The sequence below is a fragment of the Lagenorhynchus albirostris genome, chromosome 13, assembly GCF_949774975.1.
Source record: "Lagenorhynchus albirostris chromosome 13, mLagAlb1.1, whole genome shotgun sequence".
Taxonomy (NCBI): Eukaryota; Metazoa; Chordata; class Mammalia; order Artiodactyla; family Delphinidae; genus Lagenorhynchus; species Lagenorhynchus albirostris.
The window spans coordinates 29,731,305-29,782,311 of record NC_083107.1 but is presented as its reverse complement, the minus strand read 5'-3'; the positions used below and the strand labels follow the sequence as shown (position 1 = coordinate 29,782,311).

At 42.6% G+C, this 51,007-nt stretch overlaps 3 protein-coding genes and 1 non-coding gene across 7 annotated transcripts; 2 read left to right on the top strand and 2 right to left on the bottom strand.

The window, feature by feature from the left end:
* Positions 1 to 676: 676 nt before the first annotated feature.
* SNRPG (small nuclear ribonucleoprotein polypeptide G) lies at positions 677 to 9,934 on the bottom strand. 2 transcript variants are annotated; one of them, XM_060168489.1, is made up of 3 exons: positions 9,804 to 9,934; positions 5,604 to 5,728; positions 677 to 862 (listed from the first exon to the last, which is right to left on the bottom strand). In XM_060168489.1, coding segments are annotated over exons 1-3 (177 nt in total). In that variant the 5' UTR covers positions 9,805 to 9,934; the 3' UTR covers positions 677 to 811. The 2 variants fall into 2 exon arrangements, with proteins under 2 accessions (XP_060024472.1, XP_060024471.1); XM_060168488.1 differs by lacking the exon at positions 9,804 to 9,934 and adding an exon at positions 6,616 to 6,970.
* A 1,347-nt stretch (positions 9,935 to 11,281) lies between these two features.
* Positions 11,282 to 17,122, bottom strand: FAM136A (family with sequence similarity 136 member A). 3 transcript variants are annotated; one of them, XM_060169616.1, is made up of 4 exons: positions 16,950 to 17,087; positions 16,125 to 16,304; positions 15,886 to 16,026; positions 11,282 to 12,900 (listed from the first exon to the last, which is right to left on the bottom strand). In XM_060169616.1, exons 3-4 carry the CDS (start codon positions 16,018 to 16,020, stop codon positions 12,712 to 12,714), a joined length of 324 nt encoding a protein of 107 aa, XP_060025599.1. In that variant the 5' UTR covers positions 16,021 to 16,026; positions 16,125 to 16,304; positions 16,950 to 17,087; the 3' UTR covers positions 11,282 to 12,711. The 3 variants fall into 3 exon arrangements, with proteins under 3 accessions (XP_060025599.1, XP_060025601.1, XP_060025598.1); XM_060169618.1 differs by having other exon boundaries at positions 16,125 to 16,244; positions 16,950 to 16,987; XM_060169615.1 differs by lacking the exon at positions 16,125 to 16,304 and having other exon boundaries at positions 16,950 to 17,122.
* LOC132531654 (non-histone chromosomal protein HMG-14-like) lies at positions 13,932 to 14,288 on the top strand. Its single transcript, XM_060169619.1, has one exon. It carries the CDS (start codon positions 13,932 to 13,934, stop codon positions 14,235 to 14,237), a length of 306 nt encoding a protein of 101 aa, XP_060025602.1. The 3' UTR covers positions 14,238 to 14,288.
* A 25,721-nt stretch (positions 17,123 to 42,843) lies between the features above and the next one.
* LOC132532049 (small nucleolar RNA SNORA57) lies at positions 42,844 to 43,005 on the top strand. The gene has a single exon (XR_009544309.1). It is a non-coding gene; the product is annotated as a small nucleolar RNA SNORA57 (small nucleolar RNA).
* Positions 43,006 to 51,007: the final 8,002 nt, after the last annotated feature.

The following is a 51,007-nucleotide window of genomic DNA, read 5'->3' as shown; positions in this document are numbered from 1 at the left end:
CTAATCCAAAATTATTTTGGAAAAAATCTGTATAGAAGTGGGCCTGCACAATTCAAACCTGTGTTGTTTGAGCAAAACCGTACTTGGTATGTAAACGTATGTGAAAAAGTCAGAGTTTGTCAAAGTTATGGCAAGAACTTTGAAAATTCCAGTTAATGTTTCAGAAGAAACCCACTCAGGCTTGCAGCTTCTTTATCTCTGTTCAGTGGTAAAAGATACAGAAAATGGGCATCCTTGCCAATGTTTCATATTTAATAAGATTCTTGTATTTTAATGCATTAAAAACCTCAGGGACTTCTAGTGGATGAGCACCCGCCTGCTAATGCAGGGGACGGGGGTTTGATCCCTGGTCCAGGAAGATAGCACATGCTGTAGAGCTAAGCCCGTGCGCCACAACTGCTGAAGCCCGAGCGTCTAGAGCCTGTGCTCTGCAACGAGAGAAGCCACCATAATGAGAAGCCTGTGCACCGCAACAAAGAATAGCCCCCGCTCACTGCAACTAGAGAAAGCCTGCATGCAACTACGAAGACCCAGCATGGCCAAAAAACCCCCCCAAAAAACAGAAAAAACAAAAAACAACACCCGTGAACAAATCAGTCACAACCAGGAACAGGTCATGATAGAAAAAAATCAGAATAAGAGCAAATCTTCTATGTTCAGAACAGCTGAGAAAGCATTTTTGACTATTACAGAAGTTTATTTAACAAAAAAGTTCAGTAAGAAAATGTACACGACCCAATTTTCATCATAGTAGAATGTGGAGAGAGGACATGTGGAAGCAGTTGATTTCTCTGGTGAAGACAGCCATTGTTCATACTCGTTCCAAAGCTTCTAACATGATGATACTATTTCCTCGTATTACCTAAGAAAGAGAAAATGAATTTGAAAAGAACACAATTCATTTAACAGACATATCAATGATGATTAAAATGATTTGATTTCATCAAATCATTAATGGTTTTTCGGTTATTAAATGTCAGTTTGTGAGGCTTTTTTCCTGGTCACAGGAACACAAAATAATTCCAGTCTTTTAATAATGACATGAAGCCACTAAGCCCTTCATAATGAGATGCACATCTAGATCGAAGGCTAACAAGTACCTTTTTGAGACCAGTCTCCAATGACCCATTTCACTTAAACTGCAGGACTCAAATGAACATGCCCATCCCTGCCCCTAAGGGATCCATAAGTTAGTGGGAAAAATAGGTACAGTAGAATACATCAATCAGTTTAGGGGTATAAGATCATTGAGGGAACAAACCAGGATGAAAGTTGGAAAAAGGAGGATTTCTGAAGATGACATTTTAGCTGGGTCTTGAAAATTGGGTACAATTTTGACAGGAAGATAGGAAATTCTAGACAGAACTGAGATGAAAAAGTGTAAGGGAATAAGGAAAAATCTAATCTGAATAAAGTAAACGGTTATGGAAGGAAGTGGTAAACAAAGACAGTTCGCACCTAATCTTAAAAGGCCTCAAACACCAATCTTAAAAGTGTTTGGAAAGCATCATGAAACCAACAATGAACCAGTGACAGTTTCAGAGCTGGGGGAATGTTTTGGCAAAAGCGTATATAAGAGAATGGGGGTGGGGGAGACTTAGAGGCAGGAAGAAAAGTTATAAAGAAAAGGCCCCACGGGCACAGTGCCTGATATAGTAGCCATTCTATAAAAGATAAGCCAGGATACTCATGACAGCATAGGTGAAATGGCTGGCAATGGCTGGTAAAGAGGGATAGAAAAATAAGTCAAACTGGAAGGGGACTATGAAAACAAGGAGCGCCTGGTGGACTGTAGGCAATGCAATCACAGATCAGTTCAAGTAGACTGGATAGGTGAAAAGGACAGGAGTGGGATGAGGGATGTGGAACGATTTATTAGAAATGGAGGCATTCTGAGTAAGATCAAAGTGGAGCTATGCTTGTAGGCAGGTGGTGTAAAAATAGCTGTAACTTGTTCTTTTCTCCTCTCATTCTACTTGCTTTATTCACTACATACACTATTATTTACTATCGCTGTAACTGGTTCTTTTCTCCTCTCATTCTACTTGCTTTATTTACTACATACACTATTTTTCACTATCTTCCTCATTCCAGTGTCATTTCTATGAGGCAGGGACTTTGCTTGGTGCACCATCCCCAGTGCCTAAGCTGTGGCAGACACACAAAAGGTTCAGCAAGTACTGTTAAGTAAACAAATGAACCTCCACGTGATTACCGCAGCTGACAGACTGGAAAGGAACGTGACAGGTGGGCAAGTGTCTTGGAGCCTGGCAGAGACAAACAGCAATGAGTATGGTGAGAAGGTGGCAAAGAATTAAAGAGCTGCATTAAAGAGAACAAGGCCCTGAAAATGACAATGGGGATTGAAGGAAACTACAGACTCTTACTCTTCTTACAAGTTAGGAAAAGAAGAAAGCTAAACAACATGATTACCTAGTTCTCAAGAGTTTTAAACTGCTGGCTTATGTGCAACAGATGATGACCATCACATCTCATTGACAAAAGCATGAAAAACAAGTAGGCTTCTTTCCTAGCTCCCTCCTAAATTTGTCCCTTTCTGACACTTTCCCTAGACGTGGAGGGTGGTGGAGAGAAGTTATTTCAGGTAACTAAGATTCTCAGATCTGTGGGCTTTTCCTTTTTGCCATCATTAAAAAACAAAACCACTACTTTCATCAACATTTTCTAAAATGGTATCACACACTTCTTTGCCTTCTCACATAATACACAGTTAAGGTTTGTCGTGAACACCTCTGTTGTGCAGTGCTCTACCTCTTTCCCCACTGTGCTCGAGGCCCCATTCTCCAAATCAAACTGGAACCCGAATTCCGTATTGCTCCTTTGTTGGGCTTCAATACTAAGTTTTGGCAAAGTGTTGCTCAGGCTTTTAAAGTCTCCTGCAAGGGCACAACTGCCTAATAAAGAATACAAACATAATATGGAGCTACAGAAGCACAGAGCCTGATCACCTGAAATATGTAGCATCAAAAAAAGACACAATTGTTACTACATTCTTAGGGGAACCTTGGAGTGGAGTAGAATCTTTAGGAAATAAGACAGAGTTGATGCTACTGACTACTCTGGGGATGTCTCAAAAGATAAGAGGCTAGTCGAGACACTGTTATGTAATTATCCACCTGACAGATTCCCCAAACAAATTACCCCACCCCCTTCAGAATACACACATTCTTCATACTATTCTTAATTTAATACTATTAAGTAATTTCAATGGCCTCAATGGGTCACTGATTGGACAAGGGAATAATGATGCCAAAGTAACTGTCTCCTTAGCCAAACAACTTGTGAAAAAACAGAACTGTAACTGGTTTCCCCTCTTTTCCTTAGAAAAGCCATCCTTCCATTTTCTTTAGACTGTTGTTTTAAAGACAATTGATATATTATCATTATTTCATTTTCAAAGTGAACTCAGCCACAAGAATTAGCACCTACTAACACAAGACTTTAATTTTTAGTCACACAACCCCATCATAGGTGGAGGAGCAGACTGCCTAACATGGTAAGTAGGTGCTCATTATTTGAATGACTTGGGAGGACACTGCTTTTAACCAATTTCCGTGTAAAGAAAATTAAGCCCATCAAAATTTAGGGAGAAAATTACGAGAAAGATCCATGATCTAGGCTCAATTCCTTCGCTGATAAAAATTTCGAGAAGTGCCACACATTCTCTAAAAAGTTATCTTCCCAAGTTAAGAACTTTAGATGTCAATTCCTTCTTGAATCCTTTTTTAGCAAATTTGTTCAGATATGAACCAAAATCCTAATCTACCCTCTATTAGAATGAAGATTTCCTAATCTGTAAAAGGAATGGCTAGGGGGAAATCTTGGGGTATTTTAAAACTGTTTTATAAGAAACTGCTGCTAATGATTTGCCCATACTTTTATTCATTTTTAACAGAAGCTCAAGGAGACTGTACCTGGAAAGAAGGCAGGTTTACATGAAACGTGTGGGGGCGGGCGGGGAGTCTCATAGCTAGAGATTCCAAGTTGTTTCTCTAACCCTGACTACTGATTTGCTTTTCAAAATGCAGTAATGGAAATACACTTGAAATAAGCAATAACACAAGCCTTGGAAAGGGTGATTAAAAAATTATACCCTTTTACTGCTCAAACTTTAAAAAGTGAGGCAAAATCATGGCTAATGATTAGGAACTCTTACCACCTCTTAGAGGTCTACATGCTCAATGATTTGCTAAAGCTAAGTTGTCTGATTCACCTTGCCCAGGTAACTCAGACTTAACACTTACTGGGTATACTATCCTGTGTTGGGCAGAGTGGAATTCAAAGTCTGGGTCTTGTTGACAAACATCAACAACTCTTCTTCAGTAGTCATACCACTATGGCCTATTGAATGCAGAAACGTTTGCTCCTATGATTAAGAAGTCAGCATCTGTTTTCCTCCTGTTTTCTTCCATGTGAATGGCTGTCATTGTATCCCTTGCAACTTTTACCTTGACTACTTTTTGAGTGCGATAAACCAGAAAATCTAGGTTAATTATATATACAATTAAATCCCAAAAGTGTGATCTGTGACCTGGCAGATCTGCATCAAATGGGCACTTGTTAGAAATGCAAAATCTCAGGTTCCATCCCATACCTATTGAATTAGGATCTGCATTTTAACAAGATTTTCTGGGAATTCATGGCATGTTAAAGTTTGATAAGCAATAATCCTCACTACACGTTAAAATTACACAATATCTTTTAACAAAAAAAGAGAGCACCACCCTTAGAGATACAGTTTCAATTGCTCTGAGGTGGACTCTAGGCATAATTTTTGTTTGCTTGCTTTTAAAAAAACTCCTCAATGACTGATTGTAAATGCTCTCAATCACTGGTTAATCTTTGCCTTACATTAGAATCACCTGGGGAACTTTAAAAAAAATTTTTTTTATTGGAGTATGGTTGGTTTACAATGTTGTGTTAGTTTCTGCTGTACAGCAAAGTGAATCTGTTATACATATACATATATCCACTCTTTTTAGATTCTTTTCCCATAGAGGCCATTACAGAGTATTGAGTTCCCTGTGCTATACAGTAGGTTCTCATTAGTTATCTATTTTACACACAGTGCTTTTTTTATGTCAATCCCAATCTCCCAAATCACCCCTGCCTGCCGGCCCCCGTAATCATAAATTTGTTCTCTACATCTTTGTCTCTATTTCTGCTTTGCAAATAAGTTCATCTGTACCATTTCATCTGGGGAACTTTAAAAAACTCTAGGCTGCATCCCAGACTAATTTGATTCTAAAATACAACTAAGATTGAGAACTACTGCTCTAATGAAGGAACAAGTATGTGTCTCTATTATAGAATAAAGCTCAAAAATGATTTCTAACACCCATTTCAAGTCTAAGGACCTCAGTGGGTTCTGTGTAAGATTCGGATCTAACCTAAAGGTAACTGGGATATTATCACAATTGAATAACTGTCATTAAATTAAACTAAAAGGGAGATGGAATGTCTAATCTTGCCTGAAATTTGCCTAACTTCAGTCTAACCCAAGAGTTTGATAGAAGGGACGTTAATGCTTATTCCAAAAGAAAAATGAAATCTCTTAAGAGAAATCTTGTGTCTTTACTTACCACCATTCCAATATTGTTCTGTTGCCCACTAGTTGCCATCTCCACACATTCATCTATCACAAGATTCATAAAGGGATCAAATCCCCTCAATATTCCTTGGACATGTCTGCCACCATTTAATTTCACTGTGTAAAGGGAAAAAGACATTTTAATAAAACTGACCATTAATTATCAACTAAACTATTCATTAAAAATTAGGTGAGATCGGGATTTCCCTGGTGGCACAGTGGTTAAGACTTTGCGCTCCCAATGTAGGGGGCCCAGGTTTGATCCCTGGTCAGGAAACCAGATTCCACGTGCATGCCACGACTAAGAGTTTGCCTGCTGCAACTAAGGAGCCCATCCACCACAACTAAAGACCCAGAGCAACCAAATAAATTAAAAAAACTAGGTGAGATAAAACCCAGGTATTTGAGATGTATAATCTACTATCTTTACTATATGCCAAGCACTGGGCTAAACAGTTTACATTTACTTCCACATTTAAACTTATAAGAATCCTATGAAGTAGAATTATCCTGACTTTTTATGAAGGAACTGAAGTATAGCATTTTTAAATAACTGGTTCAAGATTATACAGTTACTGTGGGGTACAGCTGGAATTCAAACTGAAGGCTGCTCGCCCCTAAAGCCATGGTCTTAATCCCTATATACTTCGAGTACTGTACAGGTTAGATTTTAGTCCTTGTCTGTCCTTTGTTTAAAGGAAAAACGTTAAGTTTTCAAATAGAAAATACTGTTAATTTTATCAAAGTGAGAGAGGGCTTATATGAAATAATGAAGAGTCTAAAGTACTGTGAAACTTCCTAAGTATCAGAAATTAAGTAAATAAAACTGTCTAGTTAGAATTTTGATAAACCTGCTTAATTAATGGATATGAATTAGAGGTTCTGTGTGCTTTGAATTTTTATAATGTTGCTCCTTCAAACATTATATACCGCCAAGGCACATGTAAAAAGGAATTTAATATTAAAAAAAAAAGGCCCGAAAATAAAAAACCAAAAAGACTTACATGATAACTTCTTGTCCATAAATCTGAAAAAGCAAAAGGGGTAAAGATTATGTAACTAATTAAAAAAATTTAAGCACAAGTAAGCACTAAAGTAGGTATAGTCAGGATAATCTGTTAAAATATACACAATAGGAATAATGAAATTTAAAAGAGTAAAAACTGTACTGTGGTAAAGGATGAGAGAGTGATGGGCTACCACAGTTAGTACTTATACTAACCGAGCAATGTGATTTGGGAAGGGAAGATAAACAAAAATGGAATGGATTTACAATATATTAATGTACATTAAATTGCATCTTTATACTGATGTGAATTACAAACCATTCTTGTTGTTCAATACTGACCTAACTTTCAATGACAGGATTTTACAACCATAACAGAAAAACAAAGATTTGGTTATATTTTTAGTTATTTCCAAAACCAAACAAAGTTGTGAAGAAACCAGAAGGTAATCAAACTATACCCAATCCAATAGGTATTTTATTTTATTTTATATTTGAGACAATACGTAGTGTTGTTTTATTTAATATTAAACATCAATCTTAAGTGTTCAGGATAGTCTTCAACACATAATTACGCTTTAGCAAAATAAATGCATATTTTGAAGTTTTAAATAATCTGAATTAAACAAGAAAATTCCATCTCAGCAGGGTAGTATGAGAATATGAAGACATGTAGTCAAACCAGTTTTTACCTCTTCCAGTTATAGCCTAAAAAATATGAAATTTCATTCAATTTTAATATAAATCATGGGAGAATTCAAAGATAAATAAGAGAAAGGGGCTGACAGAAGGTGTAAGAAGATAGGTTTTTACAAATAAAAAGATATAGTATGATATATAAAATAATCTATTTTAATAGGATATGTTATATAAAACAAATATAACACACATGAGCTTATTTAATCCTATGATGGCTTTTATAAATTACATACATACAAATTAATAATAAGTATCAGCATTTAATAGATGGGGAACTGAGGCTCAGAAAGGTTAAGTAAAATTTCCAAAGTCACAGCAGTGAAAAAGTTTGAGCAAAATCAAATGGTTCAGTTTGGCTGGAGAACACAGCACTCAAATGTTAGTGTGTGTAATATTTGGTGCCTGGATTTCTGATGGAGGAGCCTGAATGTTGGGTCAAGAAATCTGGACTTTGTTATGTATACAGCAATAAGTTATTGCAGCAGAACCAGCCAATGGCAAGACTACTGTGGCACGTGTAAGCCAAATCATTATGCTATACACCTTAAACTTACACAGTGCTGTATGTCAATTATATCTCAAAAAAACTGGAAGAAAAAAAAAAAGACTACTCTGGCATTGACTTTTTTTAATTAATTAATTTATTTATTTTTGGCTGTATTGGGTCTTTGTTGCTGTGAGCGGGCTCTCTCTAGTTGGGGTGAGTGGGGCCTACTCTTCGTTGCGGTGCAGGGGCTTCTCATTGCGGTGGCTTCTCTTGTTGTGGAGCACAGGCTCTAGGCACGTGGGCTTCAGCAGTTGTGGCACGCAGGCTCAGTAGTTGTGGCACATGGGCTTAGTTGCCCCGGGCATGTGGGATCTTCCCAGGCGAGGGCTCGAACCTGTGTCCTCTGCATTGGCAGGTGGATTCTTAACCACTGCGCCACCAGGGAAGTCCCTGGCATTGACTTTTAAGAGCAGGACTAAGAATTTGGTTAGGCCAGGGTATCTCAACCTCAGCATACTGAAATCTGGGGCCCGATAATTCTGTTGTTGCATGATATCCAGTGCATTGTAGAAAGTTTTAGCAGCAACCCTGGCCTCTTCCTACTAGATGCTGAAAGAACCAGACTCCCATCCCCTCAGTTAAGAACCACTGAGTTATGCTAAACCAGGAGGATGGTATAAAAGTGTAAAAGATGGTTATTTGTGAGAAATTAAAGGAAGAAAAAAATTAAGTCATTTTGGAGGCAGACCTGCCAGGATTTCACAATTCATGAAATCTAGAGATAAGAAGAGAAAGGTATAAAAACTAGTTTCATCCTCTGAAATTCTCAAATAATGTCTTAAGAATCAAAAAGGAAACCTTACAAATAGAGAATGGTCCTTCTGTTAAAAAATAATTACCATTTCACCAGTTCCTGATGAAGCCAGAGGACATGTAAGATTTTACCAGTTCACCAATAAGAGGATAACTTGGACAAGCATTTTCACAGCAATAATATTTTTTCTTAATGTTAGGCTTATTTAATAATTGTCTTAAATTTATAACAGATCCAACTAAAATACACACGAGTTTTTGCACAAAAGATGGCTTCAATACAAATGTGCATTTAAGTGTAAAATCATTAAATATGAACTTTCCCTTAAGCCTGGCTTCTTTATGGGGCTGATAATAAATGAACGGTACACATGGCAGACCAGATAGCTGGCTGCCTCACAAACTGATCCTTGGACCAATTTTCCATCCTTTGTGCTATCCAACTAAACAAGACAGAGAAGTTACTTAGGAAACATGGCCCATGCTAAGTTCAACCAAGAGTGTTTGAGGACGCTAAAACTTTAAAATGGGCCTTATCTAAAATAGGAATATCCTACTTTGAGTTGACTTTACTGGGTTCAAACCCCACCCCCGCCCCCCAAACAACCTACCCTTCTCTAATTAGAAAAAATGAATATTTTCACACAGCAAGATATCACACGACACTCAAGTTTAACCTAAGAACAAGAAAACAAGAAAAAGGAATGTGATTTCTAAGTTAAAGCTCAAAGAAACAGCTACAAACACACTCTAAGATTAAGGCGGCTTTTGATTCCTCAGATACTATCAAACACTTCCATTCCACCCATCTCCTTAGTTCCTTACAGAATTACTCTCCAGCCACCTTATCTAGAACATGATGCTACTCAAGATGTTCAACAAAGGGTAGCATTCGAAATGTTCAAGTAACGAGCGAGAGCGTGCGGGAGACGGGGCCTGGAGCTCGGGCCTGGGATGCAACTCGGCGGGCGGAGGCGCCTTGCTGCCTCTGGTAACCTTGCCCACCGGGCCGAAATGCTACGTCTCAGCGGGTCTTAGGCCCCGAAGCGCGGGACACCGGCCCGCATCTCGTCGGCCACGGACCAGAAGACGCACGCCAGGCGCACTCTCGGGAATGGCGGAGGACCTAAGGAACCCGAGGCACACAAATAAGCTGCCATTTGGGCACGGCCCTCACACATACTTACTTCTTCAACTCCGGAGGGTGAGCTTTGCTCATGATGTCTACTCGAGGAGCTCAAAGACGCCTCCAAACAGAACTCGAATCGTCGCTCTCGCTCCAGCAGTAGGCCCGGCGCTTTGCGTCTGACGTCACTCATCCCGTTAGCCAATTGATTGTCGGCCGCTTTCCCGTTTCACCTCGCGATACTTAGGGAAGGCCTGAGAGTGTCGATTGCGCCGCCAGCGATTGGCCAGGACGGAGGGATGGGACCTTCGGGAGCCCCGTTCTTTCCCGTCTGTAAAATCGGGGTGCGCCTCTAGCTTCGGAAGGAACCTGGTTAATGCCGTGTCTTTGTGGGTTGCAACATGTATCTTATTCATATCTACCAAATGAAAATAAGCTCTAGAGGAGTGGGCCCCTAATATTTCTTTGCATGTGTGGGGATATGTCCATGTATTGCGCTGCCCTTTGTTGTGCTTTGCAGATACAGCGTTTTTGTTTTTGTTTTAAACAGAAAGAAGGTTTGTGGCAACCCTGAGTCTAACAAATCTCTTGGTGCCATTTTTTCTTTTTCCAACAGCATTTGTTCACTTGGTGTATCTGTGTCATTTTGGTAATTCTTACAGTATTTAAAACTTTTTCATCGCATTTGTTATGGTGATCTGTGATCATACCAAATAATTCATGTGTGACTTGCTTTATCGAGACATTTGCTTCACTGTGGTGGTCTCCAACAGAACCTGCAGTATCTCGGAGGTTTGCCTATACTCCCACAGGAGAATGTCATGCTAAGTCTAGGGTTCTGGTAACAGCTCAGTTAGCGAGTGACCTCTGCCCCATAAGAGAGGGTGATTGGGCCTCAATTTCCAAGACTTTGAATCTAGAGCCCAGAAGTGTATTCCCCATGGTCGGTCCTGCAATGCTTGTTAACAATACCTCCAAACCCCCACTTAACATACATTGTCTGTATAAAACGTGAAGTGCAGCACACAAATGATCTCTAATACGAGGTATTGATTTTCAAGTCAAGAGTGCAGGTGTAAACAGTGGTCTCTGACTTGTTCCTAGTTAAGTTATCCAAAATAAGTGCATCTACATTTACGAATCAGATACAATTGGGATTATAGAAGACTTAGGCCAAAATAGAAAAGCATTAGTGATTTTAAGTAGGGGATGGTTCTACAAGATTCAGTTCATTCCTGATGTTCAGGAATGACTCTATTTAAATACCAGTGACAGTAAAGTCTTAAACTCATCATCTATTTTGTACTCTCTTGGTACTCAAAATCCCAGGCATTGCATTTTCTTTAGAGGGGTCATAACTGCCTGTCTTTTCCAGTTTTTGTTGTGTTTAGTTGAAGCTAGAGACCTGATGTGGATATTGAATTTCTTTTTCAGCCTTATAGTTTCTGTCTTTTTACATTAACAGACTTCAATTTGTAGTGCCCTAGCATGCCCTCAAAGTTCTTCCCATTTACAAGCATCCGAACCATAACATATAGCTAATTTTCACTCCCCTGGACCTCTTAAATTTATTTCACACATTACAAAGAGAAGCATCCTGACAAAGTTATATATTCACTGGCCAGATATAAGGAAAGAAACACAATAGTGGAAGAAAAATTAAGTCTTATGTATTTTTAAAACCAAACCACTAGGAAAATATATCACAGTCTTGAAACAGCAAACAGACAGGCTATATTATCATTTCAAGTAATAAGTTGGTAAAAACACAAGGTCCTTAATAAAACGATAAGGTGCCAGAACTGGGGCAAGAACAACGCACGTCGCAAAAGTAGTATTTGGTAACGGAGGGCTGTCCCTTTTTTTGCTCTAAAGGAGTCACAGCTTGCCCGAGTTGCTTACTTTTTCTCCTTTGACCTTCGTGTTGCCAAGGGATTGTTTCAACACAGCTCTGTTATCACAGGGGGCAAAGTAAGCAATACTGGGTGTAGGCTTTCATTCTATTTTGTTTTATGAAAACCAGATTTTTCCAAAGCCAGTACTTCATAACTCTCTTAATTAAGCAGCTAACAATTCCTCTTTCACTGTTCATTCTCGAATACTAGCATATAGCACAATCAAAATCCCCTTTCCCTTCAAGGGTGAGTGTCACTGCAAGATTGTCTTGTCACTCGGCTGACTCTGCTGCTGACAGCCTCAGGGCTCATCATGGCTGCCAGTCAGAGGGAAGGTTTGCTTACCCTGCCATTGTGATAGCGCTTCTTATATTTTTGCAGGGTCTCCAGGCTGAAAGATGTCATGTGTGAGAATTTTAAGAAATGCGCATCCACGTCCTGACGGCCAGAAATGAATATCCGCAAGGACCCTTTCAAAGTTTTTATCGAAACTACCTCTCCCAACTCTACATCTTAAAGTAGCTTCATGCGCTTGTATATAAAACAAAACCACGCAAAACAAATCCCCAGAAGCCCCCTTTCCCCTTCTAAGTTAGTGACCTCATGGATTTTGTTTTATTTCCAGTTTGTGGGAAACGTTGTAGTGATCCTTCTGGTAAACAGGAGGTTGGCAACAAACAGAAACACCTCTCCTCACACTCCACCAGCTCATAAGCAGGTCAGATGAACCTGCCAGCCTGTTGGTATCTGTGTACTAAGAGAATCTGGTACCTTGGAGGGCTCTGGTTTGGTACAAGGGAGGCTCCCTGTTGCCAGGAAAAGCACTTGCCACGTGAAATTCAGGATCACAAAAACTCTCCTGTGCTATCTCTGACCCCAATTTTAGCACCAGGTTTTTTCACTTTCTAGGTTTCAAACACAAAGGAACCAGTGTCCAGAGGCAAGTGATATAGGCCTTAAACTTGCTGCCATCCTTAATTTCCTCATTCATAAACCTTCCTTAGAAAACCCAAATCCCCATTTCTCTTCTTAAATAGACTCCTGCCTTCAGCCCTGATGGCCAATAGCAGACATCTACTTCCCAATGGATGAGAGAGACTCCTTCATCTTCTTGGTCATGGTTGGGATGAGGTTCATGTGGTCATCCACACACGTGGTCACGCAACTCTCCAGCTGCCGCTTCACCTGAAGCTCTTTACTCCCTGCATCAATTGAATCTTTGGCTTTGTCGTTGCAATGCATAGTGCACCGGGCCAGGCGGTCCTGCGGCAAGAGGGAAAAGGGTAGAGGAACTGAAAGGCTGGACTTTATTTACCAAATGCTTATCACGTGCCAGGCTCTGTGCTACGTATTTTTCTACGTATTACATGGGTTATCTTGATCAATTAAGTGACACTATCGTGCAATTAACCAGGATTGTCCTGATTGAAACAGAGGGTGGCACCACGAGGGCCCAGGGAAAGCGTCACTAGAAGGCAGGTGAATAATAGAATAAATTGTACAGAAGCCCCTTCCAGGAGGTGAGAAGGAACTAGAGGCTAATGTTACTCAACTATAGACTTTCAAACACCTTGATTTTATAAGGTCTGTACTTGCTACAGAAAAATACTCAATTCAACGAATATTTATTGAGCATCTACTATGTGCTAGGGACTCTTCTAATGTTGGGGAATACAGCAATGAGTAAAACAGATTAAGTTCTTGCCTTCATTGAACTGATATTCCAGTGAGGGGAGAGAGACAAACAAAATAAATAAGTGGAGATGTTGGGGGAAACAGTTGGATACATGAATCTGGAGATCAGGAGTAAAGCTGGTCTAAAGATATGAATGTAGGTGTTGTCAGCATATAGATGATATTTGCTCTGAGACTAGAGAACTAGATTGAAAAGAAAAAGGATCCAAGGACAGCCCTGGGCACTCCAGTGCTCTTCAGAGGTTGGAGAGGGAAAAAAACAGTAAATGAGAACAAGAAAGGAGAGAGGGAGAGAGGTGGAAAACCAGGAGAGTGAGCCATCCTATCCTGGTGGCCAACTGAGTACAGATTTTTAAGGAGGGGGAGAGTAATCCACTGTGTCAATGATGCAGGTAGGTTGAGTAAGATGAAGAATGAGAAATGACCACTCCCATGGAAGGGATTGGCAAGAGTGGTTCTGGCACAGTGGAAAAGTAAGTCTGATTGGAGCAGTGAAAAGTGAATGGAAGGGGTCCCAGCAGCTCGGGCGGCGGGAGCGGCAGCGACCAGGCAACCCAGCTTCGCGAAGGCTCTCGGCGCGCGCCCGCCCCGCCGCGACGATGCCTAAGAGGAAGGGCAGCTCCGCCGAGGGGGCGGCGAAGGAGGAGCCCAAGAGGAGATCGGCAAGGTTGTCAGCTAAACCGGCTCCTGCAAAAGTGGAAACGAAGCCAAAAAAGGCGGCAGGAAAGGATAAATCTTCCGACAAAAAAGTGCAAACAAAAGGGAAAAGGGGAGCAAAGGGAAAACAGGCTGAAGTGGCTCACCAAGAGACTAAAGAAGACTTACCTGCAGAAAATGGAGAAACAAAAAATGAGGAGAGCCCAGCTTCTGATGAAGCAGGAGAGAAAGAAGCCAAGTCTGATTAATATCACACACCTGGTCCTATCAGGGGTCCCCGTTTCCCTTCTTGTACAATCCAGAGGAATATTTTTATCAACTATTTTGTAAATGCAAGTTTTTTAGTAGCTCTAGAAACATTTTTAAAAAGGAAGGAATCCCACCTCATCCCATTTTTTAAGTGTAAATGCTTTTTTTTCAGAGGTGAAATCATTTGCTGGTTGTTTATTTTTTGGTGCAACCAGAAAATAGTGGGATATTGAATATGGGAGGCTTTGATTGTCTTGGGTGTAGCTTTTCTATCCTATAACACAAAGCATACTAAATGGCAGTTTGGAGTCACTTGTGCATTTAATGTCTTAAACACTTTAAATTACTTCTCTTCCCACGTTGTTTTTGGTAGAATTGTTTCCTAAAGCAAACCACTCACCCCTTGATCTTGGCTCTCCTGGGCAGAATTTTGTGCACTCTGTAACATCTTTGGTCGTGGTAGTCCAGTTCTTCTAGTAACTGTTAATGTGCTGTGAACGACTGACAATTTGAGTATGTAGTGTATGTGATATTAAATTGTGAATTAGTGGGACTTACGATGTAACAGCATATCAATATTTGAAGATATTGGTACTTGATATCCTGTGAAGGAAAATTTGCCCCCAAATTTTAAGCTGGAAAGTCACTGGAATAACTGTTCAGAAAAGAATCACAACTACATGATTTTTTAGGTTTTTGGTATGTATGTTGAGAATTGTGTACAAATTGAAATGTCTGTGTACTGATCCTCAAAACAACCAAAATCTCAATTATGAAAGAAAAAAAAAGTGAATGGAAGAAGAAAGTTGTACAGTAATTCAAGAATCAAATTTTGAAAGACCCTATCTGTACAATAAGGTGTCAAACACCAAGAAACCCCCTGAAGTTCATGATCTTGGAGAAGTTATTCTTTTATAGTGAAGAATTTTATATAGAATGTAAAAATGTACCACATTAGATATAATTTTTCCATTTGAACAGAATCCCAGGCTATGAAAACTGGTTCAGAGGTGGGCCCTGCTTCCCCAAGTTCCAGGAAAGTATATCCAGAGGAAGGGAGTAAAAGGAAGTTGTGGATACCCTTTGCTCCAGAGAGGGATACTGTAGGGGGGCTCTTAGTGACCTCAAAGAGGCTTGTGAGTCAACAATAATAATTCTTCATATAAATGGCCGCTCTTTAGTGACACAGGAGCTGCCCCCTGGGTGTAGCAAGTAGGAGCATCCTGGGTGGGTATATCCACAAAATGACGGCAGGATCTCGTTCTAATCTGTACGCTTTAAAGACTGGCCCATTCCACTTTCCTGGGGATTCTGCTGTTGTAAGAATGAATTAATATGTTTTCGAAAGCTTTATACTGTACAGTATACATATGTATTTGATACTTATGGGGGAAAAAACATAATGCTCTTGGTCATGAACTCCCTTGGTTAACTCCCTTTTACATTGTTTCTATGGGAAATTTTTACAGCACTCAATCTCCTGGACTTTTTCCAAAATTTGAAACTGTGTAAAGAGTAGTTGGCCATAGGACTGTCACAAATGTTAACACAGAACCAAGACACTAAAGCTAAGAGTTTTGAACAAATGCTTGTCATCTGCAAAAGAGTAACATCAAGGGCTAGAGTCATCTGTTTGGAATTCCTCACCTGGAACTTCTCCAACTCGTTGGTCACCAGGGCCTGGGCTTGAGCCAGAGGTGCATGGCAGCGCTCAATGCACTGGTGCACTTGCTGCATGGACGCCTGGCTGTCCTCACAACAGCCGGCGCTGCACCGGAACATGAGGCCCTGTGGGGGGAGGGCAGAGGAAGGTTAGGTAGTAAAGCCTCCGGGACAGAGATGACCACGGAGTGCAACAGAGGCTAGGAGAAGCATCATACCCGCACCTCTCCTTAGAATAGCCATCAGGACCTTAAAACCACGAACAGGAACATTATCCTCGGTGCCTAGCGCAGTGTTTCACAGCCTCCTTGCCGCTAGCTCATTGGCACTTGTTGAATCGAAGGCTGGGTGGACAGGGAAGGTGGTGGAGGGTCAGATGAAGCCAAGCTCTGAAAACCTGGTGCCTAAACCACAGGGTTCAGAGGTCAGCAATCTAGTAACCTACATTCCACCAGGGAGCAACTGGTCCACTGACTCCAGGGGCACCTTTACAAGGGAAACCCACAATCCGGTTAGGGAAGCTGGACCAGCAGCCACAAAACATTTAGGAGATGAAAGCGGAACAGCACATAAGCCAGCGCTGTGTGGTGCCAGGTTCGGTGCAACAGAACCGGGCATGACCTGGCCATTGAGGAGGCCGAGCGCAGTCCCCTTTCCGGTCTTTCACCCTGGCTGTGCTCTTTCCGGGCCTCTGGCTGCTCACCTGCAGAAGGGGCCGCGCAAGTGGGGAAGGTCGGGGAGGCTGACCACCTTGCACCAGGGGCTTCTTAACCCTGCCCCGGGGACACCCCCTCCCCCGGCCTGGCCTTGGGGGCAGACGGCATTGCGCATGGCGAGGGAGCACAGATTTCATCCGCTCAGCCGAAGCTCCAGAAGTTCTGTCTGAGGGTGAGCCGAGTTTCCGAGCACGCCGCGACGACCCCAGGGACACCCCGACCCGGGTCTGCGGGGAAGGAGGCAGTGGCGCTGGGGATCGTGCGACGGCTGCAGGAAGGGGCCAGGAATCCCGGACCGCCTTGGCTCCCCCCGGGTGGGCCCCGACCCGCTACCTGCATCTTCCGGATGTTCTCTCTCTCCAGACACTTCACCATAGAGTCCACCGCCTCCTGCACCCGGAGCTGCTGCAGCTCCGCCATGGCGACACGGCGCTGCTCCGTGCCGCGCCGGCGCCCACATGGACTCCCGGGCACGAGCCCGCCCCCTCGCCACCTCTTCCCGGGTCACCCCGGCGAGCCCTTTCCGGGCCCACGCCGTCTCCTAGCGTCCTAGAGGAGCAACTGCATGTCCGGCGGCTACCTTCTGCCCGCGCTCTCCGGCCCCCACCCGTAGTCCCCGCCCACCTCTCGGCCTTCTTCACCTGGTCCGCCCACCGCCGCCGGCAGTACAATCGCCGAGACTGCATTTTTCCCTCTACCTCCCTCCGTCCCTCTTATGTATTTATTTTTTAAAATTGAAGTATTTACAATGTTGTGCCAATCTCTGCTGAAAAAAAGTGAAAAAATATTTAATATAATTAACATAACAGATAAGTGCGCAGATCTTAGATGTAAATACCTTGGTGTGTTTTAACAAACCTTGCCTTTTCCCAGTCAATCCCCCCCCATTCCCTACCGATCTCCCCACTCCAGACCCCAGGCAACCACTGATCCGCTTTCTATCACGACAGATTACACTTTCTCTTTCTAGAATTTATAAATCATTCCTATGTACTTTTTTGGGGGGTTTGGCTTCTTCACCTAACATAACGCTTTTGAGATTGAGCCTTATCTTCAGTTCCTTTTTGCTGCTGAATAGTATTCCATTGAATGGACATACAGAAATTTGTTTTTCCATTCCTCTGTTGATGGACATTTGGGTCTTTCCCAGTTATTAGCTATTCTGAATAAAGTGGTGACTATATGAACATCCTTGAGCAAGTCTTTTGTAGACGTAGATGTCCATTTCTCTTGGGTAAATATCTAGAAGTGGAACTGTTGGGTTGTTGGTAGATGTATGTTTATGCATTTATTTCTAATGAGAAATTATTAACCTCAAAGGAGCAACGCAGGGGCTACAGATATTCAATCGACAATGAAGCATTTATACGCCAGTAACAGTGGGCTGTTTCTGAGCTCCTGGCAGTTCTATCAGGAATGCCCAACTCCACCTCCTACTTTACTGTCCTATGTATTCATTGATTAAACACATGCAGTCGTCCCTCGGTATCCCTGGGTTCCGCATCCGCAGATATGGAGGGCCGACTACGATACTTGAGTGTTGGTGTCAGGACTTTTAGTGGGTCCTGTAACCAACCCCCCGCGGATACCAAGGGACAACTGTAGCTGGTGCGTGCTAGGCACAAGGCACTGTGGTAGGGGCGAGGGTCCACAGGGGAGCCTTGGTGAGGGTGAAGGGGGCAGACAGGTAGTGTTGGAAGAGATGTGCTAATACGGGGTGACGGCGGCTGGCAAGAACTAAGTGAGCAGTCCAAGTGTCTCAGGAAAGCTTCCTTAGAGGATATGACAAGTGGGTGTTTTTGCCTGGCACACGAGACGGTGAAGAGAATGCCATACCAGGCACGGGAAGCTGCCTGAACAAAACAGAGTGTGAAACAGCGTGAAGCTTTGGGGAAGCCAAGTGGTTTTGCTGACTTGGAACCTGGAGTAGAGAGTGAGGGACATAAGGAAAGGGACCTTGACTTTGGAATTTAGGCATTTGCTGCCACCGGACACTAGATGGCAGCAGAACTCTGGTTTGAGGGCAGTGGGCCGCTTGACTCAGCCCAAAGACTTCAAGCATCAGGCCCTTCTCTAGCCCAGGGACTGGTAACTTCCTGGAAACCACTGTTCAGCATCTGAAACATCCTTTACACTTCAAGCCAGTCTGGAGGCGGCTACCAGCAGCCTCTGGAATTAGAATGACCCCGGCTATTACTGAATGTACCAGCCTTTGTTTTAAGTTCTTTATATGGGTTATCTCATTTAATACCCACAACAATCCTATGAGGTGAGAACTTTATTATCCACTTTTCTCCTGCTTAGGGCAGAAAACTGAGGTCTAGGGAGGTGAAGCCATTTGCCAAAGGTTGCATATTTAGAAGCTAGAATCGGTGGAGCTAGACTTCCAACCTGCATAAGCTAACTTTCCTACTGTGAAGTAGGAAATCTCTGTTATGACTGACAATGTTTATACTTATGTTTCCATATTCCATGGAGAGTTCTTACTTTCTTTGTTATAGAACAATCTGAAATATCTCACCTTTCCCCCTTATTTCTAAAATGTCCTATTGAATCTCTCCAACAAGTCCTACTTTTAGGAGCCCAGTTAATCACACTAAAATGAATTTAAAAGTCCTTGAGTAATGCAGCCTTACTAGTTTGTGTATATGAAATGAATGGTTCTTTAGTATATTTATGAAAAATGATTCCTGACTTCATTTGGCTTTGGAAACCTACATGGTGGAAGCAGATTAATCTCATTTTAGGAAGCTCAGATACCTTGTTTGTGTTATTTTCCTGGTGCTTTGGGAGTAGGAAACGAGGTTTCAGGATTTGAGATCTTGTGTGGTCCAGTCTTGGTTGACTCACTGGAAACAAGTCTGAGCCCTTTCAGGGTCCTGGATGGTCAGTTGTATAATCTTGATTCCCTTTCTACCTCCCCTGCATGTGACGCTCTGCTCTCAGACCCTGGTTGTGGCCCAACAGCGTCCGAAATACTCCCAGCCACTCTGCCAGAGAAAAACAATGGCAATAGATAGGCCAAGACTCTTTCTTACATTCAGATATGGGTGGGATAAAGGGGGCCCTGGGACACTGGGATGATAGGAGGAAGTGAAATTTGCTCATTGCTGTCACCTTGACTGAACTTCACGTTAGCAATGGGTGACAGCCAGAAACCCTTCTGGCCAACCTAGGTTAAAGAGCTCCGGAGGCTTCCCTGGTGGCGCAGTGGTTGAGAGTCCGCCTGCTGATGCAGGGGACACGGGTTCGTGCCCCGGTCCGGAAAGATCCCACATGCCGCAGAGTGGCTGGTCCCGTGAGCCATGGCCGCCGAGCCTGTGTGTCCGGAGCCTGTGCTCCGCAACGGGAGAGGCCACAACAGTGAGAGGCCCGCGTACTGCAAAAACAAACAAACAAAAAAAAGAGCTCTGGATGAACCTCTATGCATCAAACTGATAATTCAAAAAATAATTCTTATGTTATCACTTTCTAGTCATGATATTCTATTCCTTGGTAGGTTAACAAGTCTGCTGAGGAAAAGAAAACTCTCACACAAAGAATACCACCTTCTGTAGAATGAGGAATTTAACTTTTGGGAAGTCACAGTAATTTTTATTAAAATACATTTGAAGCTTTGATTGAACAGTTATATATATATATAAATAAAATTAAACATAAAATAAAGCAAATGTTTTATGATTATAAATATTCTACCATGTAAATATCTCTTGAATCTATTCACATCTCTCTACCCTACTGTTATCACCCTAGATAAAGCCACCATCATTATTAATATTATTATTATTTGCCTGGGCTACTACAATTGACCCTGTTTAAATCTTTTGCACATCTTCCGATTGAGTGGCCTTTTACTTCTTGGTTTGTAGAATATATTTATATATTTTTGTAATGGGCTTTTTGTCAGCTATAGGTGTTATAAATATTTTCTCCTATTTGGTGACTTGCCTTTTCACTTTAAAATTGGAAGAAGTTCTTAACTTGAATTTAGTCTTATTTATAATTTTGCCCTTTATAGTTAATTTCTTTTGTGTCATCTTTAAAAATTTTTTCTCAACTCCAAGATCATGAAGGTATTCTTTTTTTTAAAAAAAAAACTTCCCTCTTTTTTTTTTTTTTTGGTTGTTAGTTTCTGCTTTATAACAAAGTGAATCAGTTACACATATACATATGTTCCCATATCTCTTCCCTCTTGCGTCTCCCTCCCTCCCACCTTCCCTATCCCACCCATCCAGGCGGTCACAAAGCACCGAGCTGATCTCCCTGTGCTATGCGGCTGCTTCCCACTAGCTATCTACCTTAAGTTTGGTAGTGTATATATGTCCATGCCTCTCTCTCGCTTTGTCACAGCTTACCCTTCCCCCTCCCCATATCCTCAAGTCCATTCTCTAGTAGGTCTGTGTTTTTATTCCTGTCTTCAGGAATACTCTCCTTTGTGGTGCGCAGACTTTTTATTGTGGTGGCTTCTCTTGTTGAGGAGCACGGACTCTAGGCGCACAGGCTTCAGTAGTTGTGGCACGTGGGCTCAGCAGCTGTGGCTCGCGGGCTCTAGAGCGCAGGCTCAGTAGTTGTGGCGCACGGGCTTAGTTGCTCTGCAGCATGTGGGATCTTCCAGGACCAGGGATCGAACCCATGTCCCCTGCATTAGTAGGCGGATTCTTAACCACTGTGCCACCAGGGAAGTCCCTCAAAGATTCATTTATTGTAAATAGGCTATCTAGATAACCACCGGCCACGTGTGGTTATTTGAATTTAAATTAAAATAAATTTTTAAAATTCAGCTTCTTGGTCACATTAGCCACAGTTCAAGGGTTCACTAGGCAAATGTGACTAGAGTATATAGGCATAGAGTGTTTCTATCATCGCAGAAAGTTCTATTGGACAGCACAGCTTTAGAACAATGAGGTTGTTTTGCTCAAGGTTATGAATGATATTTCATCCTTATAGCAGTCTCAGCATCCAGTGTGAGTTTTGGTTTTGCTTTACTTGTACAGAATCAAGGCAACTTTGATTTTACTAGATGAGTAGTTACACATGGTGGTCCTTTCCAACAGCTCTTTTTTCAAACTCAGGATGGTCTTCCATTAAGGGGAGGTGTCAGGAGAAGCTTTAACTTGAGCCTGGACTAAAGCTAGTTAACCTGGTAGCACAAGATAATGCCCTTGTGATGTCTTGTGGGTTAAAATAGGACATAGAATATACTTGAGCAGGTGTTTTTTTGAAGAATAGCTGAGAAAGTATCTAAACACATTTTAAAAATTAGAATTCTCACACAACATGTGGAACACCAGGGCCTCTCTGTGGAGCCCTAGGGTGCTGTGGGATACAGTTTGAAAACTCTTGATCCAAACCAAAGCTCTCATGAAACTGGGTCCTCAAAAGACAAAGGGGTTTCACATGGTCACACAGTAGGTGACTGTCAGAAAAGAGTAGAAATAGATTTTTCTGACTCAGTCCAGTGTTTTCCATACAATTTTAAAATGACAGAGTCCAAACATGGCTTCCCCCCATTGTCTGGGCCATGCTCTCCTGAGCCTTAGTGGTGGGAAGGATGGGCCCTGGAGCTGGACCCAAGCTGGGAGCTGAGTGGGGCCTCATCTTTCTCATTTGGGATGTTATCTTCAGTAATAATAATAGCATCTTCCATTTATTGAGCACATACTATGCGCCAGACATACTGTTATCCTCATTCAACAAAGGAGTGTCAAGTAAAAAACAAATCCAGACTTAGTAAGGAGAAAACTTAGTTCAAAATGATTATTGTAATGGGGGAGGGGGACTACTTTAAAGATGTGCAAATCTCTCCAGAGTTAGGTAAAAAGAGTTTTCCTTCTACAGAGCAGGAAACAAAGCTAGAGAGAACCAGGTGTGAGAAAGTGGGATGAAGGGATGGTGAGATTAGATAGTAGATCAGAGATTGTTTTACCCTGAGGCTAGCTTAATTTCTGGGAGGGATCCTTTAAGGCGGCTGTATGCTGGTTCAGGCTGAGGGTGGATGAAAGTTCAGGGAGCTGGAGACGTCAGAAAAGCTTAACAAAAAGTTTGGTTAACAAGCGTCTTATTCTGACTGATCGGTAGGGACAAACAGTTCAGCTAACGGTTTATAAAGCAAAGAATGGGAATTTGGAGGCTGTGTGTGTCCTGTCATAAGTAAACAAGGAAGACATCTGCAACTCTTACAAAAGTCTCATAGGGAAGGGTGGTTCCTTGCAGTGTGCTGTTTTGGAACACAAAGGGTGTGAGGATATCTTAATCTTCACTGTTTTCTGGGGTCACTGGGCTCAGGTTAAAATCCACATTGTCCAGGAAGCAGGTTTAAAAGTCAAGTAAATTGTCTAAGTTCACACAGCTAAAACAGTGGAAAGGAGACTCTAATAAGATCTGATAGACTCCGAAACCTACACATTTTATTCTACTCCTATTGGCCTCTCTAGTCTAAAATTTAAAAGTGGGTTTATTAGTTGTCCCATCTGCCAGGGATGGTGGGGGAGTGGCGTGACAGCTGCGGTAAGTGTGGACCCACTGCTATTACATCTTTTACAAAATGTGGGGGCTTCCCTGGTGGCGCAGGGGTTAAGAATCCGCCTGCCAGTGCAGGGGACACGGGTTTGAGCCCTGGTCCGGGAAGATTCCACATGCCGTGGAGCAGCTAAGCCCATGCGCCGCAACAACTGAGCCCACGGGTCTAGAGCCTGTGCTCTGCAACAAGAGAAGCCACTGCAATGAGAAGCCCACGCACCACAACGAAGAGTAGCCCCAAGAAAACACTTTTAATCTCACAGTACAGCACCTTGAAAAATACGGTAGTACAGTACAGGTTCCAGCAAGGAACCAGAACCTGTGCCATCAACGTCAGGCATGAGTGAAATTGCACCTTGCCCTCCATCTCCTCTTGCTGACGATCCCTCAGCTCTACCATCTCCCACCCCGTCTCCCTCCGCCAGTCAGTAACTCTTCTTCCCTGTTCTCTTGATGCCAGCCCCTGTACTATACTACCGTATTTTTCAAGGTGCTGTACTGTGAGATTAAAAGTGTTTTCTTGGGGCTTCCCTGGTGGCGCAGTGGTTGAGAGTCTGCCTGCCGATGCAGGGGACACGGGTTCGTGCCCCGGTCCGGGAGGATCCCACATGCCGCGGAGCAGCTAGGCCCGTGAGCCATGGCCGCTGAACCTGCGCATCCGGAGCTTGTGCTCCGCAACGGGAGAGGCCACAACAGTGAGAGGCCCACGTACTGAAAAAAAAAAAGATTTCTTTATTTGTGTTTGTTTTTTATATATTATTTGTGTGAAAAGTATTATAAACCTATCATAGATAGTACAGTACTAAATAGACAATTGTGTTAGTTGGGTACCTAGGCTAACTTTGTTGGACTTATGAACAAATTGGAACAGAACTTGTTCATATGTAGGGGACACTGTATTACAAAGCCACAGTAATGAAAACAGTATGGTACTGGCACAAAAACAGAAATATAGATCAATAGAACTGGGTAGAAAGCCCAGAGATAAACCCACGCACCTATGGTCAATTAATCTATGACAAAGGAAGCAAGAATATACAATGGAGAAAAGACAGTCTCTTTAACAAGTGGCACCGGGAAAACTGGACATAGGCAGAACACTCTGTGACACAAATTGCAGCAATAGTTTTTTGGATCCATCTCCTAGAGTAATGGAAACAAAAGCAAAAATAAATAAAAGGGACCTAATTAAACTTAAAAGCTTTTGCACAGTAAAGGAAACCATAAACGAAACAGAAAGACAACCTACAGAATGGGAGAAAATATTTGCAAATGATGTGACTGACAAGGGCTTAATTTCCAAAATATATAAACAGTTTATACAGCTCAATATCAAAAAAACAAACAACATAATCAAAAAATGGGCAGAAGATCTAAATAAACTTTTCTCCAAAAAAGACATACAGATGGCCAACAGGCACAGGGAAAGATGCTCAACATCACTAATTATTAGAGAAATGCAAATCAAAGCTACAATGAGGTACTACCACACACTGGTCAGAATGGCCATCATCCAAAAGTCTCTAAATAATAAATTCTGCAGAGGGTGTGGAGAAAAGAGAACCCTCCTACCCTGTTAGGAATGTAAATTGGTGCAGCCACTATGGAGAACAGTATGAAGGGTCCTTAAAAAACTAAAAATAGTGTTACCATATGATCCAGCAATCCCACTCCTGTGCATATACCCAGAAAAGATGAAAACTCTAATTCAAAAAGATACATGCACCCCAATGTTCACTGCAGCACTGTTTACAATAGCCAAGACATGGAAGCAACCTAAATGTCCATTGACAGATGAATGGATAAAGATGTGGTACATATATGCAATGGAATATTACTCAGCCATAAAAAAGAATGAAATAATGCTATTTGCAGCAACATGGATGGACCTAGAGATTATCATACTAAGTGAAGTAAGTCAGACAAAGATCATATGATATCACTTACATGTGGAATCTAAAAAAATGATACAAATGAACTTATTTAGAAAACATTTCTAAATGTTTTCACAGACATAGAAAAGCAAACTTATGGTTATCAAAAGGGAAATGGGGAGGGATAAATTGGGAATATGGGATTAACATATACACACTACTATATGTAAAATAGATAAACAACAAGGACCTACTGTATAGCACAGGGAACTAAATTCAATACCTTATAATAACTTATAATGGAAAAGAATCTGAAAAAGAATATACATATGTATACATATATATGTGTGTGTATATATATATACATATACATATGTACATATATAAAACTGAATCATTTTGCTGTACACCTGAAACTTTGTAAACCGACTATACCTCAATTAAAAAAAATATAATCACAAAAAAGGTTTATGAAACACCATTTTAATATTCATTGCAACGTTAGAATTTAAATTCTTTTATTAAAGTCTTTATTTCTTTCCCTTTCCCTCTAAAATTTTATTTCCAAAACTTTTTTTTTTTTTTTTTTTGCGGTACGTGGGCCTCTCACTTTTGTGGCCTCTCCCGTTGCGGAGCACAGGCTCCGGATGCGCAGGCCCAGCGGCCATGGCTCACAGGCCCAGCCGCTCCACGGCATGTGGGATCCTCCCGGACCGGGGCACGAACCTGTGTCCCCTGCATCGGCAGGCGGACTCGCAACCACTGCGCCACCAGGGAAGCCCTTCCAAAACATTTTTAAACAGAATCCAGAGCATCTACAGTACAGCATCTATACTATTCCGTCATAATCCACACTATTCAAGAATTACCAGACATGCAAAAAAAAAACCAAAACAAAATAAAACCCACCCCAGAAAAATATGGTCCATATACTAAAAAATGTTAGATTTAGCAAAGACTGTAAAGTAGTTATTATAAATATATTCAAAGGTCAAAGCAAAAACTTTAAAACTTACAGGTAAAGTTGAAAGAATAGTTTGATGAGCACCTACCTATATATCCTTCTCCTAGATTCACTAATTGTTAATATTCCTCTACAATTGCTTTCTCTTTCTCTACACATATTCTGTCTTTCGAAGCATTTGAAGTACATTTCAGAGGATACAATTCTTTCCCCCTTAAATCCTTCAGGATGTACCTCCAAGAACAAGGGCCTTGTCTTACATAACACGATGCCATTATCACACCCAAGACACTTAACGTGACCCAATGGTATCATCTAACATGAGATCACATTCAAATTTCCCTCATTGCCCTCATACTGTACTTTGTGGCTGGGCTGTTGTTGTTGTTTTCCCTTTCTCCAGCCAGAATCCAATTAAGGATCACATATTGCATGTGTCATGTCTCTTTGGTATCCTGTGATCTAAAACAGTCTCTTACCTTTTTTGCTTTTTATGACAATGAGATTTTTGAAGACTTCCAGGTTTGTTGTCTTGTAGAATGTGCAGGATTTGTCTGATTGTGCCTGCCTGATTAGACTCAGGTTAAACATTTTGGGCAAAAATTCTATATAGGTGATGCTGTGTACTTCTGCTATTATACCTTAACACAAACGTCACAAACGTGACTCTATACTCATTTTCTTCTATTTTTATCCTTAACTGCTTTTCTTTCTTCTTTCTTGGAGAAGAGGTTCATCCAGCCCTTCTCCTTTAGGACTGCTCTTTCATCTTCCCTCTGAAGATACATTTTTCAACATGTGGGTCATAACTCACCAGTGTGTAGTGAAATACATTTAGGGGGTTGTAACTAGCACTTTAAAGAACAAAACAGAATAGACTTAGAATGAAAGAGAAAATATCCAAATGCATGGCACGTGGTAAGGGTTAACAGGACTGTTTTATTTATTTATTTAATTTATTTTATTATTTTTTTAACACCTTTATTGGAGTATAATTGCTTTACAATGGTATGTTAGTTTCTGCTTTATAACAAAGTGAATCAGCTATACATATATCCCCATATCTCCTCCCTCTGTGTCTCCCTCCTTTCCACCCTCCCTATCCCACCCCTCTAGGTGGTCACAAAAGCACTGAGCTGATCTCCCTGTGCTATGCGGCTGCTTCCCACTAGCTATCTATCTTACATTTGGTAGTGTATGTATGTCCATGCCACTCTCTCACTTCGTCCCAGCTTACCCTTCCCCCTCCCCGTGAACAGGACTGTTTATGAACGCTTTTATTTCTGTTATGTACATATATGCATGGGTGTAAAGATAAAAATCATATTATTTACCAGGGTAATGGTCAAAAGAGCTTGGAAACTGCTGCGTTGAGGTGTTGTGTAAGGCACAGATCTAGGTTCTGTTGAAAACACAGGTCTACAGATCCAATCTTGGGCCAAGCATCAATGTCTTCTCCACTTATCTCCGACAATCTATCTTTTGATTAATCCACTGACAGAGCACTCCCCTCTTCTCTTCCTTCCTTCTCCTTTCTAAAAGTTGTGGACAGTACTGCTACCTCTCAGGGGTAGCAGGCCATGGTTTAGTGTCTTTGAGGTATGAGGTAAATAATTATTACTGTTGCTGGGCACCTTGTATTTCCCTCTCTCCCACTCATTACTGCGGTTGTCATAGCAAAAACAACAATAATGCTAATTTGTGGAGCCTGCTGTGGGCCAGGCTTTGGGGGCAGAAGTGCTAGGAGCCCCCCTAAGAAGACCTGTTGTGGGGCAGTGTTCGGCATAGCCTGAAGGAGGAGACCTGAGGCCGGTCACACATGTCCTTAACCCAATGAGCTCTGGTTCTCATGACAATGAAGGGAACTTTGGTTGAAAACTTTGGGTCTGTGCCGGTCTTACGCCTTCCGTTCTCTAGGACTCAGTTGCTTGATCTATAAAATGATCAGGATTGGATTAGACCATCTCTATGGTTCTCATCAACTTCACCCCCTGTGATACCCTTTACCAAGCGGCAAAGAGTCTCTTGCTAATTGGGAAACATACCTGGCAGCCAAATTTTGAAGAGTAAGAGTGGAGGAGAGATCCGTTCCGAGGCCTTGTCAGTACTGGGCGGAGACAGGTGCCAACAGTGGGCAGTTAGAGGGCAGAATGATGGCACTAAGCTCCCAAGAAGACCAGGGATAGAAGTTGTGAGAGAGAATTCAGGGAGTTACCAAAGACTGACTTCATCTACTCTAAACACTGAATGCTTTACTACTGTCAACACCATGTAGTGCAAATATTAAAAATATACCTGAGTTCAACAAGAAGAGTGATGCAAGTAGGCTAGATACAGTTTCTCTTGGGGATATTAGAATGTCAGTGAACCTCACAAAAAAGTCTAGGCATCTCAGGTCAGAGAGCAGGGCAAGCACAAGAAGCTCATTCTTCATCTGACCCCGGACCACCGTGAGTCACTGAATCCTGGAGAAATGGAAAGGTTGTGTGGACATATATACACTACCAAACGTAAGGTAGATAGCTAGTGGGAAGCAGCCGCAGAGCACAGGGAGATCAGCTCGGTGCTTTGTGACCACCTAGAGGGGTGGGATAGGGAGGGCGGGAGGGAGATGCAAGAGGGAGGAGATATGGGGATATATGTGTATGTATAGCTGATTCACTTTGTTATAAAGCAGAAACTAACACACCATTGCAAAGCAATTATACTCCAATAAAGATGTTAAAAAAGAAAGAAAGAAAGAAAGGTTGCCTTCAGCTTTTAAAAACAAGATCTGCATGCCTACTTGTGTCATTACATCAACATAACTCAGGGGGTGCAGTAGAGTGACGGGCTGGGAAGGGGGGTTGCCATTCAGGAGGTCAGTGCTGAGGTGGGTGAGAGAGGCTGACGGAAGGAAGGGAGGAGCTGTCATCCTACCAGAGCTCCACTGGGCTTTGGGGCTTCCAGCTGCAGCCTGTGGCTTCTGGCCAGGGACCCAAGGCTGGCAGACAGTACCCTCGGATTCCAGCTAAACTCTTAGCAGACTTGCCCCATCTGAATACCAGAGAGATGGGATACGTTTATTCTCCCGACATGAAGTGATGTTGGTAATAATGAGAAAGATAATCAGCGGGACTTTCTCTCCTCCCTGTTAGAAGCATAGAGAATTGCTTAGCAAGGGGTCAGGTGAGCACATTCTTAACTGGAAGGGCAAGAGATGGGAAGAATGCCCTTGGCTCACCTGTGCTAGCCTGAGAGGACCTCAAGCTACCCAGAGCCGAACTGTGCATCCCTCTCTGGAATGAGGCATGGGGCATGATCAAGACTCTACACAGGGATAAAAAAGCTAAAATGTGTTTGACAGGCAGACTTGAAGGAGATAAGATATTACACCTGGACGACCACACAAGGGTGGGCTGTGTATGTGGGGTGTGCAGTGGGAAAGGGAAAAAGAAGGAACTGGCCAGTAGGTATTCAAAGAGTAACCTGGAATACAGGCAGGTTGTCTGTATACGTGCTTTGAGTGTATTTTAGCAACAGATTTCTCATACCTTTTTGTCTCGCATCACTACTCTACTGGAGTAGCCATATCCTGATGGCATCTTGGGCCCCCTGTAACCTGGGGTTGTGGACATCAAGTGGAGTGGTCATTCCTTCTGTGGAAATAAATGAATAACAACTGAATGAGAAAAGCAAAGGCTTAGAAATTGATCAAGTCCTGCTCATTTCGGGCTGATTGGGAGAGAAGTTATTGCTTAGCTTCCACGATTGTCACTAGAGATAGCAATACGGTTTTCCACAAGTCTGACTTCTAGCAGGTTGGCTTCCGGGGTTGTTTATTGGTGATAAGGGGGCTGGTTTCCTGGACAGGTTGCTGCAGGTTGTGGGTCAGAGTCCTATTCTTAGGTCTGACAATTGTCCATTCATTTTAGATTCTAAATTTTACTTTATTAAAATCTTGGCAATAGTCCATGGATAGGTTCAGTCTCTCAGAAGTATTCTGACAGGGCAGAGAAGGAGCTGCAGGGTAGGCCTCTTTCCCCAAGTCAGTTTTTCCCTCTGGAGAAGAGAGTGGTTGAGTTTCCTGGGCCCGTGGCAGCATTCTCTGCTCAGCTTGTGTGCTGTGAAGAAGGAGGCTGGGAAGACTGCCTGGAAGAAAGGAGCATAGCAAAATAAAGCCTAATTGGCTTTGTTCAAGCTTTTTAAAGGAGATGGTGCTTTATCCATGCTTTGATGTTCAACAGTGGTAGGAACTTCCTTGTTTTGCTAAACATTAGGTGAAATCAAATGAGACTCCTGAACTTTTGCTTCTGGAAGTGGGGCTCTCGGGCTAATGAAGAGACTATGCCCAGGAGACAGTGGCACAAGTCAACACGGAGCATCTTTCCTCCTATTCAATCCCACCTGTCCTCCAAAGCCCAGACTAAGTCCCACCTCTCCAGAGAGAGGCCTTCCTCGAATACTCCCACTCACAACAAACTTTCCCACTTCTCTGAATTTCTGTAGCCCTTGTCGGAATGATTTCTTCCGGTTCTTCATCCCACTCAGCTTTACGTGGTTATCTGACTGTGAACCTGGGGGGCAGAAATCACATCTTATTTTCAATCTAGATTGGAACCTAGGAAAACCCTGCACATAGTGGGCTTGCTCACTGCGTGGGGGAGTGGTAGTCTTGTGGTAAGAAAATGATGGCTCGGTGACGGCTGGGTGACAGTATGAAGACTTCAGGGCATCATAAATGCACTGCAAACAGAAGTTGCCAGTCTCTGTCGCCTGAACTGAGATGGTCAAATTCACTAGGCAGAGATTTAGGAGGAAACACTAAGCTTTCTTGCATTTTCTGAAGAAAGACCCTGCATTGGAGGCTGATGCTGTGGTTTCTTACCACTTCGGCAAAGACACATAAATGTGTGCAATGTTACTGATGGCCATTGAACGTCTGCAAAGTCCTCCTCCCTGCTGGGATCACCTGCCCTTTAGGATTTAAAGAAAATTGTCTTGACCCCTCATCCACATCTGTTGGGAAACTTAAAATCCTTTCCCCAATTTCTCGGAGGATTGTAAGGGGCTTACATTTCTTCCACTTAATCCTAGTTGGATTTCCCTGCTCGGGTGGCATTTTCTCCCCCATGACGTCTCAACTCTCATGTGTGCTACCCTTTTCCGAACCCAGTCGCGCTACACTAGAATCCTCCCTAAATTCCTACACTCCTTCTCAGTAATATGGACACAGTGGAATGTGTGTGGATGGTAGTTTTTGACCAAAAATTTGAGGCCACACCTCCTACACACATCCCATACTTGTGTGGTCATCCAGGTGCAATATCTTATCTCCATATGAAAGACACTGTAAAACAGAGTAAGTGGAGGGAAAATACCTTTGCAAAAGATTTAAGGCAGGAAACAAGAGAAGATTATCATCTACACTGCTCTTTAGGGGAAAGTCAAGAAAATGTGTTTTCCAGGAAATGGAAAAAAACAATGAGATAAGAGGATAGTAGACAAATGAAAATGAAGCTGCCTCATGAGTACATAAATAAAAGGAAAGCGAAGAAATGAGGGAAAAAAGTGCTTTGAAACAAAATGAGGGGGATTGTAGACGTTAAAAGTATTTTAGAAGTAGGGACACTGGAGGAAAATCTAGGTTTCAGTTAAGGCAAGAAGATGAAAGAAACATCAGTAGAGACGTTGACAGTATGGGGGGATTTACTTTACACAAAACGAGTTCTGGTGGGCACAGTGGAAAATTTGGGAAACAGGAATTGAAAGAAACAGAGTCAGGGTGTGGAAACCCTCAGTGATGTGGTGATGAAAATAGATGGCTAGAGAGCTTATATATTCTACAGTTGTGTGAGTGAGGCAGAGTGCGTTTAGCTGGGCACTGAGGGCAGGACACAAGTCAACCAAGGTCCTGGGATCCACATTCACCTTTCACCGGGAGCACTTCCTGGTGTGAGGCCCTTCCGGTGGCGGGCATGCAGCAAAGAGCAGCCATGGTCAAGAGATGCCCCGAAAACAAAGCAACTCAGAAAGGCTACAAATAAAAAGGCCTCCTGGTGAAGGCAAACAAAAACAAATTCAGGGATTGCAATATTAATACCAGTGAAACTGGATCCAAGATAAAAACATACTAAAGTTCTTTTAGACCTTTGAGGAAATGTTTAATCCCGTGTTTAATAAGCCCAACTCAGCTGAAGTTAACAAAGGAATTTCTCAGTTTATGTCATCAAATCAAAGAAAGAACAGAGACACAGCTGGCTTCACCTGAATCTAAGGACTCCCGAGAAGTCCAAGCGCTTTCTGTTTCTTGCTTCTGCGTCTCTCTGTTTGTTGGCTCTATTTTATTTGCTGCATGGAGGAGAACGTGGGAGGGTTATATCCTTCCAGATGTGACCAGAAAAGAAAGGGAGGCAGACCTGCTAGCTCTTATAAGAAAAATCCTGGGAAGGAACTCTGATGGGCTTGGTTTGGGTACCGAGTAAACCCTGGTCCAGTTGCCATCATGAGGTGACTGAGGCCCTAGGATAGGCTTAGCTTCACACATGTGTCCCCGGTGGTCAAGGCTGCAGGGTCTCTCACCAGAAAAGGGGTGGGGGAGGGGTTGCTGGATAGAGTTTTAAAAAATAACCACTAACATAAATAGACATACAAATTCAACACACTGTTATTAAAAACAAAGCAATAATATACACACCACAGCTAGTCCAATAAAGATAACTAAAATGAGTAATCAAAAAAGGGACCTAACTATAGATATTGTGGAGAACAAGAATTATTAGCTTATTATGCATAGTGCTGTGCTAATGTATTTTAAAACCTTGATGAAATTCCTTTTTAGGCTAATATAAATTATCAATATATGTTCAAGAAGCTTCATGCATAGGTAAGTTCTTTCAAATCTTTGAAGAAATAATTCCCATCATATATACATTGTTGGATAGCAGAAAATTTTATTTTATTTTACAAAACTAGCATAATCCTGAGACAAAAATAGAACAAAAGATCCCCCAAACAGGCCAATGAACAAACAAAAAAAACCCCTATAGACTAATGAGTGAACATGAGTGCAAAAATATTAACTTCATAGTTCAAATATAATCAAGTTATGCTCATGTTTGAAACACAGCCATAGCTTCCTAACATGTTTAGTGTGAAGGCAGAAACTCCTCAGTACACAAGGTCCTCTCCTCTCTCTGCAGGCTCATCCCGCCCCCACCCCGCCCCTCCCTGGAGTGCTGTGTTCCAGCCCTGCTGGCCTGTTTCGTTCTTCATATGCACCACACGTCTATCACATCACATTTGCACATGCTGTTCCCTCCACTCACATCATTCTTCCCTCCCTTTTAGACTTATTTAATGCCTCTCAGATCTAAGTTAACTCATTGCTTCCTCAAGAAATCTTTCTTACCTCTCTAATCAGTCAAATCCCCCTTACTCCTGCGCTTTTCAAACTGTAGGGTTTGAGATTCTGTTAAAATACAGATTCTGACTGGGGAGGCGTGGAAGGACTGGAGATTCTGTGTTTCTAACAAGCTCCTAGGTAAAGCCCTTGCTGCTGGTCCATGGATCACACATTGAGTTTTGTAAGCCTTTTCTTCCTCGCACCTGCTGTGGTTGTACTTTTACATTCATTATATGATTATCTGATTAATATCTGTGTCCTCTACTAGACCCTAAGTAAGCTTCATGGGGGCAGGGACCATGTGTGTTTTGCTTACCATGTATCCAGCACACAGCACAGTCCTGTCACATAGCAGGTGTTCAAAAGGTATTTGCTGAATAATGAACCAATGAGAAAAATGATATCATTATCTAGGGATATATTTATTACAAAGGCATTTGATAAAAATATTTTTTAATAAGATTGCCTAATAAATTAAGGATAGAAAGTTCTCTTTGAGTATGATGAGAATATTTACCTCAAATATTAAATGTATTACAAAGTTATAATAACTTTATACAAAGTTATAGTGCAGTTATTTAAAACTATAAAGTTATAACTTAAGTAATAATAACTTAATAAATATATTATTAAAGACAGACAGAAAAATTTAACAAAATAAAGAGTTCAGGAATAGATCCAAGTATATATATAAAATTTTAATAAAAGATAAGATGGCTTCAAATCACTGGGGAAAAAGAGGAGTCTTTCAATAAACATATTGGAACAATTGACTAGCCATGTGGGAAAAAAATGACCAAGATCACAAAATAAACTCCAGATTTAAGGGCTTCCCTGGTGGCGCAGTGGATAAGAATCTGCCTGCCAATGTAGGGGACACAGGTTCAATCCCTGGTCCGCGAAGATCCCACATGCCGCAGAGCAACTAAGCCCGTGTGCCAACACTACTGAGCCTGGGAGCCACAACTACTGAGCCTGCGCGCATAGAGCCTGTTCTCTGCAACAAGAGAAGCCACCGCAATGAGAACTGCGCACCGCAACGAAGAGTAGCCCCCACTCGCCGCAAGTAGAGAAAGCCCGCGTGCAGCAACGAAGACCCAAAGCTGCCAAAACAAAACAAAAAAACCCCCAGATTTAAATTTTAAAAATAAAACAAAAAGTACTAGAAGAAACACAGGCAAATTATTTTTATAACCTTGAGGTAGAATGCTTCCTCATATGGATATAAAAACAAGAAACAGAAAAAGATGAAAACATAAAAAAAGTTTAAACTCTTGTTTCCTATAACCTAGGAAAATATTAGGAACCTATGTGATAGATCAGTGGTCCCCAACCTTTTTGGTACAGGGACAAGTTTCGTGGAAGACAATTTTTCCACGGACGGGGGTGGTTGTAGGGGTAGGGGTGGGGAAGGTTCAGGCAGTAATGCGAGCGATGGGGAGCGTCAGATGAAGCTTCCCTTTCTCACCCACCACTCACCACCTGCTGTGGGGCCGGGTTCCTAACAGGCCGCGGACGGGGGGTTGGGGACCCCTGTGATAGATAATATAAAGTGCTCCTACCAATCAAAGAAAAAGACAAACCACTTAATAGAAAAGTGAACAATTCATCACAAGAAAAAGAAATACGCATGGCTAGTACACATGTTGTTATGATTTGAATTGTGTCTCCCCAAAAAGATACGTTGAAGTCCCAACCCCTAGCACCTTGGAATTCGACCTTATCTGGAAATAGGATCTTTACAGAAGTAATCAAGCTAACACAGGTCATTAGGGTGGGTCCTAATTCAATATGACTGGTATCCTTATAAAAAGGAGAAATTTGGACACAGAGACAGACATGCACGGAGGGAAGGTCATGTGAAGAGACACAGGGAGAAGGCACAGAAGGGAGAAGGCCTGGAACAGATCCGCCCCTTCAGAGGGGGCAGCCCCATGGCTACCAACACCTTGACTTTGGGCTTCCAGTCTCCAGAACTGTGAGAGTACATTTCTGTGGTTTTAATCCACCCAGTTTGTCATACTTTGGGACAGTAGCCCTAGGAAACTAATGTACATGTGAAATAATATTAAGCTTCACTAGAAATTTAAGAAATCAAAAAGAAAACAAATCACTATTATTTATACCACTGTTCATCTTGTGAGGTAGCAGAATAAAACCAGTTGCAGGTGAAGATGAGAGGAACATTTATACAATGGTGGTGGTTGTAAATGGTACAACTTATCTGTAAGACAAGGAAGGCCATTTGGCAATATATATTAAAAAAATCATAAATACATGAAAATTTCTTGACCCAACAATTCGCCTAAAAGGAAGAACCTAGGGAAATAATCAGACATGTTTGGAAGGATATGTGAATAAGGATGTTTAGTACAGCATTTATAATATTCCATATTTGGAAGCAACTAAATGTGTAACCATAGAAAATTGATTAAATAACTAATGAATGTACTATATTATGGAGTACCCTGAAGACATAAAGAATGATGCTGTGAGAGTGGTTTTTATTGATGTGGAAAGATGTGTATTTGATTGATTGAATTACTTGAGAGTCAAGTAACAAAAGATTCTGTGCAAAAGATTTTATATTTATAAGAAACATGTATATATGCATAGAGGAAAGTTTGGGGAGTTACATGATAAAATGTTAAGGTTTGTTATGTGTGGGTGATAAGATTATAAATGATTATAATTTTCTTCTGAATGGTTTTCTCCAATAAATATATGTTTTCTCCAATAAAAATATGTTTTCTCCAATAAAAATATGTTTTTCTCCAATAAAAATATGTTTTCTCCAATAAATATATCTCCCTTGGTTATATAAAAATTTTTTCAAGTTGGAACATTCCATCATAATTAATGAGCGAGGGAGTGAGGATTGATCAGCTCATGTCATACTGCAGCTCACTCAACAGCAACGCTTCTGAATTATTATTATTTTTTACTATCAGGTGCTTTCCCCACAAAGCCTTAAGGCCACGTCACTGCCCAGATATACTAGGTGGACAAAAAGGCAGCCTGGGAAAGCTCTAGCACATGGCAGGGAGCTGTTGCTGTGGGCTGGGTTTCCATCTTCATTTCATCTGTAATCACAGCTCTGCCCAGATTGCCTTAATGACAGCCTCTCCTCACCTGGCTTCCTGAGCGATGCATTCCTTCCCACTTGGTTCACAGAATGCTATTCTGATTCTCAAGGACGTGGCCCATCCTCGCTCAGTGCCTCCTTGCCAAAGATGCCCTAAGTCACTCTATCTTTGGTACCAAAAATCTGATTACTGTAACGAGATTTTTTTTCTTCTCACCTCCTTCAACTCGAAGACAACACTCTCCTACTCATGTCTCCTGCTGTCTTACCCATGTAAATCACTCTAAGGGTTAACAGAATTATCTTTCCTCTGACTGTAGCTTTGGGAAAGCAGGTGAGCTGATGTGTGCAGGTGAACAGAGAACAGAAGACAGATGGCGCATACTGGAGCTTTGACTTCTGTTCTGATGGGACTGGTAGAGTATGCAAACTACTTCCGTTAGAAAGGCATCCTGGAAACTTGTTTACAGTAGTTAATCATGGAGCTCTGTTGTTAACCTCTCCATATATGTGTGTGTGTGTGTGTGTGTGTGTGTGTATGTATACATATTCCCCCCACCGCCGCCACACGCAAACATGTTAAGATCTACAAAGTGTCGTACAATTGTTATTTTATTATCAGGGATGCTTTTGGCTGAGTTTTTGCTTCTATTCTTCTGAGCACATCAATGAAGTGGAACAGAAAATATTAAGGGCAGATATTGGAGTAGCTTCTCCTCTTAAGGAGAGATTTGTGACCAGAGCTTAATGGGACCTGTCAATGGGACAGGTCCTGCTTTGTATTTTTCGTTGCTTAGAGACCACTCACATACTGGGGAGAGAAGTGACGCCTGGTATATGCCAGGAACCCTAATAACAACTTTGGTTCCTAAGTGCAATAGTGCCTGCCCTCACTGTGACTTTTAGGACCACAAAACATATTTGATGGAATAACTATGATAATAAAGAAAATTTCCCCAGACTTACAAGTTTTATAACAATTTGAGATATACTAACACATTTGCAGAGTTGTTTTGAAGGTAGAAATAGGTGAAATTGTGTTTTTCTTTCTACATTTCAGTATTTTGCCAAATTTTCTTTAAGAACCATGTACAACTCTTATAAATGGGAACATCATGAGAAAGAAGAGAGCCCTGAACCCAAAACCTCCCTGGGCTGACAGTTGAGGTCCTCAGGTCTGAGCTTCTGCCCCATGTGGAGACCTTTACCACGAGCAGGTTGCCCAGCCCTGGGCCAGGTCACAGCCTAAGAGGTGGCAGGTCACTGACCTCCTCCCTGCTCCCACAGTCCTCCTGAGTTCAGATCTCTGTTTTAAATACTTAACATGTTGAAAATTCCAGCAATAGCTCCAGTTCTTCTGACTCTCCCATGACTCCCAGCAGCCTGCCAGTCCTCGTGGGCCCCAGAATTTCCTCAAGGTCAGAGACCAGTAGGTACTTAGCCTGTGAATCGTCTCCAAATCTTTTTTCCTCCTGAGATTCTGAAACAAAACCCCTAGCATCTTGGTCAGGTCATTTCCTCTTCTTGGACTCAGTTTAGCAGATTAAAAATGAGGTTAGATCAATGTTTCTAAATTTCTCTTCTGTGAGGTGATTCTAGAAATCCTAAAACCAACCAAACTCTCAAAATAATGCAGACTCTATTTTTTCTTAAATATATTTAAAAACATGTAGTAAAATAGAAACACATATATTGTAATTATTATTGTGTCATAAACTATCTTTAAGGGGTGGTGAGCCAGGCCTAGGCACACGAGGTAGAGGGCGTGCTGCATGGATGGGCAGTGATTACTGATGATGATGGTGGGGTCCAGACCCACCATCTACTCGGTGATCACTGGTCCATGCTAGGCCTCTTGTCTTGTAATTATGGTACAATTGTGTCATAGTTTGTGCTTTATGTTCTTCCTGCAATAGAAATGATTTAATTTTTCAAAATATTTTCACTCCAACATATGAATATACTTGGGATCATTTTGTGTAGCATTTAACTCCCCTAGGAGACAGTTTCGACTGCTTAGTTGAATGCAAGTGGCCCAACTCACATTCTATCAATGGAAGGAAGATGATTAAAAAAAAAGTTATTGTCAAATTTCTTAAGAAAGCACTAGATTGTAGGATCTTTAGATTTCCTTTTACATCAGGGAATCTATACTCATGTGGATATAATTCAGGGAATGAAAGAAGAAAAAACGTTTGGAGGCCCCATCCAGTAGGAACTTAGGGCTCTACCAATCAAAGCAAAGTGTGTGTATGTGTGTGTACACCTGGGTGCACAGTGTGTGTGAGGGCAAAACACTCAGGTACAAGGAGGCTTGAAGCAAGGAGGCTGAAGGGATAGGGATTGCTCCCAGAGCTTATCAAGAAACACCTTATCTAAGGACTCCTTCCAAGGCCACCCGGACACACGCAGACAGATAGACAGACAGGCTCACACACACACACAGAAACACACACATACTCAGACACAGAGAGGCGCAGAGACACACACACAAACACTGTTTTGTATTCTTTTACAAGAAGGTTAGTCAGGTGCAGCCACAAGAGGAGACAGAGGAGGGGCTCAGGAAAACAAAGTTTGTTGCACTCATGGGTCCTAGAGACAGGAGGCACAGCACATCACACAGGACTAGGGGGAGAGACACCCTGGTGGCCAGGAAGCAGGAGTGAGGGGAGCCCTCAGTCCATGGAGTTTCTTGGGGTTTCTGTGGAAACAACAAGGCAAGACAGGGTGAGCAGTTTAGGACTGGCCAGTTTGAATAGTTTCACTGGGCTTTAGGGGTGAGTCCTAGTCGCTGGAGCAGGCTGTCACACTCACAGGTCCCAGTTGTCCAGAGGTGAGCGCCAGGGAGCCCTTTGTTGTTTATCAATCTAAATCTGCTCTTACTCAGGGTTGGGGGGGACAATTTTTGGGATACCTGACCCTGGGATGATTAAGGCAGAGGAATATTGCTTCCAGGTCAGGTCAAGTAGATGTGACCTGGCTCTGGATTGTTTAGTTTGTGTCCTGGCTAGATCCTTTGCTATCTCTAAGAAATGGGAGATAGCAGTCTCTGCTCAGCAGGGAAGTTTTTTTAAGACGCAAAAACATAATAATATACAGAAAATTAGGTAATATAATTTATATATACATATAAAACAGACACACGGGCTTCCTTGGTGGCGCAGTGGTTGAGAGTCCACCTGACGATGCAGGGGACGCGGGTTCGTGCCTCGGTCCAGGAAGATCCCACATGCCGCGGAGCGGCTGGGCCCGTGAGCCATGGCCGCTGAGCCTGCGCGTCCGGAGCCTGTGCTCTGCAACAGGGGAGGCCACAGCAGTGAGAGGCCCACGTACCGAAAAAAAAAATCTTGGCTAAGACTAAGCAAGTGTATAGGCAGGGAAAGGAGACAGAGGAAGAGAAACCAGGCTAAAGAGGAGTAATTGGTATATCCTGGCCCAGAGAGGAGTGGGGTCCGAGGTCCAGATGGAGGGCTTAGCCTTGGAAGGTGGCCATTCCTTCTGAGAGAGAGTGCAACTGATGAAACAGGGAAGAGGTCGAGGTTCAGGGAGAAGGGGTGGTCAGCTGAGCTAGTTCAAGTTGCTTCTGTTTCCAGAGTGAGCAGTGAGCAAGGGTAAGTGGCTTGAGAAGAACTCACCAGCCCGCTAGAGAGGAATGAAAAGACTGTTTAGTTTTAACTCACACATATTTAGGATCTACTCTGTATCAAGTATTTTTGTTGAAATTACTTTATTCTTCTAACAATATATGAAATAGAAAGTATCTCCGTTTGCAGGTTCTAACGTTTTCCTTGCTTCATCTAAGCACGAAAAGAGCATGGCTGTGAGGAAAAGAGGGTCTTGCTTGTTCCAAGTCCGTCCTGGATCTCAGAGACCGGACCCTAGTCTTAAGCCTTTTATAGTCTCCTCTTTCCTTGATTTTCCTCCTTTTTTTTTTTTCTCCTCACTCCTCACTCTGCAGGTTGCTTTCAGGAACTTCAAAGTCTTCTCTCAGTAGTTTGAAGACCAATTTACTTACCGAGAGCATCCTTGATAATAAAATAACTAACGACTGTAGAATACTTTATAGCTATTACTATATATGTACATGTGGGGTGTGTGTGTGTGTGTGTGTGTGTGTGTGTGGTGGGGGGAGATTTTGGTGGCCTCTCTTATCTGACCTAGGAACACCAAGCTCAGACACAGCTCAGCTCTTCCTTGCCTTACTCAGGGCAAACAGCTGAAATAGGTTTGTGGGCCAATGAATACAAGCCTGTAGATTTCCCTGTGTGTAAGAAGGACCCAGCCAACCCTAGGGCCAAGGGATAGGGGCATGAAATAGAGGACCACTTAGTGATTTCTGCTTTGCTTACCCCAATCAATGGGCCTCTGCTTTAAGAAGCAGGGCGCTAAATGTTTAGTGGGACTGCCTGGACCATAGGGTGGCAGTGGCTGCCTCTCTCTACTGAAGGCCATGCTCTGTTGAATAGTTCTCTTTCATAGCTGTGGGTCTCTCTGGGTTACGGTGACCTTTCCCAGCTTGTCCCCTCCAGGTCTAGAGATAGTAACAGCTCCCCAGATTGCTCGCCTGTGGTACAGTGCAGGATTGTTGCTTTGCCTTACTCCTGTCCTCATTCACTGTAACTGATCTCTTTATCTCACTCTCCTCAATTAGCTGACTGCTGGGCGCACCCTCTCTTTTCAACTCACACTTCCTTTGAGTCCTTTGTGCCCTGGTCCTAGTTTTATAAAAGTCTTGCCCAGCTTGAGGAGTCCCACTGGGCCTTTCAGGGGTTGCTTCCCTGAGGCCCTTCCTGGCCCTGGGGTTGTGAGGGTAGAATAAGGTTTTATAAGCAATCATGCAGCCCCTTCATTCCCCCCAGAGGCCCTAAAATGCTCTGGAATGAAAAGGTGATAAATAGGTTTTGTAGCCTGTTTGCAGGGCCCAAGTGCCTTTAGAACAAGAATCAGAATAGGACAATGCCTGGGACCTGTTATTTTGTTACCAAGGCTGTTGCCCCAGAGTCATATCCCAGCCCCTCTCGAAAAAAAAAAAAAAAACAGTTACTCTTGGGGACTTCCCTGGTGGTCCGGTGGGTAAGACTCCCCGCTCCCAATGCAGGGGGCCTGGCTTCGATCCCTGATCGGGGAACTAGATCCCACATGCATGCCACAACTAAGAGTTCATATGCCGCAACTAAGGAGTCCATATGCCACAACTAAGAAGCCTGCATACTGCCACTGAGAAGCCCACATGCTGCAACGAAGACCTAGCACAGCCAAAAAAAAAAAAAAAAAAAAAAGAAACCAATTACTCTTATCTAAGTTTCAGGAGGGAGCTGCAAAGAGCAAAAAAAACCAAGAAGTGGTTAGAACAAATTAGACCCAAGGTGGCAGAAGATTTGACTTCAGCTGGACCTTGAGTCTCATTATACGCTCATTGTAATACATTAGCATGCTAAATGACACACCCACCGGTGCCATGACAGTTGACGATTGCCATGACAACAATTGGAAAAGCTCATACAAGGACTGAAAAGGAGAGCTGCATTAGTTCCAGGACCAAACCACACCCCTGTTCTCGGATAACCATGAATATTCATTCCTCTCAGTCTTTCCAAATCTCTCCCTTTTACCTTGACCCTTCTATATATTTGGTGTCTCCACCCAAATTGGGTTGAGAAGTTGATTTGTGAACTAGGTTCCCAATTCTCCATTCTTTGGCCATTGAATAAAGCTTGTGCTATTCCAGTCATTGGTTTCGTTATTGGCTGCGAATCCGACTGGAAAAAGAACTTCCCTGATTGAGACAAGGGGTCTCAGCCCAGGCTCGGAACCCTGGTTAACCAATTTGGTGACACTTTTACCCGCTGCTCACAGCCCCCCTGCTCTCTCCTCCAGAATTCTTATACCACAGGGTATAGGGGCAGTGATCTGGTTGGAAGAGGGTTGAGAAGACCTAGGAAACTTGGCTTGAAACTGCAATTGCAGGGTTTTGCTGGAGATTCAGTGTTTTATGAGGAGGCTTGTCGGGTGTGGTAGTGAGGAGAGGATGTTGATGAAGGTCTGAGCCTTGCCCACTCACTCCTTAGCATGGCCACTGGCTCCCCCTTTTGTTAGAAACTGGCCATGCCAGTTCCCAAATAAAAAAATTATAAACGAATGCAATTCAAGTTGTAGGGGACCCACACTTGCTACCCCAAAATGTCTCTTTGGCAAGCAGACTATTTCGAACTGGAAAACATCAAGGCCCAAAAGATTCAGGAAAAAGCTTTGACCTTCCTCCTAACTGCCTAAAAGAATGTAGATAGAGGATGTGTTCCAGCAAAGACGTTATCACCGTAGATAACTATAGAGTGAATTAGGTGTGTAGACAGGGAGGAGCCTAGCAAAGTCTCTTTGTTAAAATTCCACTCTGTAACCCTCCTTTTCTTGGCGGGGATTGGGCGTGCGGTCTCGGTCCGAGTAATGTACGGAAGTAATGTACGGAGGTAGAGGGAAAGGGCTTCGGCCCCCTCCGCGTCATGTCTTCGGTACCGGCGGCTTCCATTCCGCGGGTTCTATCCTCAAGCGCTGGGACACAGGGGAAAAAAAAAAAATTCCACTCTGTGTCCCATTGTCTCTGCATGGCCCAGCAATATTTATTTACCAAACATTTGCTTTTCCATCTCCATGTCAACTGCCTTCCTCCCCTTTGAAGTCCCAAACCACTACCTTCAATATTCTCTTTTGTCTTTAACTGAAGATGGCATTTAAAGTGAGAGTTTCAGCCATTTTGGCTTGTTATTCAGTTTTTCTGGGTTTCTTCCACGTACACGTGTTATTCAACTCTTATGTGATTTTCTTCTGTTAATCTGTCTCATGTCAATTTAATTCTTAGACCAGCCAGAATAACCTAGAAAGGTAGAGAAAAGTGTTTTCCTCCCTGACAAAGTCGAACTTTGAGAAGGATTTTCATGGAATTTGACAAAACTAATATTAAAGTGTAAAGGATAAAAGAAAATAAAGTGTAAAGGATCAAGAATTGCTAAGACAATTTTGAAGAAGAATGTGGTGAAGATATTCTTCTTTAAGTTATTAAGACATCATAGGGAATTCCCTGGGAGTCCAGCGTTAAGATTCAGTGCTTTCACTGCCGAGGGGCTGGGCTTGATCCCTGGTTGGAGAGCTAAGATCCCACAAGCTGCGCGGCATGGCCAAAAGAAAAAAAGACATCATAAAATGTAGAACTTAAAACTGAATTTTAAGGGATGAATTTCTGAGGTATCCAATGTATATGGGAGCTTGAATTTAATGGCAGAGGAACTTGAATTTAATGGCAGAAGTGCTACGGAGTATAGGGAATAATGAACTATTCAATAAATGTTCCGGAACCAGTGGCTCTCTATGGAGAATATAAAAATAAATCCCTACCTCACATCACACACAAAATAAATTTCACACGGATTAAAGCCCAAATGTGGAAGAAAAGCATAAAACTTTAAAAGGAAGAGTATTTTTGTGGGGTAGAGATAGATTTCTCAAATAAAACAAAAAATTCCCATGAACTATAACGGAACATTTGACAACATTAAAATTAAAACACTGCAAATACTAAAACACATCATAACCAAAGGCACAACCTTTGAAAGAATGACATAGCCCGAGGACATGACATAAACTGATTAGAACCAAATGGGTCCAAGATGGCAGACAAGTCAACTTCCACTAGACCTTGAGCCTCAGTATATGCTCACCTCAGCAAGCTAAACAACACACCCACAGGCGCCATGACAGTTCCAAGACCAACCATAAGCATCAAAAAGTGGGCGGTGGCCCAGTTCCTGGAAATCCCCGCCCCTTACTAAAATAGCTGGAATACTCCTCCCACTCATTAGCCTATGAAATTACCCACTCTTATAAAAACTGACAACCCCATACCCTGGTGCTCTTTTCACCTTCTGAGATGGCCCACACTCTGCCTGTGGAGTGTGTTTCTCCCAAGGCCACTCTCGCCTTCTGAGGTGGCCCACACTCTGTTTGTGGAGTGTGTTTCTCTCTAAATAAATCCACTTCTCACCTATCACTTTGTCTCTCACTGAATTCTTTCTGTGATGAGACATCAAGAACCTGAGCTTCATTAAGTCCTGAAACCAGGTGTGTGATCTCAGTTGGCAGACTGCTGGTTTTGTCTGGGTTTGAGTCCCAGCTGCATGGGTTTATGTTGGGTTTGAGTCCCGGCACATGGGTTCAAGTCCAATCTGAGGTGCACAGTTTCAAAAAGACAAGCTGTAGACTGAGCAAAGATATCTGCCATATATATAACTGACAAATAATTAGTACAAATAATTAGAATACACATCAAGAAATAAAAGACAAATAACCCAGTAAAAATTGTTGTTTGGATAGGAATGGGTGGTTAGTAGAGAAAGAACCTGAATATTCATAAACGAACGGACAGATGCTCAACTTCACTGGTAGTCAGAGAAATGCCCACTAAAACAGCATTTTATAATAATCATGCTGAAAAAATATCAAGTCTGGTATCTCAAGGGTTGGTGAGGAGCTGGTAAATGGGAATGCTGGTAGGAAGTAAATTATTTCAACTGTTTTGAAGAATAATTTGTCAATGTCTAGGGGAGTTGAATATATACCTTATGACCCAAGAATTCCACTCTAGCCTCTCCCCTAGAGAAACTCTCACACTAGAGCACAATTCAATGTGAGTAAGAATGGCCACTGTGGTTCCTTTGCTGAGGTGAAAAGTGGAAACAACCTAAATGTCCTTCAGTAGGTCCATGCTATGGTTTTTGTTTTGTTTTTAATCTCTCTCTCTCTGCCTGGAATTGGTGGGGCGAGTGTGGTAGGGGCCCCAGGACTGGGATCAATGTGAGCAAGAAGCACAAGTAGGGCAAATGCCTCTATGAGGAACGTGTACAGAAGCCTCTGAAGCTGGTGCTAAAAGGGGAAGGAAACAAGGCCACTGGCAGGTCAGGACACAATTTTTTTTAAACATCTTTATTGGAGTATAATTGCTTTACAATTGTCTATTAGTTTCTGCTTTATAACAAAGTGAATCAGCTATACATATACATATATCCCCATATCTCCTCCCTCTTGCATCTCCCTCCCACCCTCCCTATCCCACCCCTCTAGGTGGACACAAAGCACCGAGCTGATCTCCTTGTGCTATGCGGCTGCTTCCCACTAGCTATCTATTTTACGTTTGGTAGTGTATATATGTCCATGCCTCTCTCTCGCTTTGTCACAGCTTACCCTTCCCCCTCCTCATGTCCTCAAGTCCATTCTCTATAGGACACAATTTAAAAAAAATAACAGCTTTCGAGTTCGCTGGTGGTCCAGTGGTTAAGACTCTGTGCTTCCAATGCAGGGGGCATGGGTTCAATCCCTGGTTGGGGAAGTTCTGCATGCTGTGTGGTGAGGACAAAACAACAAAACAAACAAACAAAAACCCCAGCTTTATTGAGATATAATTCACATGCCAAACAATTCACCCAATCTGAAGTATACAATGTGATATTTTTTAGTATGTTTGAATAATTGTACAACCATCACCATCATCAATCACTGTTGACTCTATTTTATTTTTTGGCTTAACACAAAGAAATTAATTCTCTTATGGAGAGGCTAGAAGTCAAAAAACATCATGACAGGGTTGGTTCCCTCTGGAACCCCTGAGGAAGAATCTGTTCCATGCCTCTCTCCTAGCTTCTGCTAGCTGCTGGCAATCCTTAGCATTCCTTGGCTTACGGCTGCAACATGCCAACCCTTGCCTCCATCTTCACATGGTCTCCTTCTCTGTATGTCTTTGTGTGTCTTCTCTTCTTATAAGGACACTAGTCATTGGATTTAGGGTCCTCTCTAATTGAGTATGCAGGTCAAGGCACAATTTAAAACTCTTTGAGGATGGAAATGATCATTGCAAACAAGAACAGAAAAAGAAAAAAGAGAAAGAAAGTAGAAAAGCAGGTTCTGGGTGAGGAAAGAGAGGTGGGGAGTGGGGAAATGAAAAGACTAAAGGAGGATAAAAAGAAGCAAGATGAAGACCCATGAAGAATGAAACAAAACACCTCTGGAGTCCGGCTCCCAGAAGTTTGGAATTTCTACCTGTGAGCAGCCTCCTGAAAGAAAGTTCTATAGCTAAGCAAGAAGGACAATAGGGTTTGTCCCTTCTAGGTTTTTTTTTTTTCTTTTTTAAGACTATTTTTTAAGAGTATTTTTAGGTTTACAATAACATTGAGAGGAAGGGAGCCTTCTGAGGAGATTGGTTCAAGATGGTGGAGTAGAAGGACGTGCACTCACTCCCTCTTGTGAGAGCACTGGAATCATAACTAACTGCTGAACAATCATGGACAGGAAGACACTGGAATTCACCAAAAAAGATACCCCACATCCAAAGACAAAGGAGAAGCCTCAGTGAGACAGTAGGAGGGGTGCAATCACTATAAAATCAAATCCCATAACTGCTGGGTGGGTGACTCACAAACTGGAGAACAATTATACCACAGAAGGCCACCCACTAGAGTGAAGGTTCTGAGCCCCATGTCAGGCTTCCCAACCTGGGGGTCTGGCAACAGGAGGAGGAATTCCCAGAGAATCAGACTTTGAAGGCTAGCGTGATTTGACTGCAGGACTTTGACAGGACTGGGGGAAACAGAGACTCCACTCTTGGAGGGCACACACAAAGTAGTGTGTGCATCGGGACCCAGGGGGAAGGAGCAGTGACCCTATAGGAGACTGAACCAGACCTACCTGCTAGTGTTGGAGGGTCCCCTGCAGAGGCGGGGGGTGGCTGTGGCTCATCGTGAGGACAAGGACACAAGGACACTGGCAGCAGAAGTTCTGGGAAGAACTCCTTGGTGTGAGCCTTCCCGGAGTTGTCATTGGTGCCACCAAAGGGCCTGTAGCCTCCAGTGCTGGGTCACCTCAGGCCAAACAACCAACAGAGGGGAACTCAGCCCCACCCATCAGCAGACAAGCAGATTAAAGTTTTACTGAGCTCTGCCCACCAGAGCAACACCTAGCTCTACCCACCACTAGTCCTTCTCATCAGGAAGCTTGCACAAGCCTCTGAGATAGCCTCATCCACCGGAGGGCAGACAGCAGAAGCAAGAAGAACTACAATCCTGCAGCCTGTGGAACAAAAACCACATTCACAGAAAGATAGACAAAATGAAAACGCAGAGAACTATGTACCAGATGAAGGAACAAGATAAACCCCCAGAAAAACAACTAAATGAAGTGGAGATAGGCAACCTTCCAGAAAAAGAATTCAGAATAATGATAGTGAAGATGATCCAGGACCTTGGAAAAAGAATGGAGGCAAAGATCGAGAAGATGCAAGAAATGTTTAACAAAGACCTAGAAGAATTAAAGAACAAACAAACAGAGATGAACAATACAATAACTGAAATGAAAAGTATACTAGAAGGAATCAATAGCAGAATAACTGAGGCAGAAGAACGGATAAGTGACCTGGAAGACAGAATGGTGGAATTCACTGCCGTGGAACAGAATAAAGAAAAAAGAATGACATATATACACTGATATGTATAAAATGAATAACGAATAAGAACCTGCTGTATAAAAAAATAAATAAAATAAAATGCAAAAAAAAAAAAAGAAAAAAGAATGAAAAGAAATGAAGACAGCTTAAGAGACCTCTGGGGCAATATTAAATGCACAAACATTCATATTATAGGGGTCCCAGAAGGAGAAGAGAGAGAGAAAGGACCCAAGAAAATATTTGAAGAGATTATAGTCGAAAACTTCCCTAACATGAGAAAGGAAATGGCCACCCAAGTCCAGGAAGTGCAGAGTCCCAGGCAGGATAAACCCAAGGAAAAACATGAGGAGACACATAGTAATCAAATTGACAAAAATTAAAGATGAAGAAAAATTATTAAAAGGAACAAGGCGGGCTTCCCTGGTGGCACAGTGGTTGAGAGTCTGCCTGCCGATGCAGGGGACGCGGGTTCGTGCCCCAGTCTGGGAGGATCCCACATGCCGTGGAGCAGCTGGGCCCGTGAGCCATGGCCGCTGAGCCTGCGCGTCCGGAGCCTGTGCTCCGCGGAGGCGGGGGGGGGGGGGGCACAGCGGTGAGAGGCCCGCATACCATACACACACACACAAAAAAGCAACAAGGCAAAAATGACAAATAACATACAAGGGAACCCCCATTAAGTTAACAGCTGATTTCTCAGCAGAAACTCTACAAGCCAGAAGGGAGGGGCACGATATATTTAAAGTGATGAAAGGGAAGAACCTACAACCAAGACTGCTCTACCCGGCAAGGAACTCATTCAGATTCGACGGAGAAATCAAAAGCTTTACAGACAAGCAAAAGCTAAGAGAATTCAGCACCACCAGACCAACTCTACAACAAATGCTAAAGGAACTTATCTAAGTGGGAAACACAAGAGTAGAACAGGACCTACAAATAAAACTGAGAGGAAGGTAGAGATTTTGCATACACCCCCTATCCTCACTCATGCATAGCCTCCCTCATTATCCTTATCACTCACCAGGGAATTTCCTGACTGTTCAGTGGTTAGGACTGCCTGCTCTCACTGCTGAGGGCCTGGGTTCAGTCCCTGGTTGGGAAACTAAGATCCCACAAGCTACATGGTGTGGCAAAAAAAAGAAAAGAAAAAAGAAAAAATCACTCACCAAAATGGTACATTTTTTACTAAGGATGAGCCTACTTTGACACATCATAATCATTCAAAGTCCATACTTTACTTTAGGGTTTACTATTGATGTTGTACATTCTATGGGTTCGGACAAATGTATAATGACATATACCCATCATCATAATATCATACGTGGTATTTTCACTGCCCTAAAAATCCTCTGTGCTCTGCGTATTCCTCTCTCCCCCTTCCTCTGCTCTAGCAACCATGGATCTTTTTATTGTTTCCATAATTTTGCCTTTCCTTCCAGAAGTTTTGAATCAATGATGAGGCAATCATAGAGAAAGGACCCCAAAGCTTACTTTTCATTTCCTGTGACTCCTGACTACTCTAAAATTATTCAGCATTAGTGATTTTAGTATCACAAAAGAGGAGAGCTAGAATAATGACCACCAGCCCATAACAGCACTACAGGATAGTTTAGAACTAATGTGTATCAATGCCATGCTTTACAATAACAGAGACCATTTGTCGCAAAGCTGCAAAGAGGTTGTTGTACTCAGGTGTGCAAACTCTAAGCCTGGACCAAACTCAGATTCTGAATCAGTGTATAATCTTCACAGCAGACTCATGAAAGACCAGAGAGTAAAAAGTGCATCAGATATCTTGCAGAGAGGGGAGGACCATGGCTGCTGGCCAAGGGAGAAAGAAGATCTTGTAGACACTGATGCAGAAGTCTTCAAAATTCCCACTGAGGAAAGTGAAAAGAAAGAGATATGCTTAAAGATAAATGTAAAGCAGTAGTTCAGAAAGAGAACAAGGGTGGACTGGCCCCATGGTTAAGAGATGTGGAGGAAAGCTGACTGGCAAGTCAACTGAGATTGAAAGACCAGATGGCTAACTACACAGAGACCTCTATTCTGCGGAGCCTGTGGTAGGAGAACCAGGCCATTATCTTGTAAGGCTGAGGTTGACAAGTCAATGGCTTTGGTCTGGAGTGAATATGGATGAGGGGGAAAATCGAATTCCACGGCATCACTGTTTTGAGACGGTGACTATTGCCCTAGGATCACAATGCAAAAAGATAGGAATTAGTGTTTCCAGTTTGCAGATTGAGAAACTGAAACTAAGGTTAAGGGACTTGCTCCTGGTAAAACTGTCCCAAGTGTTGAAGTTGGGAGGGGCTCCCAGACATGTGTGACTTCAGCCACAGGAGGCCTGAAAAAACAGTCGTGACCTTGGAAGGTATATAGAAATCAGAGGAATCGGGTGGCTGGTGTGAAGGGTTTGTTTCACTAAAAAACGTCTGTCTTCGTTGAATTAGTTAACTCATTCTAGGGAGGAGGCCTCAGTCTAACCCTCCTTTTTATAGAAAGGTCAGCTGGGTGGGTCAGGCAGCTGGGGAATGTGTGCTTTTTCATGAGTTCAGGCTTCCTGATTCATGGGGTGAAATTTAGCTTTCTTATTGCCTCTCTGAGAAGGATGAGCTCATTGGTGGTGACAAGAGCAGCCCTCTGTCCTTCCTTCTTTTCCAAATGCTGAAAGAAGTGGGATGTGAGCTCTCAAATGTCACAGAAGCCTACAAATTGCTGACTCCCAGATGCCAGGCATAGCTGGGGTTGGCTCAAAACGTGGAGACAGGGCAATACCATCATCTGCTAAGAATTCATTGTTCTGCAGCTCGCCTGGGACACAATGGCAAGACTGAAACAGGAGGCATAGATGTGGGGCGGGGGGAGGGCGGGGGGAGTGTAGGCAACCTGGGTGTGTCTTTGCAAATACAGCCTTCGTGGGGGTGGGGAGAGGAGCAGTGCAGGATTAGTCCACAGGCAGAGTGCATGTGGGTTTAGGGCACTAAGAAGCAGGGATGCAAAAAACCCTGATGGAACAAAGCAAAACAAAACATATACCCAAACAAAGAAAGGGAGGGGGGAACATTTGTTTGAAAAGATTT

Bases quoted from the DNA above. Each gene is read 5' to 3' on its own strand.
- SNRPG (XM_060168488.1), bottom strand. The intron at 863-5,603 runs GTAAGTAAAGAC...TCTCTTTCTTAG, and splicing joins AGAACAATATTGGAATGGTG to GTAATACGAGGAAATAGTAT.
- LOC132531654 (XM_060169619.1), top strand. From the start codon at position 13,932: ATGCCTAAGAGGAAGGGCAGCTCCGCCGAGGGGGCGGCGAAGGAGGAG.
- FAM136A (XM_060169615.1), bottom strand. From the start codon at position 17,036: ATGGCGGAGCTGCAGCAGCTCCGGGTGCAGGAGGCGGTGGACTCTATG. The intron at 16,027-16,949 runs GTAGCGGGTCGG...CTCCCCCCACAG, and splicing joins AGAACATCCGGAAGATGCAG to GGCCTCATGTTCCGGTGCAG. The intron at 12,901-15,885 runs GTGAGGAATTCC...CTCTTGCCGCAG, and splicing joins ACGAGTTGGAGAAGTTCCAG to GACCGCCTGGCCCGGTGCAC.